At 38.5% G+C, this 68971-nt stretch overlaps 1 protein-coding gene across 5 annotated transcripts; it reads left to right on the top strand.

Annotated features, from left to right (window-relative positions):
* Window positions 1–20180: 20180 nt before the first annotated feature.
* gabra1 (gamma-aminobutyric acid type A receptor subunit alpha1) lies at window positions 20181–57515 on the top strand. 5 transcript variants are annotated; one of them, XM_085289535.1, is made up of 11 exons: window positions 20181–20381; window positions 20965–21173; window positions 22687–22792; window positions 27603–27715; window positions 28638–28705; window positions 30390–30610; window positions 32665–32747; window positions 35657–35800; window positions 39563–39715; window positions 52644–52846; window positions 53493–57515. In XM_085289535.1, exons 3-11 carry the CDS (start codon window positions 22713–22715, stop codon window positions 53811–53813), a joined length of 1386 nt encoding a protein of 461 aa, XP_085145661.1. In that variant the 5' UTR covers window positions 20181–20381; window positions 20965–21173; window positions 22687–22712; the 3' UTR covers window positions 53814–57515. The 5 variants fall into 5 exon arrangements, with proteins under 5 accessions (XP_085145661.1, XP_085145663.1, XP_085145660.1 ...); XM_085289537.1 differs by lacking the exon at window positions 20965–21173 and having other exon boundaries at window positions 22690–22792; XM_085289534.1 differs by lacking the exon at window positions 20965–21173.
* The last annotated feature ends 11456 nt before the right edge of the window (window positions 57516–68971 follow it).

The following is a 68971-nucleotide window of genomic DNA, read 5'->3' as shown; positions in this document are numbered from 1 at the left end:
TATCAGAGAGACAGCAAAAACTGGTGTGTAAATACTGTAATTACAGTTAGAATACTTTTGTTTATCCCGTTGAATTAAAGCTGAAAGTCTGAACAGAGGCAAAAATGATGAAAACTGTGTCATTGTCCAAATATTTGTGAACTTCCTGTTTGCTGCCTTCTTTATAATCTTATGTACACAGATGACTTAGCTGTTCTGGCTCCCTGTAGTTCTGGCAACTGTTATGTTATGGTGTGTGGTATGACACTGAATTTAACACTAAAAAGACTTTGATAATGATCGCTGAATCCAAGTAGAATCAGAAGCAAATTTTCCTCTCATTCTGTTTGGCTGATCAAGAACTAAATGTGGTGATTAAGGTGAGATATCTGGGTCACATGTGATGATGATTTTTTGCAACATAAGTGTTGTATCCTGTATGCACAAGCAAACTGGCTGACACGCAAATTTCATATGTGTACAGATGATGTCAAAATAGCTCTTTTTATAGCCTAATGATTTCTGCTTTATGCAGCACATTTATGGTGCAATTATAATAAAGTAAAAATAAAAAAAATCTTCACTTACCATATAATGATGCATTCAGGATTTTGCTCAAGCTACCAAGACGGATTATGTTTTGTATTAGTAATGTTCCTACATTTAATGCTCTGCTGATTAATTTTATGTGCAAACTTATGTGGCTTTTAGTTGATTCTGGGGATGTAATCACAGTTGCCTTAACTGGCCCTATTCTACATTACACCTTTACCAGAAACTCAGCAAACTTTCAGATCACAGATTTTTTTCACATCCAGGTGTTGGCATACCTGTTGTTCTGTGTGTGCGTGTGTGTGTGTGTGTGTGTGTGTGTGTGTGTGTGTGTGTGTGTGTGTGTGTGTGTGTGTGTGTGTACTTTTTTCTATTTATTTTCTGTTATTTTGGACTTCCATCCATCGATTTTCTTAACTGCTTGTTCAATTCAGGGTCACAGGGGTTGGAACGTACCCCAGCTGGAAGTCAGAGGGGCAGCACACCCTGGTCAGGTCACCAGTCTGTTGCAGGGCAAACACATAAAGCCAGGGAACCATTCAAACTCACATTCACATCTACAGCCTATTTAGTATCACCAATAAACCTAACATGCAGGTCTTTGGACTGTAGGAGGAAACCAGAGCAGCTGGAGAAAACCCATGAAGGAGGATTATACAGAGTCCACAAAGAAAGACCTATGACGGATTTACACATCTGAAATGGAGTAATTACATAAAATATATATATTTTTTGGTTAAAACAAATCTGAGATAACTGACACAAAAAGGAAAAATAAAAATATCGTCAAATTTCACAATACATTTGTATTCACTAGGTCCTTCTTTTAATGACTCAATGCAATCAAGGTCATAGACTCTCAAAAGTTTGTGCAAAACATAAGGCAGGGTACAAAATCCAGCTTGACAATTTATAAAGTACTTCTTGCGCTGTAAGGGGATGCTTGGCTTTCTCACATTTCAAGTAGCCTCATAAATGTTCAGTGGATCTGATGTCAGGTGACTGCGAAGAAAAGTACATGACAGTCAGCTTTCCTTGGTCCTCTTTGATCTTCAAATAGTTCTTGTAAAGCTTTGAGGTTTGTTTGGGATCATTATGCTGCTACAGTAGGAATCCTCCTCCACACAGATGTAAACCACAGAGTGTAGCATGTCTTTGGAGAATGCATTTGTACTTTTTTTTATGAGGTAGTAGTTTATTCAATAATGCAGGTGTCCAACTCCAGAGTTCAGAAAAAGGAAAATGTAAAAAAGCACAGACACATATTGTTTTTTTTTCTGGCATTGATACACTACTGGATCATTTATTCTCCTTTTATATGTTGATGCACATTCAAATTTATAACAAGAGAACGAAGACTGTAAGCTTATTTACTTAAATAAGGATTTGAGCTTCTCATCTAATATCACATATATAAATATCACAGAGTTAAAAAGCTTGGTATCTTATCTTTACAGTCATTTTAGTGTATATTTTAAAATATAACAGATTTTCAGATTTTCTATTTTTTCCAATTTAGCTCTAATTTATGTACGATTTCAATATACAACAATGTGTAATGCATGCAAAATTGTAATTAAATGGCTGTATTTCTATTAAACATTTACCAAAACACTTTACATTATCCTGCTTATACACATGTGCATTTTTTTTAAAACAATAGCAACGATCCACAATGCAAGCTGCATGTCTAACCAATAGAAGTCTGGTCTTACCCAAGGACACATCCATGATATTAAATCAAAAAACATGTTTTTCCAAAGCTCACTTCAGAAGGTTTCTCTTGTACAAATGCTGAAACTGTAAAGGTAAGTGAAATAAGTGAAATAAAGCCCTTGTATCTTGTCCTTTTATAAAAGTGGCTTTTTCTGCCACAAATCGCTCTCACTTTTGTAGCACAAAGAAATCACAGATACAGCTGCCTAGTGTGTCCGGCTGGAGTATTTTCAGTCTAGATGTCAAATGGATATTTTTCTGGTTCCTCACCATGGCAGCCACTCTTATTATCATGTGAATCTGGGTGGTGGTGGGGGGTGTCTGGAACCAAGAAAACCTAATGAATTGGTTACATAAAGTCTTCTGCAAAGATTGTCTCAGTCTGTCAGGATGTCTGGGAGAAAAGCTCACCGCTCATTGGAGCACAGTGTCCATAACATGGACGAGCTTTAGAAGAGAGAGAAAGCAAGCAAGAGTGAGAGGGGTGGAAAATGGAGAACAGATGAGAGAGGTAGATTTAAGGATAGCAGAGAGCAGGAGAAAAGTTGAGAAAATAACAGATGGCCAGTTATACTGTAGCTGAAAGAGTGGTTGGGTGGGTCGATGGATGAGAGAATAAGTGGGGGATGGATAGCGTTAAACATTCTTAGATATATAGCTGGATGGCTTTAACTCAAAATCTGAGAAATGAGAGGACCAAAATGACAATGGTTTGTTGCAATATATATATATAGTTTTGTAAAATAGCACAAGTTATTGAATAAGAAAAAAATTTCAAGTGATTGATAATCACTGATCACCAGAGATGGGCAGTAACGCGTTACTGTAATCTGATTACTTTTTTCAGGTAACGAGCAAAGTAAGGGATTACTATTGCAAAAACGGTGGTTCGATCCCAGGCTGCATCCTGGCTGCATCCTGGCTGCATGCCAAATATTCTTGGGCAAGATACTAACCCCATGTTTGCCTACTGGTGGTGGTCAGAGGGCCTAGTGGCGCCTGTGTCCGGCAGCCTCGCCTCTGTCAGTGCGCCCCAGAGCAGCTGTGGCTACAATGTAGCTTGCTATCGCCAGTGTGTGAATGTGTGAATGACTGAATGTAGTGTGAAGCGCTTTGGGGTCCTATGGACTAGAAAAGCGCTATACAAATGCAGGCCATTTACCATGACAGTGACGTAAGCGAGTGCGACGTTCGTGACAACAGCTGTGTGCAGATCAACAATGGATCATATATCGAGTGCGGGAGAGAGTATGAGCATGCAGCGTTTAAAGCTTGGAAGTACTGACCTTATTTTGAGTTTGACTCCATAAAAAGTGACAAAAACATTAGTGTCCGTTGTGCGTGGGCAGAAAACTTCTTTTTACAGCGAAAACCCCCCCCTAAACGTCCAAGCAAGCACCGGGAGTGCGCTACGACGTAATGGGAAACTCACAGAGAAACTCGCGGATTCTTCCACTGACCGCTGCAGCACACCTGCACCAGGGCAAACCTCCGCCTACGCCACTCCTGCTTTACAGGTGAAAATAGAGCAACAGGACCGCTAGTCTTTGATGTTATTTATTTTCTGCTGTGTTTTACTTGCATCTATTTGAAAGAGTGAGTGTAAACACACAAAAAAAATTATTTTATGTGCTGGAATGTGCAGAAAATAGGTTTAAATATTAAACAAATTTCTTCCAGTCAGAGAATGTTGCATATAATTAAAAAAAAATTTGCATAAAGTTAAAAGGTTAAAACTAATAAAACAAGTTTTAAAAAGAGACCTTTCCATTTGATTACATTTTGTATGATGGATTATGCAGAAAAAGTAGAATTGGGCTGAAAGATCTATCACTTTATCACCTATTCAGGTTGTAAATCGTGTTTTTAAAAAGTAACTAAGTAACTAAGTAATGAATTACTTTTGAAAATAAGTAATCAGTAAAGTAACGGGATTACTTTTTTGGGGAAGTAATTGGTAATTAGTTACTGATTACTTTTTTCAAGTAACTTGACCAACATTGCTGACCACATAGTTTTGTCATGTGGATCAACTCACACTTCTTTCATTGAATTTTTTGATTGCCTGCCAGGCCATGCAGCTTTTGTTGATTGCCTAATTCTCAGGAACTGAATGAAAAAATAAGATAATGAAGGAAACGAATGACAAAAATGTAAAAAGGGGAAGTAATAATTTACAATGTATCTACAATATAATAGATAAAGGACCAGTGATTCATCAGTGATTGAGCTCATACAAAAAACCCCCAAAAAACCCAGAAATATGCACTCTTAAGATGTAGTTACGGATTTAGTACGGAAAAGAAAAATAAATGTACTGACAGTAGTTTATAAGCAGGCACATATATTTATAAATTAGACTTAGCAGTTATTCGAGTTCCAAAACATTGACCTAAGATGACAGTAGACCAGCAGTTATTCGTCTTTATTATTATTAAGTCAGTCCATTATTATTTATCATTATTTAATTTAATGTTGTTTTACTTCATTACTAGATTACTTGTTGTTAATAACAAGGAAAGTGTTCAGCAAACTAATGTCAAATCACATCAGATTGCGGAGTTCTCTCTTTTGTAAAGTTCATGCTCGAGATTCCTGGGAATTTTGCAGGCAGTTAGCTACTTCCTCAACACTCCTGTAAAGAGGAAGACATGTCATGTCACTGTCTGACCCCAGTAGCAGATATTAGCCTAATATTGGGATAGAAACTATCGGGAAATTGGACCGTCATTTCTAATCATTAGTGGCTCATTAGACTTCCTTAGAATCACATTTTTAGAGGCGAGCAGCACTGTTATGAGTAGAGTAGCAGCAACTGTTGCTCACTGAACTGTCTGTACTGTGCTTGTGATCAATGCACCCATCACCTTTGGTTAGCTGTTGAGTGTTGTTATTCTTGTGTTTTGAATGCATATATTTAATGATTTCACAGCTTTACTACATGATTATATGATGTGATACCAGGAGACTCCATAAAGTGCATCCTGTTGTTCATTGTTTTTCTCGTTCTTGCCCAGTTTGCTGGTTTTTTTGAGCTAGCTCATTTACTGTTTTGCCTCTTTTGCTTTGTTTGTTTTATTGAACTGAAAACCAGTGTACTAAACAAAGCCTTCTCTTTGGAGTCATGCGTTTGGGTCCCTATTCTGAGTATACCAGTCGGTAAATTACCTTCACGTATGGTTTCTTATTGACACGAGTTCACACTTTTTCCACAGTATTGTTGGTGTCATTTTATTTGAGATAAGCCATTTTCTCTTTTCTAACTGCTGTCATTGAATTAGAAGATAGTATTTAGTAAAGTATTTGCATTTTTTCTATTACTAAAACCTCAAAGTATTTTGTTTGTTTAGTTGTTTAGTTGTTTGTATTTAATTGGATGTGCACCTACACAAACAACGAGGCAGAAAACGAGCTTGAATGTTTGAGTGAAGCTTCTGCACTACAGTGAAAAGGTTGAGCAAAGGTTAAGAAATGAGTGGGTTGTCAGAAAAAGAAACAGCAAAATGCATTTAAACTGCTGAAAGTGTATATGAAAATGATACTATACTGTACAATACTGTAAGTACATTACAGTAGACTACGAATCTGTTTTATATTCCTTTTATTTGTCTTTAAGGCTCTTAAAGGTTGTGCCCTATCTGTCCCGTCTTATTCTCTCAGGTCAGCAGACCAGACGCTTTTGCTTGTTTGAAAGACACAGCACAAACTCAGAGGTGATACAGCTTGCGCAGTTACAGTTACAAAATTGTGGAACAATTTGTCATTGCACATCAGGCAGGCTCCTTCACATACAGTTCATTTGCTGGCCTTCGACCCAGTGTGAGACATTGACTGTGATATATATATACTGCCTATTTAAACAAATGTACAGGAGTAAACTGGAGTCAAATTTCTTAGTTGTTTGTCATTTCTGTTTGGTGTTATTGTACACCAAACAAAATAACATTATGTTTATGTAATATGTTATATTATATTATATATTATATGGGTGGTGCAGTTGTCAGCACGTTTGCCTTACATTGTTGCCCGAGTTCGATTCCACCACAGCCCGTGTGGAGTTTGCGTGTTTGCGTGGATGCTCTCCAGGTTCTTTGTGGGTTTTCTGGTGAATCGCAACCACCCTAGGGAAAATTTTGACCTTGGGATTTCCAGGCCATGTTTGGTACAGATGTTCCTGTATACCAGTGGTGTCCAAACCCAGGCCTCGAGGGCCGGTGTCCTGCAGGGTTTAGATGTGTCCTTGATCCATCAAAGCATCACACACATCACAGTTACCTCCTCAATATGTCTTGAAGTTCTCCAGAAGCCTGGTCATGAACTAATCATTTGATGCAGGTGTGTAGACCCAGGGTGAGATCTAAAACCTGCAGGACACCGGCCCTCGAGGCCTGGAGTGGGTCAAGCCTGCTGTATACTATGCCAGCCACTTTGTTATGGCATTCCATGTATGCTTGGTCCAGGATTTCTCCATATCAACCACTTCTTTTATCTGGCGGTGGTAAATGCCATACAGAATCCAGACCTTCCATGCGTAGTTCCTGTTCTTGCTCTTCTTCTTTATCGGGTTTCTGCTGCCTGAGGTATTCACTAAGCACATGATCTCTTGTGACCATCTTCTCCATGTACTCATGGACTCAAAGGTATTTGTATCTCAAATACCTTGGAATCCATGCCTTCTGGTAGTGTGATCCTCTCACTTCTGACTACTACTTCTCCACTCTAAATGACATGTTGTTTCTGTAGATCTTGTTGGTTTGGATCAGTGAATCCAAACCACCATAAATGTAGAGGAAGCGGCTGATGTCTCTTTACTAGACATTACTCAGAATGTCTAATAACATCCTTTTCCAAAATAGATCAATGGCAGTTTCTTCTCATCTATGTTAGAGCCACGTGACGTTGAAAAAAGCATGGAGAATCAACGGGAAAGCTAGATCTCATATCTTGGAATTTACCACACGCTTTGATAAATGCAATGATCATAAAGTGGACTGGTCATCTTAGCAGAGTGAATAGCTCCAGGCTTCCAACACAATTCTATTCCCTCTTCAAAGATAGATGTCTTAGCCCCAGGGGTCAGAAGAAGCATTTATATGACAATTCCAAATCATGAGGCACACATGACACTGGCGACAAAACAGAGGAGGGTTACTACATTGGATTTAGGGCCAGTGTGATATATGTAGTATATAAAGCATGCCCCTCAAATGCTTGGCTGACAAGGCAGCAGCAATTTGTACTTCAAATAGCATCATGTTGATTTAGATTAAATGCCATCCCTATTTGAACACTAACTGTTACATATTAACAATTACACTTCACTGGATTATTATACAGAAAATGCCTTGCCTTGTATTACTTTCTTTCACCGTGTCCATGTATTTTAATTCAAAAACTGATGTGCTAAAGTAGACAAATTTCAGTTTGTCTTTGCTTTAAACTACATATCTTAGTTTGACTACAAAAAAAACACAAAAAAACAAAAACAATGATAAGATAAACAAGAAAGATACCAACCTTTCAAGTACTATGCATTAGGAGCATGCAGAATAAGCCCTTTTCAATCATGTTGTCAAATACTGACAAGTTCTATGAATGTATAAAAACCACAAGGTCAATTCTAAAAGTGTTATGGCTTTAGAGGCATCAGCCAGGACACTTTCTGTAAAATGGGATTGATGCTTAAAAGAATCTGAACCTACATTCTACTGTATAAGGCACAATACACCCACTGCAACCATCTCAACACCATCACACCCTATTACACATGTAAGCTCCAGTGGTCACCCCCTCGCCAATATGGTCTAGTGCCCTCCATCAATCAAGATCAACTAGCTATAGAGGCTGAATGGAGGTGTGGTAGGGACTGAAAAGCATTTGGGATATGCTAACGCAGCCCCAAATGACAGCCATAACCACTATTTAAAGATATGTGACCTGACCTTAAATTAATTCACATTGCTTAAACAGCTTCTCTGTAAAATGAAACACTAGCAAAGGCTGTTTTAAGGTTGGGTTTTTTTTTTTTTTTCAAGTGTCAGGCTTCAATTTTTTCTCGTCCATAAGCACAGAAAAACACTATCGGAAACATTACACAGTGCTGTCAGTTTCAGTCAACATCACACAATGTCAATCTTGATTAAGCATTTGACCTTGGATGTCACCACTAAAGGGTGGGTGATACCACCTGGCACAGCTCTTGGTTCATGCGTGCTCAGTAGTGTGCTGCATTTTCATGCCGCAGCAGATCCGACTCTCCTGCATATTCTTAAACAGTGTAAGTGTAAAAGGCAAAACTTGTTTACAAGACTGCTATGTTAGTAGTGCATGTTAAAACACGCACAACAAAAGATTGTGTCTACAATCAATCAATCATTTTCAGAAGCTGCAAGGAGTTTGTTATTGTTTTTTTATTGTATGTTTTTAACGGCATCAACTTAGTTTTGATTCGTCTCTATAACTGCCATAAATATGAATATTTTAATATTGCATCCCAGAATGGCAGCAACTACATCAGCAGCTTGGCCATTACTCATTATAATGTTTACTACATAGTATTAATTACTACTTTCTGCTAATTTACTACTAATTGCTACATGTTTAACTAGTTATTGAGTTCTCCGCTGTTACCGTGGTGTATCTCCTCAATATTCCGTAGAACCCTTAAGCTGGTTTCCCAACTGCTACGTCATTCGGCTTTTGTCCTGCTCTTCGAAACCGTCGCTTGACTGTGGGTCATAGACGAAGGCAGGATTTTCTGAGCAAAGACAATTTTTCTCATGCCAGCTGCTGAGGTTTTTTCTCTCTGCTAGGGCTTAAGGGGCTGAGCCAAAAGCAAAAGCCAAATCACAGGCTCCACTCTCTGGTATTGATTCGCTGGCTCTGAGGTAAAAGGGACAATTCAATCATTTACTTTTAGTTTTTTGTTCTTCAGTGTTTAAAATTGATAACATGTCACCAGCATCATTTTACTCATTAAAAAGATGGCAGGTCAGATGACATAATTTCAAATCAAAACACAGTAAGTCTAGTCCTGTATTGGGCATTGTTTGCAGTAAGGTAACACATAGAATGGATTACTGAGTATCCACAACTCTGAGATTCTCACCTTTTTCCTCCTCACTCCACAAAAGGGAATGTGGAGTGTGGTTTACCAGGACAAAGACAACAATAATTTCAAATCCTATAGAAACAGATGCATGGTTATAACTGCGAATGTCACCATAGAGTTAAGAAGATCAGCACTCGTTATTATTTGAATATTTGTAATTACCCAGATGTCTGCACTGAGAAGCATCTGAAAGAAATGCCTGTATTGATAAAATATCTGGGACCATTATAATCTGAATATGTCATGTTGGTGTGCAACAATCTATTGATTTTTCTATTGTTAATAAACTGTGCAATTAAATATTTCAGTGCTGTGTCTTTTTTTTTTATCTTTTCCACGTTACACTGATTAGATTTGCTTTAATAACATGAAAGTAGGACTGCGTGTGGCCAGAAGCTTTATTTGTGACATGACTTTGTGAAAATATTTTTTCACTGGTGCTCAAAATATCAATTTTTCTGCATGTCTGTCTTTTTTTTTATTTTCTACTCCTGCTAATGTATTCTGAGTGGCAGCAGCTCAACGAGTGCCAAAAGAGCAAAAACAAAAATAAGCATCAAGTTTTACCACTTGTTCCTGCTAGACTCTGATCAAAGGGGGGTTTAATTGTAGGTCTGTTTCTGATGGATTTTCGTATGAAAGCAACAAGAGACAGAAATGATGATGCCTGCAGCCATTTAATTAGGTATCTAAGCTTTATCTTTTGATTATGATGCCAGAGTTGTTTATTTTCTTCGTCCTCTGAATCCTGTGCTGTACTTAACTGCTTCTAGCTTCTTCAGCCACCTTCAGTTGTCTGTAGATGCCAGAACTTGCCTATAAATTTAGCAAACCTGGCTTCACTAACAAGCAAGTAAAGCTTGTGTTCACAATCTTTAAGTTCACACGTATACGCCCACACGCAGATGTGGTTGGCTGGGTCCCTTCACACAGCTAGCAGTTTTAACTGTTGAAACAAAGCTGTGAGAGACAGGACAGAGAAAGTCAATCCAATGATGGAGATGTGATAGAAGTCAGATGCAGATGAGGAAGAGCGGATGCAGAAAGAAGAAGCTGTTATGTACATTACATAGACAAAATTTTGGCTTCAGTGAACAATTTACAATTTAAGAAGCTTTTTCCACAACCCTCTTTGTTTATAAGTGTTGGAAAAATTGCATTTTATGTTAAGAAGAATCATTGACTGTTATTACACGGGGTTTATAACCAGGGTTGGGACTAACGCGTTATTAAGTAACGCGTTACAGTAACGCGTTACAGTAACTACATTATTATTGTGGTAACGAGCACGGTAACTAGTTATTATGCCAAAATCAGGAACGCGTTAGATAGGCTCGTTAGTCGTTACTTCGTGTGGTGGCTATCGCAGAGCTTCCACAGATTCAGTAACATTAGCAAGTGGTGGAAGCCAGCAGGTGGATGAGGGAAAGGGGAGTCAAGAGGAGAGACCCGCCAGTCCGAGTGTCAGGTGAAATGAACTTCAGGTAAGAAGTTATGACCCGCAGTTTATCTGGGTCAGATATAAACCAAGTTTAGGTGGAGTTTATTTTCGTTGTGCTTTTTCGTACTGCGTGCTAGCTAGCATGATGGAGTTTTTACACAGCTGGGTGGGTGCTATGAAGTTACTGATGTTGAACTTTATTTTGTTCATAAGGTTAATTATTAGAGTTGCCAACCGTCCCCTAAAAAACAGAGTCATCTCGTATTCAGAGCAAACATTATGCGTTTCGTATTGAGGTGAAAAGGAACACACTTTGTCCCGGACTTCAGCTACAATGAAAAAGACACAAAGCTGGGTTTATTCTGTCTTTATGCTGTCAGCTGCCTCTTCTTCACTCATTCTCTCCCCCTCCCTCTCCCATTTCTACTTCAATCACGAAACTGATCAATGATCAGCTGATCGGCTTTTCTCTCGTTTGTTTATTGCCCACTTTGCGCTAAACGACAGCAGCATGTTTAAGCTTGATCAGCTGTTGTTAGAATTTATTTAATATTACTTTCTAGTATCAGCTGATGTTTGCTGGAGCCACAGCTGTAAAAGCTGCTGGTCATGATGTCGGTTTGGTTATCTGGTGAGAGGGAAACATGAAGATGAAACCAGGAGATGTCCTTACTGAATCATCAGAGCTGAACAGGTGATGGAGAAACAGGTTTACCTTTTAGGTGACATGAATGAGTTGAAGGGAAGTTATGAACTGTTTCTGAGAAATAACACCAGGATCCTTTTCTACATAGCTGACAGCTGGTAACTGTGCAGGGGCGGGTCTAGCAAAGTTTTGCCAGGGGGGCAGGTAGGGCATTAACAGGGAGAGGTGGGAACAAAGAAATACTTTTCTTTCTTATTCTCATTTAAAATGTCTCGCTTTTAAAAGCAAATTATTATCTGAATCTTACAACAAACGATTGATGCATATATACCATAAAAACAGTGTTCATCACTGTCACAACAGCGTTTGTTTTCATTCAAAGGCTTTATGAGTTTTCCTATAATGGCGGGCCGCTCTATAGTCAAAACGCCCGGGCCGATTTTTTGTCCCAGTCCAGCCATGTATGCAGCTCATCTGCAGTCTGGTGTTACCTACATCTTCCTATTCAGAAGGCAGAATTTCCGAGTTCTGAGTACAATCGAAAGCACCACGACTGCAGTTTTTGTGTTGGATGTAAAAAGCGCACATGACGCTGTGATGTAGGCTAGAATTATGGCGGCGGTCAACGGCGGTCCAGGCGTGGGATTTCTCTTGTGGAAATATGCACATTATCTTTTCCTTTCTGTTGGTACGTGGCACAGTGCACTTGTGTCAAGTAAGCAAGCTAGAAGACTGGCAATCTTGCTGGGTATCCAGTTACGGAAGCAACATATTAACAAGAGAATTCTGAGTAAAACCAAAGTTGCTTTCCCTAGTAACTAGTTACTTTGAAAGTAACGAGTAACTTGAAGTAACTGAGTTGCTTTTGATAGAAGTAACTAGTAATGTAACTAAGTTACTAATTTAAAGTAACTTACCCAACACTGTTTATAACAGAACAAATAATGTACAACTGATGGTTCAAAACAAACCTAACATTCACTGATTAGACTTTAACAAGATTATCAATCAAAGGGGAAATTTGTGCTTGTTTTACAGTAGTTCACAGTAAAAATGATCTTTGGAAAGAATGCTATGAATTCACTCATATTTTTGCAGCGTGTGCATATATGTGTATGTATGTTAAGCCATTTTTCAGCATAATTCAAATTTTAAGACTCTGAAATCTACAAACTGCTTTAGAAATTGAGGCCTAATTATAAAAAAAATACAGGTTAAAAAAAGAAGGAAGAAATAGTGTCTTTTGTTGGCTGTATGGTGGAAAGTGAAGCGCAGCTTTTTGTGGCTGCAACCTAGAATAGCACCTCCATACAAATTTACAGTTTTGCTGAATGAGTGAATGATGAGCTCTAATGAGTTAGGAGATGTGTGAAAAATATTTCTTTTCCTCCATTCCCTCTCTCTGTTTTTTTTAATGCTGTCACTTTCTCCCTTTCTCACACATTCACATGCACGCTCTGACACCATTCGTTTCTCTGTCACGCAGACACACAACAATTTGCACAAATCCACACTCACACATGCATACACAAATACTCCTACACCTCCAGAAATAGAGGCAGCAACAGTCTCACTGAATCTCTCCGCCCCCATGTTGATAATGTCACCTTTTCAGAGTTTCATTACCTTGTGCTAACAATCAGAGAACATCTTTCTCTCTCTGCCGATCTACTCTATCACGTTCGCTCTGTCTTTATTTTGGGATCAGTGGGATGTTTGAAAGGAACTGTCATTCCATATAATTGCCACAGTTAATGCCGCTGCACTGTAATTTCTTCATCACATCTGGGCAGGAAAAAGATTTTATGATCCATTAGTGTCAGCACTTAAATGTAAACTGCACTCAGTGGAAATATTGGGCAAAGGGACAACAACATGGAACCGAGGTACATCATGAAGGAGGCTTCGTCACAATTACAAATTAAGAGAGCCCCTCAACTCTAACATCCCGTTGATCTTCATAGCTTCGAGTATTACTTAAAGCTGATTCGTTTTAGTTACAATGCAGTCCCAGAAAATCAAATCTTATTGTGTGCAGCCTGCCACAATTTGATTTATAAACACAAACAAGCAGTAAGCACATGGTAAAACAATGGTTGAGAAACTGAGACTTTATCCATGACTGAAGGTAAGACCTCAGGAGGTCTAATGGTCAGCGAGTCAGCTAACATGCCGAAGAACAACAAAAATACTCAAAATGAGCATCTAATGCTGTAATTACATTTTCAGAGCTTGCAGTTGTGTTTGGCTGTATTCACGGGCTGGCTGGGATAACATCCACTGATGTAAGGAGTACTGCCAAGAAAGCTTTGGAAGAATATACAAGACAACAATCAAATAAACATTCCCCGCTGAACAGAATGAAAACCGGTCATCCTGAGACATTAATCAACAATACCTATAACAAAATGCAAAAAAAAAAAATCTTCCTTACATACTGTATTGGTATACCCTGAAGCATTTACAACATCCAAATAAATATCCATCCCCTGAAGGGAAATTGGTTTCTTACAAGTCTAATGTGTTTCTCAACCTGGCTCACTTTGGAGAATAAATAAAATACAAAAACAAACCAACATACACTTGACAAGGAAAGTTTGATATCCTGCTCAATGCAACAGAAAAGAATTGGCCTAAGTGTGTTAATAATATCTTATAAATCCCAAAGATAACATTATAACAGAATTAAAAAAAACAGCATAAAGGGCTACATTGTATCTGCAGCTCATTTATTTTGAAGGTGATTTGCTGTGAAACCACCGTGTGAGGCATGACCGGCAGCAGCGGACAATTTTACTAGGTAGAATAAGTGTCCAGGAAAACTATTTGAAGGAAGTCAACTATGCAGTTGAACAGATGGTCAGTGAAACCCAGGCCAACTAAACTGTTGCGCATTGGTTGGCTAAATCTCAGGGTTATAATCAGTGTTATGTAAACTGACGAGTGAAAGCGCTGCTGCTGCTGCTGTGTGGTCTGCCTCTGCTCTGTGGCCTGGCTTGGATGCTTCCGCAGTGCTGTTTGTGTTTAGTGTGCTTTCATGTGCAGGCGTCCATGTTTTTGAGATGACCCCCCCCCCCCCCCCCCCCCCCCCCACACACACACACACACACACACAAATAAACCCCAAAACAAACAAAACAAAAAAACTGAAGGCAGTTTGGCTATAAATCAAGCAGGACAGTAGGAGCAAAAGAGAGCTCAAGATGTGTGAGAGAGAAGCAGATAAATTCAGACATTTAGTGCAATTCAGATGCACTTGGTAGAGCAGAGATATTTAGGTGGCATAGTCACATCTCTTTCATGGAGACCCGAGTTAAACACTAAAATCAAAACAGCCGAATGCTGCAGTTACTGCAAATAATCCTTAAGTTGCATTTCCTCTAGTGACCACTAGAGGCTGGATAAAACAAGTTGTATTGAGGTGACTGTGTGAAACTCTGGGAAAGGATGAGTTTAGTTAGGACCTGGTGAAATTCAGGCACCACATGAAGAAATTGAAAGCTTTTCTAAATATAGAAAATAAATAAAACATATTTTAAAGCACAACTTTAAACAAACGGTCAAAATTGAAGTTATATTTGTAGCAGAAGACATAAAAATCAGATAATTCTCAAATAAATAATGCTGGCAGAAATAATAGTAAAATTACTTCTAATTTCCATAAATATTCTAAGCTGTATTTAAATTGTCTTTCTCCCCTTTTACCATTCCTTGGAAACTCTTTTTTGATTATAAAATTATTCAAGTTTTTTACACTGGTCCCGTAAAGGTCCTTTAAACGAATCCCTGGCTGTTTTCTTCTTGTATTCAAACATAAGACACACCATAAAAACTAAATACATTGTTTAGATTTTAGATAGATTTTAGCACCACAAATCAAACCACAGAGTAAATTTTATATATGCAGTGCTATTGTTGCAAGCAGCTGTAAGCATGTGTGCATTTGTGTCCATATTCAATATGATTGCTTTATTTTACATATACCCATGTGGCCTGTGTGTGTCAGCAAGCATTTCAGCTTGCATGGATGATTCATACACACATCTACATAGGTACCATATCTGTATATGAGTGTGCATGACTGCATATATGAGTTCATATAAATGTGTGTGCGTGTGTGTGTGTGTGTGTGTGTGTGTGTGTGTGTGTGAGTGTGTGTGTGTGTGTGTGTGTGTGTGTGTGTGTGTGTGTGTGTGTGTGTGTGTGTGTGTGTGTGTGTGTGTGTGCACCTATGCTAGCGTGTGGTACACTGGACTTGGCCTAAAACTGTGAGTCAGAGAAGATGTCAGCCTTGGCTGATTGCAGAAAGCAGCTCACAGAGGGGAAGCACTCTTTTGTCCTCTGCACAGCCTGATTTATTTCTCTGAACAACTGATTGAGGCAAGTCACTCCTAATACTCTGCAGAAGGAGAACTACAGACAACAGTGACAGTGGATTTGTGTCTACATGTGAAACTGCTAGAACGACAGGTACCCAGCAATTTGGTGATATTAGCTTGTGACTACATTCAGGTTCACTTAGTGCCTCCTTAAAGTCATTTATTAAAGGAACTATGCAAACACTAGTAATATATGGATTCACTGTTAGTGTCCCTTCTTCTTAGTACCACTTATGGATAACACTGCAATGAAAATCTTTCCACTATACTTGCAAGAGTTTTGTCCTGATTGGAAGGCTGAAGCATAAATGATGAAATTGGAATCCAGGTGGAGACGAAGACAACACACTACAGAACAGTGCAAAAGTCTTGAGACTTGATACATTTTGAGAAAAATATTTTGTTAGAACAATGGGGGAAAAGGTGTGATGACTTGTTGAAAAATGCACAAACATACATGAAAATTAAGTATATAAAGCAAACATTAAGTGTGTAAGCTTGATAGTCAATATTTGACATCACCTTTAATCTTCAACATAGTTTGAACTCTCTTAGTCAAGCTTTCTTAATTGTTCAGATTTATTCAAGCAGTCTTCCAGGCTTCTTGAACTGCATTCTGACCTGAAACATTTTACTGTCCTGCTGTACAGTCCATGTGACAAAATAATATGGGTTTGAGGGTTTGGGATCATTGTCATGCAGAGAGATAGGCATTTCCAATCAGATGATTTCCAGATTCAAATCAGTTCAATTAAATATTATTAATACAGCACCAAATCACAACAACAGTCTCCTCAAGGTGCTTTATATTGTAAGGTAAACCCTACAATAATACCCCCTATGAGCAAGCACTTTGGCGACGGTGGGAAGGAAAAACTCCCATTTAACAGGAAGAAAACCTCCAACAGAACCAGGCTCAGGGAGGGACGGCCATCTTCCACGACTGGTTCGCGTGAGAGAAGGAAGACAGGACAAAAGACATGCTGTGGAAGAGAGCCAGAGATTAATAACAAGTATGATTCCGTGCAGAGAGGTCTATTAACACATAGTGAGTGAGAAGGGTGACTGAAGAAGAAACACACAGTGGATCATGGGAATCCCCCAGCACCCCTATGCCTTTGCAGCATAACTAAGAGAGGATTATGGGTCACCTGATGCAGCCCTAACTATATGCTTTAACAAAAAAGAAAGTTTTAAGCCTAATCTTGAAAGTACAGATAGTGTCTGTCTCCCAAATCCAAGCTAGAAGCTGGTTCCATAGAAGAGGGGCCTGAAAACTGAAGGCTCTGCCTCCCATTCTACTTTTAAATACTCTAGGAACAACAAGTAAGCCTGCAGTGCGAGAGCAAAGTGCTCTAATAGGGTGATGTGGTACTACAAGGTCATTAAGATAATATGGGGCCTGATTGTTTAAGACCTTGTATGTGAGGGGCAGTATTTAGAATTCAATTCTGGATTTAACTGGGAGCCAATGAAGGGAAGCCAATATAGGAGAAATCTGCTCTCTCTTTCTAGTCCCTGTCCGTACTCTTGCTGCAACATTTTTGATGATCCTACATGGTGGGTCATAGCTGACAACACTTTTTTGTATTATTAATTACATCATGTTTGACAAGATCCACAACACCACTGTCTGAAATCTAGTCCCAAACCATGACAGAGCCTCCAACATGTCTTACAGAAGGCTGTAGACACTCACTGTTGCACTTCTCTCCTGACATCATCAATACATACTGATAATGATTTGAACAAACAATTTAACATTTTGATTCATAAATCCATAAAACCCGCTGCTAATTTTAGTCCAGTTATTGTGTAATGTGGCATACCTCAGTCTTTTCTCCCTGTTTCCTTGCTTAAGAATAATTACCTATCAGGTACCCTTTCATTAAGAGCATGTCTGAAGAGGTTTTGGCAAACTGTGGATAGATCACACAAATGCATCTCTCAGGTCCCATGTCACGTCTTTGCATGATTTTATTTTCTATTTCTTAAGGACATGACTTTCATATACTGTTCACCTGCTGTTTTAGGCCTCCGCTTGTCCAGCTTCTTCCATCTTTCAAGGGACAAACTGCAAACTGTGCAGTTTGAAAATGAGTAAAAAGGCACTCAATGCCCAAAGAAAAACTTTGACAGACATTCAGAAAGCCTGGAGAACTACTGGTCAAGACCTCTTTCAAAATGGCAAAAGGTCTGACTCTTTGGAATTAAAACATAAAGAAATAAGGAATGATTCAAGACATTTCCACAGTACTTTACATCCAGGTTCAAAGGCCACACCAGCACCAGAGTTTAAACCAACTGACACCATGAAATGCACTAGCCCTGTGGATAATAAAAAAGGCAAGTGCAAATCACCCTTCACTGCAGTAATTGAAATAAAGTACTGCACTTGAGTTTATATCTCCATCTCTATCTCCTGGTAGAGCCTTAGATGGAGTCAGCCAAGGGGGGAGCCCTGCCTGTTGTTGCATATGGACAGAGTAATCTAGAGTGGACTAAACAAAGCTAAAATGTGCAATTGGCTAGAACAGCCCAGAATCATGGAGACTGGATTTCCAATCTAGTGACGTCACATCCCAAATTAAGACACTTTTGCCTTGCGATGTGCATACTCCTCAAGAAATATACTGGGACTCTCTCATATCATGCTTCATCTATTTTTTAAATGTTCTTCAAAGCCTGCAAATAATTTGAAATTAGACTGGAGCTACAAATAAAGCTGAGGTGTTAAAGATTGTGTCACAGTGAGACTGCATGTGTTGACTAAACTTAAAATAAGAGTACAGTAAAAGCTTTCAGGGTCATGGGCCACTTTTTCTCTGAGACACAACAATCCTGATGCTTCAAGCGCATCCACAGAACATCCCAAACAGCAAATAACTGTCTTCTGGCATGTGCGGTCACGTGGCACTTGGGCAACAGAGAATGCAAAAACATATTGACTCTGTGAACACATAGAGGAGTTGGCAGCTGGTTGCTATTTGCGTTAATGTGTCATTAATACAAGACTGCAACACGTGGTGTATGAAAGCCAATTTACCGCAGTCAGTACTTTAAGATTGTGTAAAATGAAACAACTTATCACCACATACAGCACTTTGATGGATGCACAAAAGGAAGGAAGAGGGGAAGTGAGAGGGGGTGGAGGCGTAGTTACTCAACGCTTCTTTCAAAATTCAAAAACACTGTTCACAGCGAGTGATTATTTCCACATAACCTGCACACCTCTCACCTAAATTACCATCATCCATCTCTCTCTGCAAACACATACACACAGCTCACTTCACTATCCGTTCCCATCACCTGTCCAGAGATGGAGCTGTGAGGAGCCAAGTCGCCTTTGTTTGCCATTTGTTTAAGCGGAGTCCCTAGATATTCATCTTAACTGATCACTTGCAATGTTTGGTAGAGGCTCTACATTGTTCCCCAAGAAGAAGTCCCCCTCTTCGGCACAACGGAAGGTTAATAAAACGCCAGGAGGAGGAGAAGGAGGAGGAGGCGAGGAAGCAACGACAGTCATACTTTTCCCTCTCCACTATCCATCGCGGGCGTGCGCGTCGATTTGAGCGCACACGGGCACGTGTTGGTTGTGCATGCGCTCAAATCGAGTCACATGCAGCGGTGGCGTCTGGCTTTGGGAGAAGGGAGGCAGCTTGAGACGATACCCCACTTGCATTCTGATAGCATTATGAGCTGGGTGGGGTTGTGGACCTGTTAAATATATATACACAAACACACACCCGTGCAGCATCAGGTTAAGAGCGGAATGGGCAGAGTGCAAGTGTGTGTATGCGTGTGTGAGGTAGTGGATATGGTGGTAGGGGTCCTTGTGGAATACATTTTCATAGATAGATTGATAGATAGGTAGATGAAAGACATGTCTTATTGAATACAGACATAAAGGAGGCATACAAACCCATGACGTCCGTCACAACTAATCACTCACATGCACTACTTTAACCACGCGTGAAGAGGCACACACATACACACACTCACGCTCACAGAGGAAACGTTGCACTGCAGACAAGACTGACGTGACTACACTGCCAGCTCACTCTGCCTGCTCTGATGAAAATAAACCCCCAGTCAAAACTGAAGGCGAAAAAAAGAGTTGTTCCTCTGTCAAAATCATTCTAGGATCAACAGACGAGATTTATGAGAGGCTTATGCGACCATCAGTCATAGTGATATGATGTAAACTGCCCATAAGAATGCCCTTGCTTTCCACTTATGCCTTCTTTCAGAGTCCTTGGTGATGAAAATGTCCCCTGATTTGTAGTTTAACTTGAAATACGCAGACGACTACAAAAATATACGCCGGTTATCATAAGCTCGTTTTTTTCCCTCCCTTGCAGATGCACGCAGCTCAGCGCTCCTCGTCGTTCTGTGCTCAGTCTGGAGCGGCGCGGCTGTAGCAGCAGAATATTTGGCTGTAAACAGAAACAGTGTTGGGGTCTCGATGCGAAACGTGGGTTTTTAGTAGACGGCGAGTGATTCGAGGAGGATTTTTTTTATTGCAGAGAGAGAAGCTCGTGTCATCAGTGCAAGCTGGTGAGGGAACACGATTTTCTTAACATTGTGGATGTGTCTTTTCCCCCCGCTGGTGCGCGGGAATCTGTGCCATAGCATCGTTTTTTAATTCATTTTTCCTCTTCATTGCGAGAACTCACTGTCCGTTTTATAGCCGTAACTCTTGTCCATACGATGTCCTAGCTGTTTCAGGTCGTGAGACGGTCTTTTTGATGAATGTCAATATAATCTCTTTGGAAATCATCACGTAGGAGTCAGGGAGAGAGGGAGAGCGAGATGGTGAAAAAATAACAAGGAATTCCAATCAAAAAATGTAAGAGGATTTTTATTTAGCGGCCAGTGAAAAGAGATTAGTGCGACAGCAGTGGAAGTTAAATTGTGCTGCATATAAAATGGGCGGGCTTTTCTTTATATTAGGTCTGCACAGCCTATTCTAAAATTAAATAGTCTGCGCTTGGACATAGTCTGTTTGGTGTGCGCTTTATTTACAGATACGGTCGGTGAACAGCAATAATTTGGAGGGGGATGTCGGTACACAGACCAGATTTGGTAGTTTAGCAGAAGATTTCTCCTTTTTTTCTTTTTTTTTCTTTGCTGCTGACAGACTGAGAGTTGAACTCACTACGGCACCACCAATGAACAGTGAGAGAGACCTGCGCATATCGTCAGCAGCCGCTTCTCCAGCCTCAAGCTAAAATTCGTCAGATCTGAGATCACAGAGGATTTTTTCTCATTCAGTCCGGCTAGAAAAGCTATTCGTAAAAGTTTGAGGATATAGGCAGCGGGCAACGAATATACCCCGACTCATCTGCTGTAAGTGATTTCTTCGTTTTTTTTTTCTCGCCTTTCTGTCAGGCAAAAGCGCGAGAGAACAGTCGGATTCAGAAAGGGATGGTTTGTTGCTGGACACCGCTATAACCGAAGACGAGTTTTACAGGGGAGGAAGGGGCAGTTTGTCGTCGAAATTAGAAGCGATTTGGGGGATTTTTAAAAATGATTTCTGTGGAGAACACGAGCTGCTTGATGTTTTGAAGGGAGGCAGCTTGGTTTCATCACCACGGACAGCGCTCCGAATAAAATAGCATCAACGTACATTTGCTTAATTACTCTGCCACGCACGAATCCGATCGTCATGCATGTATTTAGAGCATCCATGCAACGATGCCAGTTGCATGCCAAATGTCTGTCCGTGTCAAATATGTATTCATATGTTGTTGGGGACAGGGTGACATTTCCTCTGAATAACTTAGAAAGTGTGCCTATGCGGGATTTTCTCCTCCGTTCCTTAATCTGTAGTATCCTCGCTTATCAAGTCCTTGTCAGCCTCGGGATTTATTTTCATTTCATTTCATTTTAACAGAGCAGTGCATGTTCATCTCACTGTGCATCCCGCTCACTGTGCATCTTGGCACACCACAGCCAAGTATCAGGGGTATTGTCTTCTATCTGGGCTGTGGTTCTTTGGCACCATTTTATGGTCGTTTGTGAAATTTTAGCGCTTTTTTTAATAACTTAGTAACTGGCCCTCTCGTGGACACACTGAATATGCTTTCAGGAATGGATTGTGATTTGGGGCATTGTGATCTACATGCACAATAACCCTTTCTATCGTCTGTACACTTTATGACCCGACTGCCACAGCTAAATGAATAGAGAAGATGCAAATATTGGTCTTTTAGGGAGATTTGGTTTAATACTGCGGTAACGCAGTTTCAAATTATAGGGTATTAGAGGAGGCTGTGTACAGGTGCTACAAGCTCACGGGGGTGTTATGTGGTCAGTGATGTGTTTCCTTGTTATTTCTGCTTAATTATTATGCGCTACAGATGCAGCCATATCCTATGCATATGGATTAAGCATCAATTATGAGAAATGTGTTTACACCGTATGCCTTTTTGGTAATCAAAACGTTGATCAGTTCTTATCTCTCTCGTGGCTTGGGTGTAGAATGTGGCTCTGTCAACGTGACATGTAATGCAAAATTTGATGTCAAATCTTTGATGTAATGTTGGATGTAATGGCCCAATACATCAGTGCATGTGGCTTGGCTATTTGGTTTTTGATTCATGTGCTGTCAGTGAATCTGTTAGTGATGTTGAGAGTCAGGACCAAAAAACCTCACATAAAGCATCCTGGTCCATAATCATGTTTGCTGGTGTTTTACCACATCCTATTTGCTGACACTGAAATATTAGGAATGACGGTGTGCCACTGGCTCATATGACTTGATAATGATGTCCATTCTCTCTCTCTCTCTTTCTCTTTCTCTCTCTTTCTCTCTCTTTCTCTCTCTCTTTGTCTCTCGCTCTCTCTCTTTGAACCCCAGCAGTGAAAGGTCTTCATATTGCAACCATGTGTGGACGGGGCCGGACGCTCTTTCTGTATCTGTGGGCTTGCTTGCTTTTTACCAACAGCGTACTGTTTGGGAAAAGGTAAGAATAAACTTGAACTTGTGATTGCACATATCCTGTATTTCTATCGGATTCACTGGACAAATCATTAAAGTCACAAATCTGCATAAGATGCCTCACAGATTCATATCTATGTCTTCACACTGTTAACATGTTTTGGTTTTGAAGGCTTGCACAGTGCTAGAGGGGGAAAAAACAATGTTGAGGGTGGTCATTCTTGTAGGCATAGATACAGCCCATACGATCATGCTATTATTGGAACTCTAATTGCACATCACGATTTGAACATCAGATTGCATCAGGCAAAAAATAAAAAATAATTGTGGGCACTTTTATGAAAAAGCAGAAGTACCTTTTAAAGCTGGTGTCTTTGCTTACAAAATGGTCAACAGGCTTGTACTGTAAATATGTCAGTGAATCAGCTAAACATGGAGGTAACTAGTTCTGTTCACCTGAAATGCTGATAGTCTGTCTTACTACCTATTGCTTGGTGTATTGGGCTCCTCTCTATTAAAGCATATTCACTGTGGTTGTAACTGGGGCATCCTCACAGGACACCTCCATGCTTTTAATTGCATAGTGGTAATATTAAGTGGCGCATAGTGGGGGGAAGATGAAAGCCAAAATAGCCTCTATCAGCTTTATCACAGTGTTACACTTTTTTTGGTTCACTAGCCATGCAGGACACATTTACATTCCTAGATTTCAGTCCTGGGTTGTGTACAGTAGATGGTGTGTGTTGCACAGAGACATTTGGCAAGGGTTATTGCACATGTGTTTTTTGACGGTGGCTTCAGGGACAGCGGGGGTTGAGTTACACACACTTCTTCTCAGTGTCAACACTGAAGTGTTGGACGTCAGCTAAACCTGAAGCAAACCAGCAAGGACAGAGAGGGAGAGGAAAGTTGAAAAAACATGACACAATTTAAAAAAAAATACTGCCATGCATTAATTCCTATACGATTCAACAGCGAGAAAACATAAAAGCATACGGTTAAAGATTCAAGAACACAAATCAGACCGTTCCAAAAGGACAAGTGATTTATTAAATAAGACCATTGGAACTTTAACCCCTTTTTAAATCACGTGTACAATATTGGAGAAACTAAAGGGATTGGATCTGCCTCACAGCTGAATAATCCAGGAAGGCAGTTAACTTCACTGGAGATGACTTGATGGTCCAGAATGCTTTTTCTGTGTCACAAAAATACACATGGAGCATGAAGGTTGTGTCTCAGATAACACGCCTTGAGAACATGCAGAAGACATATAAAATGTTTCCCATTTTAAATATTTGATGAATTGCAGCATCTCTGTATTTTTAACTCATTGTTTCCAATTAAACACAACAGCAGCTTTAGCTTGCGAAGCACTGACTTGCAAATAGAGGGTCTGATTCATGGGGTTTGATATGTTGTACATTAGAGAAAATCTAAAAGTACTCATTACCTTACTGAGGAACTGTCAACGCAAACTGCTAAGCAATTATCACCCAAAGATTTACTGTATAATCCAGTCCCCTTTTTGAAGTCAAATATAAAATCACGAACACAAACACACAGAGACGCGCGCACACACACACACACACACACACACACACACACACACACACACACACACACACACACACACACACACACACACACACACACACACACACCTTGGGGGATTTAAACAAGACACGGTAATCAGGAAGACCTAGAACTCTGCTACAGCATGTTGCCAACGAAAGAAATTGCCTTATAATTAGATATCCGGCTGACAAGATAGACAGATATAGAGAGAGCGAAGGAGGGAGAAAGAGAGAGACAGATACAGGTTAACAGAGAAAGAGAGACACTGGCAGAGAGTGTGTGAGCAGCATTGTTGCTGTTCAGATGACCTGTAGATGGGGATGGTGTACAATGTTTCAGTAGGAAGTAGCCCCTGGCTGATAAACATGTGTATTCTTCCACATCACCTTTTTTCTGTATTCTTTTCTTGTCCTCGACATACAACTCTAACCTCTACACTCAACTATTTCCCACATATAGCTTAAAAAATATCTTCCCCTAATGAGGATCAAAGTTTGTCAAGTTAAGATAAAATAAATGTCATTCAAGAAATGTGAAAAATGATTTAATAGATAGATTGACAGTGAATTTTTCCAATTAGTTTTACCGATTATGAATATTTTCATTGCATCCTGTTAAATACCTGTTGACCGTAAAGGAGCGTGGCTTGTATTCTATATTGGTGGAGATTATAAGAGGAAGGCTATATTTTGGGGTGTCTTACTCTAGTTTGGCAAATCTGAAAAATACCAGATAAATACTGTGAAAATGGGAAATACACAAAACTAAGGCAAAGTAGACTGTGATTTATTTTAGTCTTAGCTGATGTGCCATGTATGCGGTTTGTGCTGTCTGTTTTTATACATAATTGGCTCCTCAGACCAGAACAAAAAAGAAAAAAATTATTATTATTTTGAATTACAGCACTTCAAAGCAGTTACCGACTGTGTTTATGGGCGAAGAAATTGCTCATCAGTCTCTAAAGTTTGAATGCTTTTTTTAAATGTATTTATTAATTTTCAGAGAAAAGTGGACACTTGTGAATTAAGGAAAACTGGAGGCAGAGTTAGATTAAGCATCTCTTAAAAACCCATGCGGATGTGGATGGTGCATCCTTATTTACAAAGAAGTGTTTAGCACGTTAATGTTGAAATCTGTAGGCTCTGCCTCAGACCTATAGCTTTTTTTGAGAACTATGTATCTATGTGGTTGTGGCAGTCGAAACTGTATCTTCACTTTTCCAAGGCTTTTGAGTCTCTATTCCCTTGTTTTTTGTCTTTTTAGACTATACATTGAAGCTTTAACTCCCATTCTTAATAGGCGTCACTCTCCCACCCGCTATCCCTCCTACTTTTCCCTCCAACCTTTTGCAGGTCCCCGCTAACTAATCTCGATGACCTCTCTCTCTCCTTGGAGCTTTTCAGCTAGCAGAGCTTGTTTCCAAACACTTGCTGTTTATTTTGCATGCAATCAAACCAAATCCCTTTGGCACAGCAAAGGAGGCGAAGATGATAGCAGAATAAAATATGCTGTTGAAGATAATCATTGTGCTCTCATATATGGAAGCTTGTGGGTGCAGATGGTACATGCATGCATTCCTTCATAGACACACGTGCTCTTTCACTGCAGTCCTTGTGCTACACATTGTAATTAGGGGCTGTATCCCAGATTATGAGTGCGTTGAAATATTTATGTGTGGAGATGCAAACCCTCCTCTAACAATTACTGATTGTGAGTGTTTTCAGCATTGCTCTAAGCATTTTGTTTCATGTTGTTCAAAGAGCACATTCAGCAAGGGCTTTGTGATCTAAAAGTCCATATTAAGGCATCAATAATGTATTATGGTTTCTCTATGTCTACTCTGTATTTCACTCTCTATTTTCTCTGCTGAGTGTACCTACACATACGGTACATGCTATGCAGCCCACATGCCCCACTAATAATAAATAAATAAATCCAGTGTCAAATTGGTCTCACTATCAAGTCAACACATACTGACGTTTGGGATGGACCCCCCTTGGCGTAGCATTTTAACACACTGGATACCCCTTGAGCCATTTGTCATTGTGCATGGTGGCCTGTAAAACTATAGCCAAATGCACCCTGCTGTGCCATCACTGTTATGGGATGAGACAATGGCAGAGAGGTGGCTAACATGTAAAGTTGTTCTACTCCTAAACCTAACCATATAGTAACTGAGACTAATAAGTCAAAACTAATGTTTAGTTGAAATCAGTTCAATTCAATTTGATTTCTACAGGGCCAAATCAAACAACAGTTGCCTCAAGGTGCTTTATATTGTAAGATATAAACCCTACAATAATACAAAAAAACAGAAAACGACAACTGTCATATAAGCCCCTATGAGCAAGCACTTTGGCGGATGTGGGAAGGAAAACTCCCTTTTAACAGGAAGAAACCTTTAGCAGAACCAGGCTCAGAGGGAGCCATCTGCCCCGACCGGTTAGGGGTGAGCAAATGAAGACAAGAGAGAGACATGCTGTGAAAGGATCCAGAGATTAATAATAATTAATAATTAAATGCAGAAAATCACTCAGTGCATCATTGGAATCCCCCAGCAGCCTAAACCTATTGCAGTGTAACCAAGGGAGGTTTCAGGGTCATGTGAGCCAAAATAAAGTTTTAAGTCTAATCTTAAAACTGAAGGCTCTGCCTCCCATTCTACTTTTCAAAACAAAAGCCAAAGAAACTGGAACTCCTGCTATCACACTGAATAATAGCGCTCTTCAATGCTATCCACTAGCCCAAGTTCAATTTATCCAGTCATTTTTTTCAGTTGCTATACTTTGTCATCTGGCAAAAATGTAATCTGTGCTTTGGAATGTAATGCTATAGTGTGTGAACATGTTACGCCAACTGGTTCTGACCAAGCGTCAGTGATGACTTGGAAGTGAGAATGTGCTAATAGTAGAGAAAAACTTGGCCTCATGGGATACGTTCGTTTCCAGTCCACCTCTGAACAATCACTTGCTTATTTATTTCATATCAATATGATCTGAAACCTTATGCTCGTGCTCACACACTGAATTCTAATTTAGCAGCTAAATTTGTCAGTGTCATATAGGATTTGGCTGAGTTTTCTTTGTGTTATCACAATGTGATTCACGCTGCATTGACGCTACCCATGTGCATTAACTACAAAGCTGAAACCGTCCTTCTTCCCCCTTTGATTTATAATACAGTTTACACAGTTGAGAGTTCTGACTGTGGTTTTAGATTCTAGCTGTGACTTTAAATCTTATTCTTTGCGTTCCCAGCTCTGGGCAGAACGGCATGACAGATCAACAGAAAGATAACACTACAGTCTTCACAAAGATCTTAGACAGCCTTCTGGATGGCTATGACAATCGCCTCAGGCCAGGACTAGGAGGTCAGTAAACCCAAGTCATTGCATATATTTTGTCCCACATAATGGCTGCTGTTTGTCTTTTTTTTAAAACTTGCAATAGAATAATCTCCAAGGGTTTAAATGTTACAGAGGGGAGCTTGCAGTAAGTGTCAGACTTTAAAAGGTAAAACAATCTGAGACCTGGCCCTTCTATCCTGCTTTTGTGTGTGTTTGTTCCTTCTATTGTCAACTATCCATTGACAAAAGACGGAAGCAAAATGGCAGGAATTCAAGGACAAATCCAGGAAATGAAAAGGTGCAAACTAGATAAAGAAAGAAAAACAGAGAGTAAAAGGGAAAGGAGGGAGTGATGATGTGAGAATTAGTGTGTGAAGGACACTGAGGATTGCACAGTATGATGCAGCAGGCATCAAACAGACAGGCGAATAAAACAACGCCTGCTAGAAGTTCAGCAGCCAAGGGGAAGAAATTATGGATTATGATGGGTATCATTCATAAATTGTTCTGCCACAAACCTTTCACACACACACACACACACACACACACACACACACACACACACACACACACACACACACACACACACACACGCTCTCTGCAGCCCATTCCAAATGAATCCTCAGTGGTCCCATTTTGGCTATCAGCATTATGGGACTAGAATGGCACATTTCCAACAATGCAGCAATGCACAAATTTATTAAGAGATTAAAGCCCTGTCCGGTTTCAATAACAACAGAAATGGTTATTGACATCCAAAGTGGACATTTTTTTAAATGTTTTGTTTTTTTGTTTGTTTCTTGTGTGCATGTCTAAGTGCTAAAAATATTTCCGAATAGATTTAGTGCTTCAGAGGCTATAGCCAGGTGGTCCTGTGTTAACAGGTAGTTAGAAGCTAATGAATGCCACTGATAGTCACTCACTCAGCAATTTCCTGCTTCAACAGAGCGTGTAACTGAAGTCAAGACTGACATTTTCGTGACTAGTATTGGGCCAGTTTCGGACCATGACATGGTAAGACTCTTTTCGCCTCTATAAATGTCATTAGTTTTCTGGTATTCCTCCCCTCCATCTTTAGCCCTGCCTTATAGCCTTTCTGGACACAGTGTTCTTTAAGCTGTGAAATATCTATTGATTTGTAGATTCATTCTATTAACTTATGATGTGTTAATAAAACTGTCACCTGCAAACTAAATTTTCCAGTTCATGGTTTGTAAGCTCATGCTACAAAAATGCTGTGGTACCAGTGTATACTACAAAAAAAAAGCCTCAAATATCCTTCTTGTACAAGTTGGAAGGATAGACAATAAAATTACTTGCATTATTTTGGAACATTCACATGAACTAAAGTATAATTAAGAACAAATCAATACAATAACAAGCAAAATTGTGATTATGAGTGATTGATTATGACAAGCTTAAAGTTTAATCTGATTTAAAAACAAGTCATACTTTATTGTGTTTTTCTGCAGTTTGAAAGGTCAAGCTATTTGAACCCATCTGAAATTACAAGAAGCTACAAAATGCAAAGAAATATTAATAAACGTTTTTATTTTTTTGTCTTATTTAACATTCAACCTGAAAACACACACACTCACACACACACACACACAAAATGTAAGTTGTTCCAACACAAGTGATCTTTACCCTGTTCACCAGAAACCAATTAATCTCATTTAAACGACTCACTACCCAGCCTTGATAAAAAAATAAAAAAAACACTCCTGTTATAAGCACGTGAAGTGTGTCTGCTCTGTTTGATATAATCTCAGTTAATTGCACTGGTTGACATACAGGCCACAACTATTTTGCTTCTGTTAAAGCCAGAAGGAAGAGCTGAGGAACATTTTCTCCATCTCCAGCCTTTCCCTATCCTGCTTTATTGCCTTGAAGCTCTGTTTCACTTCATACTAATTATCTTACGGGAACTGAGAGGCAAAGAGGCGGGGGAGAATAAAAAAAAAACCCACGCTGTTCTGTAATTTTTACTGGCTCCCTTTACTCTGCCGGGCGGTCATGTGGAACCATTAAAATCTGCTCTCAGCTAGTCATTAGCTGGCTTGAAAATGAAATGTCCTCCTAATTTTGTGTCCGGTGCTTCCTTTTTGTGTCCGGTGTAATTTAGATTACTGAGCAAAGAAGTCCCCCCAAAGATAAATGCTAACAATGATCATTTTTGGCACTTACCTGACAATGCAAAACCAAATGGCCAGATAATTAATGATTCTGTATTTGCATAGTGCACATTAAACTGACCAGACAATAATTATGTAAATAACATAAAAGAAGAAAATGGAAAGGCAAAGCCACATATTACTGTTTGAAACACAGCAAAGTTACTGTACAAAGGAGGCATTCTTTAAAAAAAAAAAGAATACACTTACCAGCCAGGAAACCTTCTTCTTCTATCCTTCTTCTTCTTTATGTTCGGCAAAACCGTTAATGTAAAAAGACAGTTACCAGCAGGGAAACTAGGCCAACCATAAGAAAGTCAAAGTGACATGAGGCAAAACGAAGAAAAAAAAGAGAGAAGAAAAGTGAGAACATGGCAACAGGGGAAAAATGAGGTTAGATTACTCAGCATCTTCCTCAAACCAGCTGAAGGTAAAAGTACAAAGAAAACTGCTACGAGGTGGTGGAGCACGACTTTTTGTTGACTTGTGTTTTTTTTTGTCTGTGCCTCACCTGCTTCTTGTAGGAGTACACAATTGATGTGTTCTTCAGACAAAGCTGGAAGGATGAAAGATTAAAGTTCAAAGGCCCCATGGCTGTGCTACGTCTCAACAACCTGATGGCCAGCAAGATCTGGACCCCCGATACTTTCTTCCACAATGGCAAAAAGTCAGTGGCGCACAACATGACCATGCCAAACAAGCTTCTGCGAATCACAGAGGAAGGCACACTACTTTATACCATGAGGTAGGCCAATGTATTCTACTGCACTGGTGCAATAAAGATTTTAAAAGGAACTAGATAATGTTTTGAGATTGACTGAAAAGCGACTGGTATTATTTCATTACATGCAACATTTGATGAGGAATCTGGGCTAAAGGAACAGTAGATCTTAATGGTCTTAGCTGAAAAAGAAGAATTCAGTTATGGAAGACTGATGTGGAGAAATTGTGAGGAATGATGTGAAATTACTTAGCCTAGAGTTTCGCTTCGAGTTCTGAACTCCCTGTTCTAGTTGTGTCAGTCCTTCCCAAGACCATGTATTTAAAAAAAAAAAAAAAAAGTCTGACATAGTTTGATGAGGACAGTAAAAGTTCATGTCAGTCCCTACAGCTGCAAGCCACACAGATGTATCCCCTAGTACTAATAACTGGACCTCAAAGTAACTATGTGTATCTTTTTTGAAGGTCTAAAAGAGATAAATTTGTTCCCAAGCAGTAAAAAAAGGTACTGGAGAGCTCTCACTAAAGGCACAGTGCTCTGCTTTTTTTTCCACATTCTGAAGACGTGTGTTATAAGCACATTGTAATTCATGAGTAAGACTAGGAAAGCGTTTCCAAGTGTATGAATAAATGATAATAAAAATGCACAGTGTAAAATAATGAATGCCCCCTTATTTAGCATTTTTTTTAGAAGGTCCATTTCTGTACTTTTTACATTACGGTATAAAATTGTCATCAGAGGTTTAAGACTGAGCTCTATAAAATGCAAACCACAAATAATTACCCCCTGTCAAGGACACACATCAAATGGTACTGCTCCAGTGACAAGGCACCATAAACCAGTAACAAGGTTTTGTATTTTCTGTGTCCAGCTAGAAAACGTTTATAGCACACGACTCAGACACAACAGCCTGTTATTTATTAAATTTTTTGTTTCTCAAGACACATTTGGTGTATTAATAAGTAAAAAATTATATTTGATTGATTCATAATAAATTTTAAATGCCATGGTCATAATAATGAAAGATAATGTCATCCAAGGTTGTCTTTATTCATGTATTTTTAATGGATTTGGTGGTCATCATTGGATTTTGTCAGCTAAACTTGCAAATGCTATAGGTCAGGTCTTGGTGTTTGGCATTAGAATGTGTTAAAAGGTATGAAATACTGGGGAAAAAAGCTTCATGTTACAATGAAGGGCTGTCGACAGTGTTATCTGAGTTAATGTTTTATGTGCACTGCATCTACCCCATTTAATATAAGGAATATACTTTTTTTTGGCTCCTTCACACAAATATGATTTACCATACAACTATATTTATATTTTTAAGTTCTGTCACATTGATGAAGTGTTTCAATGCTTGCATTTTAATGTCTGTATTACGGTAAGGCACCATAAATTTCCAGCACAGATGTTAATGTCATTGTAACTGCAATAGCATTCGTCAGGAAAATACATTTGTATTTATTTATTTATTTTTTAACCATATTATGATTTATTGCTTTGAAGATGCCGCATGAACCATTGAGTTGATAAGGTGTGACACCTCAGTATCCTTCCACAGAGTTGGTTAAAAAAACCCATTTATGACAGTGCAAACCTCGATGCACAAAACAGACTGATGCTAATGTGAGATGTCTAAAGCAAGGATCATAAAGCATTTGTTTCAACATGTTTACTAGCAGGGGGAGGGGTGATAGGCGGAGCCCATATTGCTGTCACAGATGAGTGAGATGAGGGATAGATGGGAGATTAGTGTGTCACGGGTGGCCTGACATGCTGTTTTTCACCAGGCTGTCAGGAAATAGAAACTCACAGCTCAGGGAACTGGAGCACTTCTGTTGGTTTGGGGAAAAGTAGTAGAGCTTCGTTCAACAGGCGCTGGTCCCAACAGACTGGAAAGAAGAATAATATACCACATGTTTCTTGTGCCTAACTGTAATGAATTGTCATTCTGCCTTAATTCTACTGTCATCACACTTTCATTATTTTTCTGCCCGCTTTGCCACATGCTCTGTTTTCCTCTATACTCTGTTTTTTTCTAATTCACTGCCCATGTCTTTGTGAACATTTTCTAGGCTTACAGTAAGAGCAGAATGTCCTATGCATCTAGAGGACTTCCCTATGGATGCTCATGCTTGTCCATTGAAGTTTGGCAGCTGTAAGTAGCCTCTGTTGTCACTTATAATCTTATGCAAGTTAGGTTTCAAAAAGCTTGCAACACTGTGTAATCCTGTGGAAATTAAAACAAAATGCAATGATTTGCAAATCCATTAAAGCCCTATTTCCTTCAGATTAAAAAACCAGAAAACATTAAATGTTTGAACTGAGACCGTATGCTATTTGATGGAAAAATATTAGTTCACTTTAAAGTTTGATGGAAGCAACATGTGTTATAAACGTTGGGATAGGTCAGAAATAAATGTTACTAAAAAGAAATAACTGAAAGAACATTTTGAAATTATTTGGGTTAACTGAGAACAGATCAGTAACAGTGACTGGGTATGTAAAAAAAAAAGCATGTTGTAGAGGCAGAAGTTCTCAGAACTAAAGACAGGCAGAGATTGATGGTCTCCAAAAAAAAAACTGTCAACAAATTGTGGAACAATTTCATGGATACTCCAGCATCTACAGTACACAATATCACACGATTTATAAAATCTGGAGAAATCTCTGTGCGCAAGGGGCAAGTCCAAAAATAAATCTAGGATGCCTGCGATCTTTGGGTCAGGGACATTTATAGAAATTGCTGTCTATTAATACAAATAAAGGCCTTACATATTTCACCAAGACCATGCTAAACTGCATAGTACATACAGGCATAGAATTCTGACCATTGATAGGTAAAGTGAATAACAATCATTATCTCCTGATTATATTACCTGTCAGTGAGTGTGATGTGTTAGTGAGCAAGTGAACATTTTGTCCTCAAAGTTGACATGTTAGGAGCAGGAAAAATGGGCAAGTATAAGAATTTGGGTGAGTTTGATAAGGGCCACATTTTGATGCCTAAACAAATCAGTCAGAGGATCTTCCAAACTGCAGCTGTTTTTGGGTGTTCGGGGTCTCCAATGGTTAGTATCTATTAAAAGTGGTCTAACGAAGGAACAGTGGTTAACCACGGACAGGGTAATGAATGGCCAAGGCTCATTGATGTTTTGGGGGAGCGAAATCTAGCACGTGTGGACCGATTCAACAGACAAGGTACTGTAGCTCAAAATGCAGAAACAGTTAATGCTGGTTGTAATAGAAGGGTGTCAGAACACACCGTGCATTACAGTTTGTTACATATGGGGCTTCAAAGCTGCAGACTAGTATAATATCACAAGATTTATAAAATCTGAAGAGATCCCTGTCCACCACTGAAAGCACCAGCAATGAAGAAGAACAGAGGAAAAGGGTAGCTGGTTTCATGAATCATGGTTTCTTTTACATCATGTGGATGTGTGGACTTGGTGCATGTGTGTTGCTTACCTGGGGAACACCTGGCACCAGGATGGACTATGGAATGCTTTGGGCAACGTTTTGCCTGGAAACCTTAGGTCCCGCCATCCATGCGGATGTTACTTTGACATGCAGCTACCTAAGAATTGCTGCAGACCATCTAGGTCCTTTCATGGAAAGGTCATTCCCTGATCACTGTGGCTTCTTTCAGGAGGATTTTTTACCCTAACACAAAGCAAGCATGTTTCAGGAATAGTTTGATGAGCACAACAATTGGTTTGAGGTGTTCACGTGACCGCCAAATTCCCCAGATCTCAATCCAATCAAGCATCTGTGAGATGTGCTGAACAAACAAGTCCGATCCACGGAGTCCTCAACTCGCTACTGCTAACATCTTGGAGACCAAATGTTACTTGGTCTCCTCGGGTCTTAGATGCTTATGGACTATTTTTAAAAGATGATTGGATGCTACACAGTGGTAAATGTAGTAAACATGTCCCTGTACCAACTTTTTTTAGATAAATTGTTGTCATGAAATTCAAAATTACCTTTTTTTTCCTTAAAATCGTACATATGATGATGGCATTGTATTGTGAATAATGATTTTCAAATTATTTGATTTTGCAAATCACTGCATTTTGTTATTATTAACATTTTTTACAGCATCCCAAATATTTTTGAAATTGAGTTTGTTGATTATCCTGCTAGACACGCGAAGTGTAGACCTGTGTTTATCGGAGTACTCTAGATAGTATTGATAGTACCTTGCCAACTGTTCACTGGTGACAGCTACCTGTACCCTATATTACATTTGAAAAAAACCAAACAAGAAGAAAAGAGACACAAATAAAGAATATCAAGAAAAAAAATATGAATGTGGCAAAACTAAGCCAATAGAGAAGTGAATGTAACACCGTCTCTGTGCCACTTTTCAGACAGCTGCACAGCGTGACTGAGAGGACCAAGCCTTAACTGCTTTTAAATTGAACTCACTCCCTAAATATTTTAGTGATGAGCTCTCTTCCTTATGCTGCAGTCTGCAGTTGAGCCATCCTTTTCTCTGCAGTGGTGGAGCCACACTGCAGCTTTGACAGGTTGGGTGGCCGGAGGGAAGAATAGACTGACTTGTCTGGTTTAAGGTCATGTTGTCCTGATGGGAGGTTGTTTGCTTGTTTTCTTATAAATTAAGAGATGACATGATGTGTCATGACATAATGTGACACAACATCAACTCACATTATAACACATGTGAGAAGATATAAAATATATATAGGCCATAGACAAAAAAATAATAATATAATAAAGATAATTGGAAAAAATGTTTTCTGAGGTCTGTGGAAACTCACTGGATAAAAAAGGGGCATAATGTGCTTGGATAGCAAATAAGCCATGATAGACAGCACTGAGGTGGTAAAATGGGAGAATAGCAGACAAGAAGACAGGATGGTACAAAATGAAATGAGGTAGGACATGAAGAATTAAGAGCAAGACATCACTTCAGATTTATCTTTTTTTCCACCTGGTATCCCTGGCAGCTCCAAAAATATAATGTTCAAGGCAGCTAGGGACGGCAAGACACCAGGAGCACAATAATTCATAACTTCTTACTCTTTTGTTTCTTGTCAGATGCCTACACTAGAGCTGAGGTGGTGTATGTGTGGACTAGAGGGGCTGCCCAGTCTGTAGTGGTGGCAGAGGATGGATCCAGATTAAACCAGTATGATCTGATGGGGCAGCATGTGGATTCTGGTGTGGTCCAGTCCAGCACAGGTAGGTGTCATTGTGGTTGTAGGTCTGCTCTTCATTAACTGGTTTGTTGTAAATTAAATGAATGTCTTTTAAGGGATTTTTTCTTCAGTTACTAGACATTTTAATATTCACATGGCATTTATTTGCTGGGAAAGATCAATACATAAAGAGCCATGTAGATCCTTTTGTTATCCTCTTGAGGTCTTCTTGTTAATTATTTCTAAATGCTCAAAGGATGGTGTAGACAGTCTGAATTTACAAATTTTGAGAACTGCATCAATGCATTGGCATCTGTAGTGGCATCACTTTGAGCCTCACAAATGACAGACTATGTCCCACATACTTATTTCCCTACTGGCCACCACATCTTTTTTCCATCCACCTCATTTTGGTTGATTGATACTGGCAAAAATTAGTCGCAGCATAAAATGGGTGACCTGTTTGCAGTGATGTTAGCTGCTGGAAATAGAAAGTAATGCTTAATCCCAGGCCTCCATCCTTTGTTTGTTTTACTGGAAGCAGGCCCCCAATTGACTTAATACCATCTTATTATTATTATTTTGTTTTGTTTTAGTTATTTGGGTCTCTGGAAAACCTCAAAATCAATGCATTCTTATGCCCACTTTAAGTCCCACAAGACAAACCATGCCAATAAATCTCAAGCACAAAAACAGAAAAAAAAAACTGAACAGAAGCAGAAGGGCAAAATACAGCAAAGCATTTATGGCACATAGACAGACTCTATGAGCTATTTCAATCTTGTACTTGTTTTGCTGGTACAAATTTGTTGATGAGTTTGTTCATTTGGAGCATTTTCCAATTGGTGGTTTATTTTCACAGAAAAAAAAAAAACAAAGAAAAATCCATCACTTAACCTTGTGATAACTTATTGTTCACCTGTATCTGAAGAGGGAACAAGAAAGGGAAGGGGGCGTTGTGTTCTAGTCACTGCCATGTACTTTAACATGAGACAACAACAGTGTTAATATGTTTTCATGACAATGTCAAATATCTGAGCTAGATAAAACTATTCTAGGAAAATTTACTTGAAAGAAACATGAAAATACTATCTTGCTCTGTACTATAATATAAGATGTTTATGAAGTCCGACGACTGAGCGGAAAAAGAGATTTTATAGTCATCATTTACAGTATCATGTTGCAGGTGTGAAAGTCTGATCATGTTCACACCACGAGCAAATAGTTTATTTTGTTACCAAACCTAGACCACATCATTTTAAGCACCTCGATGTGGTTCTTTTGGGCTACACCCAAGCACATTAACTTTGCTCCCACCTGCCCAAATGAGTTGTAGCAAGGAAGAAAATGAACCTGATTTAGGCAGAGTTAAAAACCAGAGATGTGAAAACACCCAGTGTTCATGGGGCATTCACATTAGTAACTGGAATTGAGAATAATAAATAAAGTCCAAAGTCCATGCTCTAATTTTAATAGCTTTATCAATAAGTTTGAATAGTTTTGTCAATACAGAATAAACTGTATTAGAGATACAGTCCTTTTTAGTGTCTGATGACTAGTAGTGATAGAGACTATATAATCTCTGTAAAATCAGGTTTATTCCAGTCAGGACCACTTTTCTCAAAACAAGACAATTCTCTCCATCTGCCATTATTTATGCCATGGCTCTTTTCTTGAACACAAAGCAAAAAGGTAGAGAGGACTATTCCCCACCATTCCCCTTCCATGTTCATGTACAGTGGTGTGAAACAGTGTTTGCCCCCTTCCTGATTTCCTATTTTTTAATGTTTGTCACACTTGATTGTTTCAGATCATCAAATAAATTTAAATATTAGACAAAGATAACACAAGTAAACAAAAATATAGTTTCTAAATGAAGGTGTTTATTATTAAGGGGGGGGGGGGGGGGGGATCAAAACCTGCATGGCCTTGTGTGAAAAAATGATTGTATAGCAACTGCAATCAAGTTTTTGCTATAAACTGGCAATGAGTATCTTACAGCGCTGTGGAGCGTCTTTGCAAATTTGTTGTAATTCAGCCACACTGGAGGGTTTTCAAGCATGAACCGCCTTTTTAAGGTCACGCCACAGCATCTCAATCGGATTCAGGTCACTCCAAAGTCTTCATTTTGTTTTTCTTAAGCCAGTAAGAGCTTGACTTGCTGTTTGGAATCATTGTTCTGCTGATGATGTTCTAATGTTCCTTTTGCTCAGCAGTGGTTTTCGTCTTGGAACTCTGCCATGCAGGCCATTTTTGCCCTGTATATTTCTTATGGTGGAATCATGAACATTAACTTTAACGGAGGCAAGTGAGTCCTGCAGTTCTTTGGATGTTGTTCTGGGGTCTTTTGTGACTTCTTGGTTGAGTCCTTGCTGTACTCTTGCGGTAATTTTGGTTGGCTTGCCACTCCTGGCAAAGTACACCACTGTTCCACGTTTCTGCCATATGTGGATAATGGCTCTCACTGTGATTCGCTGGAATCCCAAAGCTTAAAAAATGGCTTTGTAACCTTTTTGAGAAATTGAAACAAAAATTCCAAACATGTTATACACCATAGTTAATCTATGCTCTAATGGGGGTGGGGAGGGGGGCAATCACTTTTTCACACAGGGCCCTGTAGGTTTGGATAACTTAATCAATGAAATCATCATTTAAAAACGGCATTTTTATGATGTATGTTTAATTGTGTTATCTTTGTTTAATATTTAAATTAGTTTGAAGATTTAAAACATTTAAATGTGACAAACATACAAAAAAACTGAAAATCAGGAACACTTATTCACACCACTGTATGTGGAAAACTGGAAAAGCTGATGTGAAGATGACATTAGTTGATCTGCTGAGATTGAGATAAGTTTGTCTCCATGTTGGGTCAGGCGTGGCTAAACTAATGCTAGGCTCGATTTTGTACATGTACATATGACCACAGTGTATAAATAATGCTCTTCATGAAATTTAACAAATAGCTTTACTTGCTTTAACATTTGTCAGACAACAAAACAAAATAAATGAAAATAAAAAGATGTTTCCAGGCTGGAAATATTGCCTGGAAACATATGTAACCTAGCTCAGTGAAGCTAAGGGTAGACAGATACAGAGAGACAGGAGTAAGATGCACTGCCAGGCTCATCAACTCACTGTTATTTGCTATCATTAAAACTGATTGCTTTTCGATCTCGTAGTGATTTGTTTGTTTTTTGTTTGTTTATTTGTTTTATCAGAACTATTTTCTACCTTATCAACGCTAGCTAATTTGCTAACAAAATGGGAACCATGTCTCTAGCCTAATTTGTAGATCACTACGTGGGATTGGCCTGGCCACCTCTGGTCAGTCTCAGTCTTAAGAAGTAAACCAAAGCAGTGGTGTTAACGCTCGTGAAAAATACACAATAATTCCAAAAACAGACTTTTATTTCCCCAATTTAACAGCTAAAACCATAACTTTTTCCCAAAACTTAAATCATTGTGTACAGCTTTTAATTGATTTCTGCATCTTCAGGACAATCCTCTCAGGTAATTGTCTAAGAATCTATGCTTATATCCTAGGGAATACTCTTGGCTTTCTGTGAAAACATAAAGGAACTTAAAGACAACACTGTTTCCATCACAATGTTACTTTAAAATATGGCAATTAGTGTTAAAGAGATACCAAATTGCATTGCTCCATATCAAAAGAACTAAATGCATCATAAAAGCTCTTTCTGTGTTGATAAAAACCATGGCTAGGTACTTCAATCTAGTATCCATAAGTAAAGTTTTTTTTAATGATTGTAAATGTTCAATGCTTTCTGTCTGTGAACAACAGGAGAATATGTTGTGATGACAACCCACTTCCACCTGAAGAGGAAAATTGGTTACTTTGTGATCCAGACATACCTACCCTGCATCATGACAGTTATCCTCTCCCAAGTGTCTTTCTGGCTCAACAGAGAATCTGTCCCTGCCAGGACTGTCTTTGGTGAGTTGTTTTTTTTTTTCTTTTTTCCCTTCAAAACATCTTTGGCTAGAGGCCATCGTCAGAAGTTTTCAAAACTGCTCTTGAAAAGTCTGAAAGATAATCAAATGATACATTAGATAGTCACACAAAAGCTAGGCAACAAATCGACTAATTGCTTAAATCTATAATAACAATAATTAATATATTAAAAACAATAATAAAAAAGAATACAACAAAAAGTATTTAAAGCCAACACATGACTCTTAGACACACTGATATGAAATTATTTTCAATTGCATTTTTTACAATACCTTCTTTTAATTTACACATTTATTTAATGAAGAATACTTACTATTGATGAATACTTCAAACCAATAATATATCGCTTAAGAAATGCTTTGCTTTATTTTATAAAGTAATGCCATCTGCATTGTTTATTCAAATTAACAAAACAGAAAGTCCAAAAACACACTCAACATAATATTGTTTTATTCTGCAGTACTACATCTGGCATTTTGATTTTTGCCTCAATACATGCACAGAAAAGCGTGTGAACAACATTTTTCAGATTTATAACACAAGCTTGAGTTTAAGTTGTTTCTAAAAAGCTGTTGCTTAATGATGGTTTGATTTTTTGCTTTGTTTCGTTTTATTATTCTCTGATTTAGGGAAAAAAAGTATTTTTCCATAAAGTACTATTTCACTATTTTAGAAATATATAAATTGAAATAAATGGATGGAGGGGGAGGGAGTCAGCCTGGCTATGCTCAATGTTTTTGTAAAAAAAGACAGCCTCTAAAATTCACAAATTAAAATGTGTGTCTCATTTGTTTGTGCATAAACAGAAATGTAAAAAAAGGCGAGCTGCAAGCTACTTTTTCGGGGGGGTGTCGGATTGCTGGGAAACCTTATAGTCATGAACAACAACAACTGGCCATCTAGTAACCACAGTTTTCGAGGGAAAAATGGGTATTCTTAGACTGGTTGTGAGTTATTGCTGGAAGTTGCTAGCAGTTGCTGTGACATTACTAAAACTTCATGAGGTATACAGTGCTGCACTGAAAAGCCTCTTTGTGAATGCTTTGATAACAGTTTGCATGGCAGATGCTGACACAGCTGCAAAACAATAGCAAACTACTTTCTAAGCAATAGCGAAACTGTGAAAAATGCTACACAAACCAAAAGTCTTTTGAAATCTGTAGGTTGCAGTAGTAAGACGCAACTCTGAAATAAAATGTTCCAGTTTTCCAGTGTGTATCACACCTTTTCAAGTGGCAAGTGTTTGCAGACAAGTTGGTGTCTTTCATGCAAACTCTAGGTGACCGAATGTGGTTATAATCAAAGCAATCGAAAGGAGTTTTAGTGCATTGGTTTTTCTGACTGACTTCACCCAGTATCAGCCAGTAACCTCCCGCAATCACTCACCAGCTGGCCAGGGAATACACGTTTTCCCCTTGTGACCGGTGGTTGCCAGATGGTTGATAAATAGCCTGTAGGCTTTTTTAACTGAAGGCTAAGATGGCTATGTCAAAAACATATTTTAAAATACGTGAGATATACCAGACATTTTATTGTCTCTGTTCAGTACATCCATACTGTTCTATTCTGTTTTGTTTTTTACTAAGGCAAAAAGAGCATTAATCACTTGTGGCAAACTGCAGTAGAATTTTAAGCTCAGTGTGAATTTAGATTTACGTGCTTAGAATGTTTGACTACAGCTACTGCGTGTTTGTGCCTGCTTGTGTACATCAGTGCATGTGAGAATGCGAGTCTACACGTGCACATTGGCCTGAGTGTGTGTGTTTGTTATGTGAATGTGTGTTTGTGTGTGTCTGATGGTGTGTATGTAGAGTGTATCTGTCTGTCACACTAAGGTCTTACATAATACAGCCCACAAGGAAAGCTCTTGCTAGTCTGCAGCATGCTCTGTAGCAGCAAAGCACGGCAGCAGGCAGAATGTCCTTGAGTTACCTCACCCTCCACACTTTCTTCTTCTTTTTTCTTTATTCTCCTTCACTCCCTCTTTCTCTCTTCATCTTCTTCTCATGAATGTCAGTGTCTCCCCTGGCCCACTACTTAAAGAGCTTTCCCGGAATCATTATACAGACACCAGATTTGCAGCTCTGCAGTCTCCAGCAGGTTTTTCTACTCTCCCTGCAATGTTTTGGAGTCCGTTTGTGTGAGCTGTGAGTTTCTTCGTGTGTGTATATGTATGTGTGTGTTTGTATGTGTGGGTGTGTGTATGTGTATGCCACAGCTTGCTACCTGAGGTGCTTGTCACGTGTTTAGGGGGGGATGAGGATGGCCTAGATTAGATTCAATCAACTATCTAGGGCGTGTGTGTGTCTGTGTGTGTGTATGTGTCCCTCAATACTGGTTGTGCTTCATGGGATTACATGTATGTAGTATGAGCATGACAGAGAGCAACACAGTGTCCCAGCACATTAGGATGACCATTCATATGATTAATATGCATCAGCAGATGAATGAGCCTGTTCTTGAAAGAGGTTAGTAATGCCAGTATCATCATGAATGAAGCATTATAAAGACAATCGATATCTTTCATTTCCATCTTAATCCTTTAACTATCATCAAAGTCAAACATTTATATGATCTTTCAGACCATTGTACACATGTTTTGCGCTATTATAATCGTAGGGTAGAATGAGTGCAGTATATATGCTTACTGTATGCAAAAGACAACATCATTAGGAAGGTACTTGGCATCATAGAGGGATAAGACAGGATTTGTTGTTCCAAAGTGTATAAACACTTTAAATATCACATCTGCTGCCAAAACATATGTCTAACATATTGCAAGTAACCCACATTTCCTTAAATCTTTGTCATTTTCATTCCTTTTTTCTTGTTATTTACTTATTTTATGGGCATTTTAGGTTGTTTTCATTTTCAAAGACTCTCAATAATGGTGAAAATAAAAATGCTTGATTACTATAATTACATCCATAGCTTTCCACACATACACATGGAAATGCATAATGTACATCTAGTGATATCACCAATAATTTTATGTGATAGGTTATGAGATATCACATGTGTCGGTGCTCTGGATGTTTGCTGCAGACTAGGAAAAAAGTGTTTGGGCACCTCTGTCCCTGTTTGTTGAAGGTCTCCTCCATGTATAAATTCACCTTGATATGATGTGTACAACTTTCACAGATTTGAAAGAAAACCCGTGGCACCTAAACCCAAATCTCTTGTCTTTATATACAGTAATTTTAGCTTCCTTTCAGGAATGTTCCTCATTATTTAGAAGAAACTGAAATTTTATAGTAGGTCTGATATTTTTAATCTATTTCTGTTACTGAAACTTCCATTGCTGGGTTTAGTAGATCTGATGTAATATTTCAAATAAGGAACGAGTTTGATTTCATGGCAAACATGTAGTGATTTACCTTATTAGGACTACTAATAAAAACAATGAAACCATTAAAAAAACTCATCATAGTCAGTGCCTTTTTTGGGCGGGGGATTGGTCGTGTGATCAACCAAAATGATATTCAGAGCCACACTAGCTCACTATATTTTGTATTTTCAATTATACCAACTTCATGGATGGATGGACAAAAAGTATTTTTGCAAAATGTACCACATCCATGTGGGTTAATAGGAATTAAATGAGTTTAATGCCTTGTCATTCTATTTGTGTCAGACATTATAAATGTGGCTGCACGCTTCTCTGGTAAATAAGGAGATTTATGAGGAGTATTATTTGGAAGATTCCCTGTGAGAGGCAGGAAGAAGCATGACTCAAGTCCACATTAGGTCATTAATGAAATCTTTATCATAAATTCATTTTCAAAAGCAAAATAATATTTTGCAATATAGTAATGATGCAAACGAATGCACCTTTATATACTGTACATAAAAGCTCCGCAATATTGCGTAAGCACAGTGGCTCTGTCAGTCCGGCTATACCCGAATATGGCTCTGTAAACTTTATCCATGAACAGAGATCTAGGAATAAAAATAATGCTATTAATATTGAACAAATTACTAAACCATGCAAATTCTATTTAGTCATCCTGCCACAGATATTTATTTATACCTTGGTTTTTCCTCATTTTCATCTCAGAAACAGCTACTGTAGTACTGTGTTTTGTTATTGCTACAGATGTGATCAGGTTGATGTTGCCACACAGTTGTGCACAGCTGACAAAGAAACAGTATTAACAAAAACAAATTGAACATTGAAAACCCTGTTTAAATTACATTATGTCACTATGAAGCACAGCTTCTGCACTAAATCTTTTTTCCTAAAGCCTGCCCTGTAGATGAATAGGCAATTTAAAAACACAGCAGTGGGTAGAGTTATCTTATTTATCACTGTACCGATTAAGAGGCTGATTAGTTTATAGCTAGTTCAGTGTAGTGGAAAACTGTTGGCAATTTATTTATTTAGTCCAAATGAAAACCAAAAGGAAACAGCCACTGATGGCTCTGATTTGAGCTCTCTCTTACATCCCACCTCCCTCTCCCGCTCCATTTTTCTGTCTCTAAGCTGTCAGGGACAGCAGGGCTCAGAAGATAAGCTCCCTTTCTTCCATCTCTGTTTTAAGAGCGATTGGCTGGGTATTTATGGGTTTTCCCATGATGATGTTTGAGGTATCTGTTCATCAGGGAATAACACCTTGTATGTGAGTGGGTGGTGTATACTGGAGTTCGCACATGTGCGCTCATGCATTTGTGTGAAAATGTGTTTGTTTGCGATATGTGAAGAAATTGGGTACTCATCAATTTCTAATTAGTAGCTAACAACAGTGTAAGCACTATGTGTCTCCGAAGCTGCCTGTCTGTGTGTTACAAATCTCACATCTATAGTGTTGGCAGAGTTATTTAACTCACCTGCCCGTCAATGTGTCCGTTTATTTCTTCATTATATGTCAGTCAGAGGTGATGTAATAATGCTGAAGGTATTGTGTGTGAGTGTAGCTTCCCAAGGGTTTCAGTTATTGATAAGGCATGAATAAATAAATAGCTGCTGCACAGCGGGGGTGTTGATAGACATCCAGCAAAGACAGCTCTGCACTGGGGAATGTTTGAGGAAATTATTTTTTAAAAAGGTTCTCCACACAACTCCACACACAGCTAACATATGAATTTACTCTTTAATACACAAGCATGCAGTCAAACTGGTCATCTTTGTCCTCCCACAAGCATAAGAAAACTGTTAAAATTAAAAACCACTTGTTATATTTCCTAATATAATATAGTGATTTAAATTGTGATTTCACAATGACAATTTAACAGGAAATTTTTAAACCAATGCATTTCATATTTTTCATTTTCAAATTCTTTACTCACATAATTCATCTGTTTACTACTTTCAGCTATTTGTTATTATGCCTTTTAAGGTTTGTAATGAGATGGCTGGTAGTAAATGTAGTAATAGGCCTCGTCTAACCTCAGTCGGCTTTTTATCTCTAATGTCACAGACCTGTGGTTGCATGCAAAATATCTGTACAATTAAATGATGGCATCCTGCCACACTATTGAGATTCCAGAAACATTTTAGAAAGGTCATTATTAGGATGAAACATGTTATAACAGGCTTTTAAGACTTCAGCATAAACAAAGTTCGATGAACTTTACAAGTGAAACGAGAATTGAGTGTTGATGTTGTTTATGCATAAGTAAGCTGGTCATATTTTCAATCAGCCAGTTAGACACAAGGTTTAACTTGCACATAAAGTTTGCATATTCTTAAAGTAAACACATAACTCAGTTCATAAAGTACTTTTGACCTCTTGCAGCGTTTTGAATGTCATGTGTGACAGGTTGCCTGTAGAAAACATTCTAACTGGAACCAGGGACATTTTGCTGAAGGCTCACTCCTGAACAAAGATTTGTGGCTTGGCTTCAATGTGGTGGCTAAACAGTATATTTTTCTTACTCACGTAGGATTTGCCAGATTATTTGAAGTCTGTCATTTAAGGGTTGTCAGTGAAGGGCTAAATATAGAACAGAACAATCAACTTTGAACCTTACTGAAAAATGTTTTGACCTTGAGTTCAAGTTAATTTATTTTGCCGACAACAATTTCTATTAGGCTGATTACTCTAATAAGCCTTAAATCAATTTTCTGTTATTTTTCTACCCTGTGTTTAACCAAGTTAACATTTTTGGCTCGCATTTCCCAAAGAAATAAAAATATACTTTTGAAGTTAGTAACCATTAACCTCTATACATGTGTTAATATTTAATAAATAAGACAGAAAACCTTGTTAGAAGATTTGTATCATATAAAAAAAGTTTGTGCTTGTGCACACTGAGTTAAATTGAGTGGAAGAAACTCTCAAGAACTGAGTTACACCACTATTAATCCAGTTAGAACTTTCCAGATCAGTGACTTTGTTCATTAACAGCCTTCAAAGCCTCAAGTCTATTAGTTACAACATGTCAAAGAGAGTCATTTAAAACTAGCTCTGGAGACATGTTCAAATGAATCAAAATACTAGGGCTCTAAATGATTCCAAGTTGGCCTGTTGCTTAACAGGCACAAAGGGAAATTGTTCTTACTAGAGTTTAAGAAACACACCTTGTCGGCCATGTTAGTCAAGTCCCTGACATGCACACACCGACAAAAAAAAACAGCCAAAAAAAAAAAAAAAAAACCCCACACAAATGCACACACACACCTTTAGACTTGTGTGCAGTTGATTAAAAGCAGTGATACACCTGCAAATAGTTTATGCAGTAGTTTGTGTGCAATAAAACATAACATCACTTAATGTTCAAATCAATGGAATATTTCATGTTATAAAAGCAAAATGTTTTTATTTTCCTTTCTCCTCTTTTCTCTTGTGGTAATAAGACATTGGAGGAGTTAGAAGACTTGTTTCCATGACAACGGTGCTTACCAAACATAGTATATATGATACCAGCATCAGGGTGCTTTTGTGAAGGCTTGTGTAATACCCAGTGGTGCTGTCTTCATCCTCCCCCACAAAATTAACAGATTTACAGGCAAACAAAGTATCTGACAAATTGACACTACTTTGTTGTCACCCATTTCTTCCATCTACCAATCTCTTCCCAAATATATATATATATATATATATATATATATATATATATATATATATATATATATATATATATATATATATATATTCATTTATTTTTTATTTTTGCTGCTGTATTCAGTATATTTCTAAATAAATATTCTTCATATGCAGGATGTAGTTTGTGAACTGTTGAAAAATCAGAATATTTTAACTTAAATATGACCTAAAACATTGTACCACACAGGTCCTTAAAGTACATTAAAAAAATCAATTGAACAAATTAGAAGAAAATATTACACACTGGGCCAGATTTTCTAACAATTTTCACCTCCTTCTGGATGGGGAGGAGAGTATTTGAATGAATCACATGATTAACCAAAGCTTGCAGTATGCAGTTTACTGCACTATACCGAAAAATAGAATGTCTTGTTTTACAACAGACATAGTCATGATAGTTGCCTCTGGAAGTGCTCATATATTTCAAATGAGAGGGGGGTAGAGGTTGTCAGAACGAGTTTGTTATTGGCGCGGGTGGATGGCTCAAAGCTGTGCACGTGGTGCTAAAGCTTTGGCTCTGTAGCTCTTCACTGAGTCCTCAAACCCCAAATCTTTAGAGCCTAGCCCTACAAATTTGTCTTCCTCAGTAATATTTTGTATATTTTCATGAGAAAGAGCAGAACTTAACTGGACTGGAGGAAAATCTCAGTACAGCACACATACAAGGATTTGTCTTCATTTCCAGGTAGCCAAATTACTTTTTATAGTAAGATGATGGTTTTGGGCTTTTAGTAAGATTTATACACAGAAATTGCTATATAATGAAAACATCTGCAATTTCAGATCTGTTACATATCACAATTGCATATGCAGCTATTAGCAGAACTTAGATCAGAAGTGTGTTAGATTAATATCTGGAAGTTACAAAATGTAATACAGTCTCTAAAAAAATCTTCTCACAGAAGAAAATAATGCAATAAACAAGAGTGATGCATGCATTTATGCTCGTGGTACAGAAACAATAATTTCATTAACACCCATGTGAGTCGGGAATGGGCAGGAAATAATGTTTGTCATTATAACATCATTGTAACACAACACAATAATTAAATAACACAATATAATAGTATTAATGTAATAATAATGTAATAATAACCCCCCTCTGGATAGGTTCTGTGCGTAACCTTAGTTGAAAGCTTTATCCAAAGAATGCCTGTCTCAGTCTACATGCCTTCACATAGTTCCCTTCTGACAGAAGAAGAGTAACCATTTAAATCATATAAAGCCTCCTTCGGCTATAGTACATCTCATTGTTCTGGATTGTCTTGCTATTGACCAAGAGAAACACTTGCATAAAAACGTGTGCTTACACAGTATTATTTTGGTTAGTTGGTTAGCTAATTTGCATTGTTTTTGATAGAATGAAATCATTTGGCTGTCGTAGTTTATGAATTAGTGTATATTAATCAGATTGCTCGAAGAGCTTTCCGCTCCCATTGGTAAATGTGGCAGCTAATTTGTCACACTTAGTAAATTTGGCCTTTGTTCTTTAGTTAGTTAAGAAAAATGATCCAATATTTTATATCTATGAAAAGGAAAAAAAAATCTAGGATTAATTGTATAATTGAAGGGGAAATTAGATACAGGTGCTTTCCATTAATGGATGTGAGTGTGTACTTTGTTTGCTTTTTGTTTTTATCAGGAACTACCAAAGTCTGCTTCTCAGAACACATTTGAGGAAGTAAATCACTCCATTAACAAATTAGATTTTTGAGGAAAAGGTTGTTCTTGCTCATCAGACTGGAAAGGGGTATTAAACCATGTTAAAGGGTTTGGAATGCTAAATGAGTCAGACTGTGTATAAATCGAGGACATTTAAGAGCATTGTTTTCTATCTCAGGAAAGGTCAACTAACAAAGTTTCCTACAAAAGCAAAGTAGACAAAAGTTTGGGATGGCACAAAGGAACCCAGGGTAGCTTCTAAGCAACTAAAGGTTTCTTTCACAGTGACTAATGTTTATCACCCCACCATCAAAAGAGCACAATGACAAAGCCACAGTCCTCCAAAAATGAAAAGTGCTGCCCATCTGCAGTTTCCTAAAGAAAGTAAAACCGATTGATGAGACCAAAATAAAACTTGCTGGTTTAAATGAAAAGGGTTTTGTTTAGCCACAAAGATTTATCACCATTCATGGACTAAAGCATGTTGAATTTTACCAGCAAATTCTAAAAGAAAATAGACCACATCTGCAAAAAGCATTAACAGAGAGAAGCAAGACAACAGCCCTCAGCACACATGTTGTTCTAAAGTAAAGACAATCCCCTTTGAGCAAGCACTTGTTGACAGGAGGAAGGATGAACTCCTTTCTAACATGAAGAAACCTCCCGCAGAACGAAGTTCGGGGAGGGGCAGCCATCTGCTGCGACCAGTTGGAGGGTAAAGGCAAAGTGAAAAGAAAAAACGAGAGCATAGAGAGACAAGGACAAAACAAACTATGGGAGAGTGAAGGCAAATATTAATGTAATGCAGTTGTGGCACACATGGTGAGGGAGGTCAGTGGAGAAGAAATTCTGAGCAGCCAGAGCCAATGGAAAATTTGGTCTTCACAGCACCATTTGCCGTGCATTCCCTTAGCCATCATTCAGTGCATAGCCTGCTTAGCATCTGGTACAGTGCAGAACATGGTCACACATAGATTCCTAAATATCTGCATTAATACTCTTAACAAGGCATAAAATGTGCTTTTCTAGCCCTCGTTTTCATAGCATGTATCTAACTGTAGCAGCATTTAGTCTTCATGTAGCCACTCTTCATCTGTGAGCATCACTTGTGTGGGTGGCTGTGTTTTATCCTTATACCAAACAGGAATTGAATATAGCCGTTTTCATCTGAAGCTGTCATTTGTTTTTGTTTTTGTTTGTTTTTGTTTGTTTGTTCAGCTTGTGCTTATGCCAAGTGCAATTATGCCATCCACGAGAAGCAGTACATTTCAACAATAAATGACTTCACAATAAATAACTTTGACCTACTTAGTTGTTATTCCCCTTAGAGACATAATAAGCACAAAAAATGTATGACCATGCACGTTGTGTTCCTAGTATGCAGATGCAGCAAACCCATTTAAGGTGCATTGTTTGCTCATGGCTGAGGACCAGTCGTTTATTTGGCTATGAGTAATGATAACATAATAATCATTCTTTATGGTCCATGTCACAGCACCCAGTCAGCAATGGTAAAGGCTTGTGAAAAGAGAGTGGGAGGACAGGGAGTCTGTGAATCATCACTTAACACTTCACCACGAATGAGGAGGAAGCAAAAAAAAAAAGAATTCAGAATTATAAAGGGAAACCGTAACTTTTAATCTCAGTACAGCTGCTTTTGCTTCTTGGAGATGGTGGACACATGAATAAGAGCAGTGTGCAGTATATAATTGGATTACGGTAAATGATAGTTTTAGTCAGCTTTATAAGCTTGTTTTAGAAAGATGTTTAACTCAGTATTAATCATTTGAAACTAGTTGGACATCTTTTTTTAGGTTAGCTGATTGAGATTGTTTTTGTTTTAATATAGATTCTCTATTTGCATACAGTATGTGACTGTGATATAATGTGAAGTGTAGTAGTGTTTTATTTTTTGATGGCAGCTAGTCTTTACTCTTTAACCGATTTGTAAAAGATCTTGTTGAGGAGTGTGTGTGTCTGTTCCTGTCTAGCTATCTTTGTGAGGACCGAAATCTGCATTCTACTATACTTGTGAGAACCAACAGTCACTTGTGAGGACACACTCACCAGTCCTCACAAGTTTGATGGCCTTTTTGAGGCTCAAAATGTGGTTTTAGTGTCAGGGTTACGATTAGGTTGTGGTTAGGTTTAGGGTAAGGATTAGGGTTAGGCATTCATTTTTAATGGTTATGGTTAGGGTATGGGGCTAGGGTAGGGGTCAGCAACCTTTAACACCCAAAGAGCCATTTAGACCCGGTTTCCACACAAAAGAAAACACTGGGAGCCGCAAATACTTTTTGACATCTAAAATAAAGATAACACTGTATATATTGTTTTCTACTTTTATGCTTTGTGTGAACAACTAAGGTGTGTTGCTTATGAAATCCATGAAGTGCTACAGAGAAAATTACATTTTATTTATGTAATTAACACATTTGAACTCTTAAAGAAATATAACAAAAGGAAAGACACCCAGATGAACTAAAATGATCCATGTAGCAAGCAAAAACTGTTGTGAGCCGCCACCCTTATATCGCCTAATTCCTAATTCTAATTCTGCCTAAATATGTATTTTACCTGGTTAATGTGTGTGGCGGGGCGTGGTCTGCTGCGCCGCTGCAGGGGAGGAGGACGCACCTGAGCGGCACCCGCAATCACGCCTGTGCTATCTATGCTGTTGTGTTGGTATGTGTCGGGCTGTGAGCTGAAAAGCTACAGCCGGCTGTATGCGTACAGCAACCGTGTGTGAAAAGCGTGTTCATGCAAACATTGTCGGGTCTGCCGTGATATGTTTACAATGGGACTTCTGCTCCTGAACCTCTGCGCACAGCGTCTGCAATTCGGGGCTGTACGAAGTCACTTTCATCTTTACGCAGGACTGTAAGCTGTCATCTGTGAGGCGTGAGCGGTGTTTGTTTTTAACATAGTTCACGGAGGAGAACAGCTGCTGATATAATGTGGATCTGAAGATCCATAATTGGCCTACCTGGGGGTGAAAGTCTCGATAAATGCACGGCGTTTCTGCGGGTGTGACGCTTATTTTGAGCGATGAAAAAATAATAGAATATAATTTTATTTTTATATTTCAATATCACAATAATCTTCCAATTTAGAACTACTAGTTAAAAAAAGAACTAACATAAATAAAATACACTTCAGCTAAATACTTTTCCCAAACCATGCGGAGCTGCACTTCAAGGACTAAAGAGCCTCATGCGGCTCCGGAGCCGCAGGTTGCCGACCCCTGGGCTAGGGAAACCATTATGTCAATGAAGGTCTTCACTAAGATAGCTGAACAGGCTTGTGTGTGTGTGTGTGTGTGTGTGTGTGTGTGTGTGTGTGTGAGATAAAAAGTGCTTAAACTGCACAGAATAAAATGCTTTATGAAACTGTGTGTGAATGGGTAAACATGACTTGTTTACCCATTCACACATGAAAATACAGGCCATTTGTACTGTAGAAACACGTTAAGTGCTTAATATGATTGGAAAACGTTATATAGATGCCTGTCTACTCTATATTGATGAAAACTGTTTGCATGACTGATATTACTGATGATTACTTATCCCTGTATGGCATAACAATTTACAGAAAGTTGATTTTTTTTAAGCTTACAAAGGATTAGTATATGCACATATATTTACATAAAGATCTCTCTGTATCGGAGAGGGTCTTCTTTCACACTCCAGCTGTTCTGCATGATATTCCAGACCAAATTGGTGGATTATTTGCTGCTTGGGTTAATGTTATTTAGTTTGTTAACATCTGCAGTAACTGCTTGTGTGATATGCCTCTCACTGCTTGAAATGCTGTGCTCCAGTTCCTCTTCTTCTCCATCTATTCTCTTCGCAGCTTTCATTTGTTCAGGGTGTAGACTAGCAATTTGATTTTCAGTAGCTGAAACACTGGGACACTTTTTAGTGTGGGGCATTTTAAATTAACACATGTATTTAAGCAGCTTGAAAAGCTATTGTAGCAGCTTGAAAAAAAACATGTTCATGTTACTTCTGCTACTCTTTATTATAATTAAAATGTTTATTTGTTCTTATTTGAATAAAGTTATAACATCAAAATGCTTCATGAACAAAGCATCTCATTATACAATGTTGATAAAATGTGCACACTTTTTGTTTTCATCGATTTATGATAATGATCAACAACATGAGATTTGATGTCTATATTCTCTCTGTGTCTGTCTGCAGGAGTGACAACTGTCCTGACCATGACCACACTGAGTATCAGTGCCAGGAACTCTCTCCCTAAAGTGGCCTATGCCACAGCTATGGATTGGTTCATTGCTGTCTGCTATGCCTTTGTCTTCTCAGCCCTCATTGAGTTTGCAACAGTCAACTACTTCACCAAGAGGGGTTATGCTTGGGATGGAAAAAGTGTGGTGCCAGAGAAGGTATTTGACCCCTTTTTAAAAATGGTCTTACTTATTTAAAGTGTGCTTTTATTATAATAAAAACATTTTTTTTAAAAGCATTACCACTGGTATCAGTACATAGGAAAACCTTACCATGTTACCGTCCTCTAATGTTTTTTAAAAACCCAAACAAGCAAAATATGAACATTAAAGTGTTTATTTTATTATTATTTTTTTGCACCAGCACATCACTTAACTGCTGATGGAACTGCATCAAGCAGGGAACATTTAATTATTGTCATCTAATAGAAAATGCAATTTGAGTAACATGACATGAACATTAATAGTTTAGTGTTCAGCTTGTGCTTTTCTGCTCTACTTGTCTCTGTGCTGCAGTTAGCAACAACATACTCTGCAGTCTCCGGGTGTTTTTAAAAAGGCCCAATGCTGATTATAAAGATGTTATATTTCTGACATTAAAGCTTTCATTTGGATATATGCCAATGAGAGCAATTAATATTTCCCAATTAAATACCTATTTAAACCCAGTTTGATTCACCAGGGTTTTGCATGCAACAGTGAATAGTGGTAGTTTGGGAAAGGATACAATAGCAGTGTGCGCAGTATTGCATCTCACAAAAAATGAACTCTTTATCCTTTTGCCTTTCTCCGACAAACAAATCAGCAAAAGAAAAAGAAGGAATCTCTCCTTAAGAAGAACAACACTACGGCCTACCCAGCTGCCACTGCTACAGCCTTCGCCCCCAATATTGCCAGGGACCCTGGATTGGCTACTATCGCTAAAAGCGCCCCACCACCCCCAACTGAGCCTAAGGAGGAGCCAAAGCCCAAACCTCCAGAGGCCAAGAAGACCTTTAACAGTGTGAGCAAGATAGACAGGATCGCCAGAATAGCCTTCCCTCTGCTCTTTGGAACCTTTAACTTGGTCTACTGGGCGACCTACTTGAATAAGAAGCCCAAATTGCAGGGGGCCAATCCACACTAATCAAGTTTTTCATTCCTTTTAAACTATACCTGTAATTATTTCATTTTCTTATTCCTATAAACAGTGTTTATTTTCAGACAACATGGTGTCCATGCTGGTTTCCAATTCCCAGTTGTTGCATTGCTTCTATGTTGAACAAAATTTTGAAGATTTTGAAAAAACAAAATATAGGAAAAAAAAATGAAAACAATACAAACTTTTGAAAGAGTGTTGTTCAGGTCTGGGATGATGCTACTAGGAAAATGCTACTTTAAATATATAGCCAAGAGAATGCTATTCTACAACTGCACATAGCCCAAACTTGTTGAGAGGCATGTTTTTGTTGATTTATTTGTTACCTTTTATTTGATTCTACTTCATTTAAACATGGAATCACAGATACAGTGGGCATTTGTGTATATGCATGGACAGGACATCTTATAATTTGTATTTATTTATTCAAAATACAACTCATCATTGACTGTTGGCTTGGTTTATTTGACATCAGCAGCAAAATGCTACAGTCAGTCTCTTTCCAAATATCTTCCATTGTTTGTAGATGTTTTATGAGCCTAATTATACCATTCTCCATAATATGTTAGGATTTCTGCAATAGCAATAAAACATGTCTCAGTGGACACACCATTTATTTAGAGATCAAAAGATACAAAGATTCAATCATGGTTGTGATCAACATTGAAAAAAATATAGTAAGTTATTTTCACAGCATTGTAAATATCAGGTGTTACAGATGTCAGTATTATGTTTAGGCTTTGCAAAGTGTAACTAAAGGGTAATTGTACACATGGAGAGAAAAGAATTTTTTGGATTAATTTGTTTTTGTTTCCTCTTTATGATACTTTCTACAAAAAAAGAGTATATACTGGTCTAATTCATGCTTAAGTGACTGTTTTTCACCAAGTTAATGTTCCATTCAAAGCTGCTTTTACATTGGATTAAAATATTAAACTGTGTGCTTGTGTACACATTGACGGCAACAACATCAACAACAAAATCAGTGGTAAACTGACACTGGCTAGTTACGAATAAGAATGTAAAAAAATATATATCACAAATCATGGAGTGCATTAGATTTAGAAATAAAACACTCATTACCTATGTATATTTGTTTTTGTTTTTTGGGGCTTTTGACTACTTATGGTGGGGCCTCCTTTGTCAGAAACACCATTGGTAGGAAAGTTCTGTTAGCATCAATTGAAAAAAAGGGGCAGGGGCACATTGAGAGGGAGAAGTGCCTTTTCCATTTTCAGAGTTGAAGCTGTGAAGGCTGTTACTTTGGCGATTGACGGCACATCTGTATTTTCCATCCCACTGTGTCCCCTGACCATTTTTACCATATTCACCCCCATCCCCATTCAGTTAAATATTGAGACATAACACTCAGAAAGTACCAGCTACACTGCCTTCAGTATCACATGCCCGTTAGGACTCATTTGTTGCTGCTTGTCGGTGTGCAACAGCGAGAGACAGGGACAGAGACAGAAAGGGACAAAAGAGAATGGAGACATTTAGGTGAAGTGGCATTGTAAGCTTACTTTAGCCAGCGCTGTGTTTCACACAGAGGAATTGTCTTGTAGTTCTACGATAGTGACAAAGATGAATCTATTTTTGTAGCATGATGTCAATCCCTCTTCCGAGAAAAACCAACAGAAATTAACACCAGTGTGAAAAGAATGCTTTTGTTTTTGTATTGAAAATTGCTTGCTACCTTCATTTCTTTAAAAAACACACACTCTTTAGGGAAATGCTCCTTCTCTGACGTGGCATGTTAAGGTTTCTGAACAGTCCAATTTAAATTATGTTAATGTAGCAATATTAATTAGCAAGGGCTTTTCTTAGGACCTGAACCTGACACTCAGTCTGGAGTTGATATCCATTGTAGCTTTACACTGACCCCTCTCTACTTGTAGTTTCATCTGTATGCTGTACTTAGAAATTTATTCTATTTAGATTTTGTTAAAGAAAACAGGCATCGCATTGTGTGTCCATGCTGGGTTCTAAACCCTTTGGCTCGCACTCAAACTGTGTTTGATGAAGAATCAAGAGTGCTGGTGCATTGCGTCATATTACTGATTCAATGTCTTTTGCTGAATATATTTTACAGGGCACTAAACAGGCCAAAGGGCAAATTAGAACTGTGCAGAATTCTCTGTGTGCTTGTGCACTAAGGTGAAAAGATCATGCCACTACCAGAGGGAATCAAAAAGAGATTGGTTGCTGTTGCTATTGTCATTATTTGCATTATCCTCATAACCAATATGGAATCTATCCCCTTATAGCAGACATCTTTACAAGCATATGCAAGCAGTCTACTGTTCACAGCCACTTAACCTACAAGCTGAGGGTCATGGAACTGCAAAGTTCAGGGTGAAGAGTTGTATAAAGATATTTGAATTCTAAACTATTGTATGTATGTTTAATATCATAAAGAAAATCTATATATATATATATACATATGTAAAATACTTAATGCATATAGTATTTGATTCTATCAATGAAGATATTAGCTAAGATGATGATGAATATTGTTTGTATTATCAACCTATTGTTATGCATTTTGCACATTTAGAACAATAACATTACATTTATGTAGTCAGCTTCGTGCTATGCAAGGACAGCTTTCAACCACATCACTGACCTTCTTTCCCTGACCATTGTGCTTCAGATTTACAAGCTATTACTACAAAAAAAGGAAAAAAGCTTAGCTTTTATATCAGCTGTGCACCCATTAGCATTTTTTCTTCTTTTTTTTCTCTAACCATGGCTATACAGGGTGACATCAAAGAAAACAGTGGATTATCTCTTTTGTTAGCGCTTTGGATTTGTCAGTGGTTGAAGGGAAAATGGCTTTCATTGTTGATTGCACTTTTTCTCCAGAGACATGCAATAAAGTGATTGAACTGGAAAACCAGGAGCAAAACCGTAACCTTGTTAATAACATTTCTGTTAAGTTCTTGAGCTTATTTGTCATTCTAAAAATGGAGGCGGGTGAAAATGTTACTTTACTAAATAGATCATTTTGTTTATCTTTTGCTTTCCAAAGCTCAGTGATATTACAGGAAGCAACAGTGAGTTTTGTTTCAAGTTTGTAAAGCCCCGAGTTCTACTCCAAGCAGAATGAAACAAAGGATCATTTCCAAATATTTTTGAGCGTGGTCTGTCTAGGTAATGCTCCAGAGAGAATGTGATATATGAGGCACAGTGCAATCATGAGCTTCCAACCTTTACCCTTACACTCATAGGCAGAGCATACATGTAAATATCACATCGGTAGGCACATCAGTCATTGATTTCATTGTTCGATGCAGTTCTCAGCAGCACTTGCTGTTCAACATTGAGTCTTTGGTTATTCCTAGATACCTACTGGAGTTTTTCTTGTATTTTTATCAAACAAAATATGTTCTGATTTTCACTGAAATGTAAAAAAAAATAATTTTCTAAAGCACAAAAGTTGACTAGGGTAGAAGAGATAAGAATGACACTGTATACATATGGACATCAAAGAACAAACACAAAACGCACACAAGCTCACAAACCTACATACAGTTCATGCTGGCAGTTCAATGATACTGACAAAAGGTTCTGGTGGATGTAGATGAACTGGTGAATCTTCTGTAAATGTTTTGTTTCTTTTGGTTATGATATGGCCCTGTAAAATCTGATTCTCTGCATTAGTCTTTAAATAAAAAGAAAACAAACTAATGTCATGGCTATACTTCTGTCTCTGTGCTATGTGCTACCTGACCAAGGCTATGATAGATTTTAAAAGTTAGACCTTGTTTTTGAGTGTTTAATTAATCATAAGAAACATTCTCCTGATCATAATTAATAAGATATAGAAATAAATAGACTGTGTATGATAACTGGCATCTGGTATCGGGCATGTGAAGAAATCTGAATGATTCAATTTTTGAGCTAAATGCCATTTAGATGATACCTGTGGGAAAGAAGGGTTACGTTAGCTTTATGTGGACAAGGGGGCAGAGGGATAGAAGGTGGGACCTCACCTAAAGGGATTGGTGCACAGGTGATTTTTGTTTATGTTGGCAGTTTACTGTTTGGACTTCATCTGGATTTACAAGATCCAAAGAAGACTTGCTCTTAGATGACTAAATGCGGCAGGATATCACAAGCTATGAAGATGTGTTCCAACCATATAAAGTGAGTGTAACTCTCCCACGGGCAGAATAACTCATAACACACCTCATTTATTCAATTAGTTGCACCACAGACAGGATCGGTCAGGAGACCTCGGACAGCTGAGCTGTTACGCACAGAGTCACAGTTTTCAGCTTAAATCATTTGTTACGCAGCAGCTGTCTTCTGAGTCTCAGCCCCGATCACAGCTCTTAGGACATTTTAAGCCTGATCCATTTTGCTAATATCAAAAATACATATTTTTTGCAGTAGTTTCAGCAGTTTATATTAGAAAAAATGGCGATAGATAGATAGATAGATAGATAGATAGATAGATAGATAGATAGATAGATAGATAGATAGATAGATAGATAGATAGATAGATAGATAGATAGATAGATAGATAGATAGATAGATAGATAGATTTTGAGGCCTTTTATTGTGTTTATTGCTAACTAGCAAGTGTTAGCATACAAACAAAACCACTGCTTTTGATATGATATGATAAAAATGATAAAAACATGATAAAAAAGATCTTTCTCAAAATAAGCATCCTGTCACTGTAACCTGTTTTCATTCCAAGAGTGTCTAATAACTCGTGTTCATAAAGCTGCAGGCATCACCTGTGCATGTGAAGTAATATTATTTGCTTGTGACTATCTGGCAAGAACAGCTATGTTCTTCAGCATGTTTTCTCCTGAATATTCCCTCTCTGCTCTCGCTGCCTCTGCTCACAAGCCTCCACCTCATCCTCGTCTTCTCCCACCGTGCCATGAGACTTCAGGTGCAGGGGAACGTGCGCTTCTTCCTTAAAAGCATGTGAGCTGCCAAGTCCTCAGGCTGTTATGTAATAAAGCTGCTTCTCCCTGGCAAGAGAGCAGAAAGAAGAACAATTTTTCCCTCTCTCTGTGTCTCTCTGCATAGTTCTCATCTTCTTCCCGCTCTCTGTTTGTGTCACCTTCCACTCATAAGCACAGATTAAAAATGGGGTTGTTAGGCGAGGAAATGATGGACATTTGGACAAGTTCCATTCAGTCTTAGGCACTGGATGAATTGTGCTTAAAGTTTAAGCATCCATTGCACATGCAGTGTTTTTACTTAATCACGGTTTAAGGCACGTATTGGGATTTAATAAAAGCATTTTCTGCACGGTAATTGTCACAAGTACAAAGCCAATGCATCCTTCTTTGTCTGCTAGCTTCCCTAGAAACTTCATTTGGAGGTGCATTTAACAGTCTGTCCATTAATTGTTTGTAGTGTTGCCTGAAAAAAAGGCAAATGAGGAAAATGATTATTAACTTTCTTAAATCAAAACAATCAATCTCAGACATCATCATTGCTAAATACCCTTAAAGGGCACATATCATGTTGCTGTTAAGAAACCAGCTTCCATTTTTGGTAATATAAGTGGAACTTGATAAATGTCTCAGGCAATCATTTAGAATGGCCCTCAGTGGCTACCATCTATTGTGACTGCAGAGAAACAAAACTGAATAAATCAGAACAGTCAAGTTGCAAACTCTCAGAGTCACATTTTAAGCATACAAGTAGTGGAGTTATACATAAAGTAAATGGATTTTGTCATTCGCCAACAATGACATTATCAGCCTCAACAATGTATTGTGTTACCACAAGAAAACAATAAGATTAACACTGTGCCTGGAGTACATGATTATAAATTTAAGGCATTTCTAAACTAAATCTCTATTTCTCATTGAAGTTAACATCCTCCACATTGAGATGATGAAGACTTTGGTTCATGGAGAAGAAAAGGAGGAATCTTTCTCGCACACATCCAAGTTGTGTCACGTCCAATTCTTCAGGGCCTAAATTCTTAAGCAATGGCCATATTAGGGACCCACATCTCCTGAGATTTCTATTAGCTCTCTCTCTCTCTCTGCTTGCTCGTGTTTGCTTCAGCTTCTCACTCCATAGATTGCTTGGCCAGGTATCAGGATCTGAGATTTGTTTTTCTCCTTCAACTGAAATGAATAAATGAATACATAAACAGAAAAGAAATGCAATTGGGGGAAAAAGATAATTACTTCACATTCTGCACCTCCTGAAAGTAAATGCCTCTGTCATAGAGGTTTAGGGCAAGGACGTTACTGTTTTGGGGGGGGGTTGTTTGTTTGTTTGGTGTTTTTAATAATTCGTACATGACGGAAAGTGATTGTCATACAGAATTTTTTTGTTTCTATATAGGTCTTAATGAATAAGTAGTTGGCTGACCTTTTCAGTGCTATGGTTTGGAAGGTTGCCGGTTCGAGCCCCGGCTTGGACAGTCTTGGTCGGTGTGTCCTTGGGCAAGACACTTGACTAGGGCTGGGTATCGTCACTGATTTCTAGAATCGATTAGATTCCGATTCACAAGGTCCCGAATCGATTCGATCAACGATTCGATTCAATTCAATTCGATTCGATTTAAATCTGGGAAATTTTGCCTCAGACAGTCAGAAATATTATAATTCTGACATTTACATATTTTTGTATCTATAAAAAGGAAGCTGACACTCACAAGACTTTATCCAAGGTGTGAGCGTCACAGCAGATGTCTTTGTGTCAAAGTAGCTGAAGATAAAACACAGAAAAACATGAAGGTGATTTTCCTGGCCTGGGATTTTACAAAAATATTCTGCAGTACATCAAAAACAAAAGAAAACCATTAATCAAAATATGAACATTACCTCTGAAGTTACAGCGGTTTTATTACAGACACGGCTAAGCGTTTTGCATTTTGTATAATTTTAAAAAGTTTACATTTGTTCAGAAGCCTATTGAATGGCAGAAATGAGGTTTTCTTTTCAGAAGTACAGTGGGGCAAAAAAGTATTTAGTCAGCCACCGATTGTGCAAGTTCCCCCACTTAAAATGATGACAGAGGTCAGTAATTTGCACCACAGGTACACTTCAACTGTGAGAGACAGAATGTGAAAAAAAAAATCCATGAATCCACATGGTAGGATTTGTAAAGAATTTATTCGTAAATCAGGGTGGAAAATAAGTATTTGGTCAATAACAAAAATACAACTCAATACTTTGTAACATAACCTTTGTTGGCAATAACAGAGGTCAAACGTTTACTATAGGTCTTTACCAGGTTTGCACACACAGTAGCTGGTAATTTGGCCCATTCCTCCATGCAGATCTTCTCGAGAGCAGTGATGTTTTGGGGCTGTCGCCGAGCAACACGGACTTTCAACTCCCGCCACAGATTTTCTATGGGGTTGAGGTCTGGAGACTGGCTAGGCCACTCCAGGACTTTCAAATGCTTCTTACGGAGCCACTCCTTTGTTGCCCGGGCGGTGTGTTTTGGATCATTGTCATGTTGGAAGACCCAGCCTCGTTTCATCTTCAAAGTTCTCACTGATGGAAGGAGGTTTTGGCTCAAAATCTCACGATACATGGCCCCATTCATTCTGTCCTTAACACGGATCAGTCGTCCTGTCCCCTTGGCATGATGTTTCCACCCCCATGCTTCACAGTAGGTATGGTGTTCTTGGGATGCAACTCAGTATTCTTCTTCCTCCAAACACGACGAGTTGAGTTTATACCAAAAAGTTCTACTTTGGTTTCATCTGACCACATGACATTCTCCCAATCCTCTGCTGTATCATCCATGTGCTCTCTGGCAAACTTCAGACGGGCCTGGACATGCACTGGCTTCAGCAGCGGAACACGTCTGGCACTGCGGGATTTGATTCCCTGCCGTTGTAGTGTGTTACTGATGGTGACCTTTGTTACTTTGGTCCCAGCTCTCTGCAGGTCATTCACCAGGTCCCCCCGTGTGGTTCTGGGATCTTTGCTCACCGTTCTCATGATCATTTTGACCCCACGGGATGAGATCTTGCGTGGAGCCCCAGATCGAGGTTGATTATCAGTGGTCTTGTATGTCTTCCATTTTCTGATGATTGCTCCCACAGTTGATTTTTTCACACCAAGCTGCTTGCCTATTGTAGATTCACTCTTCCCAGTCTGGTGCAGGTCTACAATACTTTTCCTGGTGTCCTTCGAAAGCTCTTTGGTCTTGGCCATGGCGGAGTTTGGAGTCTGACTGTTTGAGGCTGTGGACAGGTGTCTTTTATACAGATGATGAGTTTAAACAGGTGCCATTCATACAGGTAACGAGTGGGGGACAGAAAAGCTTCTTACAGAAGACGTTACAGGTCTGTGAGAGCCAGAGATTTTCCTTGTTTGAGATGACCAAATACTTATTTTCCACCCTAATTTACGAATAAATTCTTTACAAATCCTACCATGTGGATTCATGGATTTTTTTTTTCACATTCTGTCTCTCACAGTTGAAGTGTACCTGTGGTGCAAATTACTGACCTCTGTCATCATTTTAAGTGGGGGAACTTGCACAATCGGTGGCTGACTAAATACTTTTTTGCCCCACTGTAAGTAAAAGGGGGAAAAAACAGCGCCCGACAGCACTGTAAACAACGGTAGACTTGTGTGTAACAAGCAAGCGAATAATGCAGAAAACAGATTTTTAGATGGGAAACTGTTCTTGAAGTATACAGAGAAAGCAAGAGAGAGAGAGAGCTGTGCATGAAGTGAGATTTTATTGTGGTGGAAGCAAAACAGCAATAGTCAGAGGGAATTCATGACGATGTTTATGTGAAGCGTAGTTTGGATCTTATTTGGCTGCTGGTTCGGTCAATAATGTTTGGAGAGAGATAAAACTAACAGCTTTAGAATCAGCGCAAAAACGAGGTAAACACAAAGCGCGGACCTGCCGAAACATCGGAATCAGCGAGCTGTCGGCTTTCAGCCCCGACCGTGTCTGTGCCGTTGGGTGAGAAAGCCACATCTCACTGAGTCTGATCCACGGGTGTGTTTACTGTGTGTTTACGTCTCTGTGCAGAATCTGTGTTCCTGCTCTCATTTACTGTTTTAGCTGTTTGGTGGTTGTTGAAATTTTGTGAGGTTTAACCTGAGATTCTGGCGTTTCGGGCAAAATAAATGAATATTTAAAAAATCGATTCAGGATTTTAATGAATCAATGTCATGTTATCCAAGCCAGAATCGATTTTAATCGATAAATCGATTATCAAAACCCACCCCTACACTTGACCCGTTGCCTACTGGTGGTGGTCAGAGGGCCCGGTGGCGCCAGTGTCCGGCAGCCTCGCCTCTGTCAGTGCGCCCCAGGGTGGCTGTGGCTACAATGTACCTGCCATCACCATGTGTGAATGTGTGTGTGGATGACTGGATGTGTAAAGTGCTTTAGGGACTAGTAAAGCGCTATACAAATACAGGCCATTTACCATATGGTTTCTTTTGTGAGTTTCATTAATTGCAAAAGGTTCTTCATGAAAAAAAAATTTCATTCATTTAATTTCATTTCCGATCTCTAGACTCGGAATTTTATCTCTAAATTTCTTTGGAAATATAAAACCCTGGTATAAGTTTAAAAAAGCTACAGAGGACCAGGGATAGAGGAGGACTAGATCTGCCTAACTTTTACCATTACTTCAGAGCCAACAGGCTAAAATACATCTCAATATAGTTAAAACCTCTTACATGAGCCCTGGATAGACGTAGACTATATATTGAGATTTTGGACCTATTATTCATTAGCTCAGATGACATGTATGCTTTAAAAGCACTAATATAAGCTCATCTCTGACAGCATGGTGGATGTTTCTAAAAATGACCAAGTCTTCACTAATCCCATGCAAATGTACACCCATCTGGAACAACCCTGACATCTTACAAAAGTGTGGTTTGGTGCAATTCCTTAATCTCCAAACCCCCAAATTACTGTCTAAAGTATACTGGATGCTCTCTCGATCCTTCCTCTCTTCTCTATTTTTCTCTCCCTGTCCTTCTGTTGCTAACTTTTTCTTTTTCTTTTTTTTACTTTTCCATCCCCCATTGTGGCCAATTATGGTTGTCATAATCCAAAATAAAGAATTCTAACAAAGTTCCACAAAATATGACTAGCAAATGGACAGTGAATGCTGCTTGATAATTTGCTTTGTGTTCATAGATTCTTTATACTGCAAACACCAGTTTCCACACGCCCTTTATTCCCATGAATGGGTGAGTATGTCTAAACTTTTGACTCTTGCTCTAAGTGGTATCAGTAAACCAAAGTTTTGGTTTTATAATCAGACATGATTATTATCTCTTAATGGGATAGTGTAAAACCCCTTTCACATCACACACTATGGATTGATTTAGTTAAGAATATTATATTTTGGATAAAAAGTGCTTGAACCTCCCTTTTTGCCTAGAAATTGTAATTTTGTGTATTTTGTTTTTTAAAAAATATTTGAAAGTTGCCCACCAAGGCTTCGGCATGGATTTCAGAAAAACAGCTGTGTTAAATGTGGAAAGACCTGTGAGATCACTGAATAGACTTTGCTGCGAGGAACAGCCTGGTGAGCACGATAAACAAGACAGCAACAACATGGCTTATGAAGCACTACTACTGAGTGTATCGTTACTTCTGCAAGTGTTCATGCTTTAACTGTCTGCCACACCACACCATGCATTTGTCATGAGCTGCCAATATTCTACCAGGCATGATCAAGCAGTGCACCATAAAAGTGCAAAAATTAGGATAATTTTGGTACCTCAGCCACTTTTTGCTGGTTTCTTTTGACCCATTTGCAACAGCTGGATGAATGTGTTTACACTAGTCTAAGTGCACTTTGCCAACTTCTGAAGCTGTGTAGAGAGCAGCAGATGACCCTATACATTCCTTTCATCTTCCTCATTAAGTCATATGATTTTCATGATTTATTAATTCAGTGCAATTAGCTGTCAGCTCCTCGTGGCCCTTCACTGTCAGCAGAGGCTTCAAACAAGAATGTGTGCTTGCTCAAACACTCTTCACTCTACCCTAAGGCAACTCTTTGGCACTGCAACAGAGCTCTACCTGACTGAGAGCAGCATGTTTTTCAATCACCCAAACTGCCCATCACAGAGTCAGGACAAGCACATGTGGCGTGGAGTCCCTACTGTTAGCAGCTGTAACACATCCAGCCAAAACCTCGGGTCGCTAAACTACTTCTTGAAGGCCTCCAATCACTTTGGGCTGGCCATCAGCAAAAAGAGGGCCGGTCTTCCCTTCCTAGCATATTCACTGGGAAGGCAGTGAATATGCTCTCAGGCTGAGGTGTCATAAATGAAGAGCCAGCATCATGGTGGAGAGTCATTGGTCACCTCAAAATGTGCTACAAAGATGTCTGTATGTGTTCAACATCAACTTGAAGTCATTGCCACTGTTTGCACAATGTGGAATAGTACTCTGACTGACAACCTAAAGACTAAGAAAGAAATTGATGAATGCATCAGCAGAGAATCAGGTGCAGAAATAAGTGAAATTCATTTGGAATGGCCACCATATACAAATGTATCCTTGCTGGACCGGGTTCTATAGTCCCAAAACAATTGTTTTGGACAACTAGAATAAATCATCCATAGTCAAGCTTGATCAATAGAGGCTTTCTTATTTCCCTGAGGAAATGTAAAATGTATGACATAAGCATAATACATGTATGAAATACTTTTTTAACTTTCAGAACTACGGACTGTGCCAGTGATATTCAACCTCAAATTAAGCACAAGAACTGTGCTTTTTCATTTTAGCCTCCGTAGACGGTAGCACTGTTTTCAGATGAATACTATTGATCTGTATGAGATTTCCATAACATTCTGAAAACACAAAACAACCCCACAGACAAGTTTTAGGATCATATTTCAGTATTATAAAATAAGCTCCTGTTGGGAGATATTAACATTTACAGTTATAATGTTGCCCAAAAACAACTGCCCTTGACCATACCTACTTGTGGAAGCGGCGCAAGCTGTTCTTTTGAAAAGCGAATAATGTTAGTCATGTAAGATTTGCACAGCCACCTTTGTGAATGAGCTTTTAAGTCTTGGTTGAATGCTGCAGTACACTGGGCATCAGATAATGATCATGGAAACAGCTGAAGGCAAGACTTGTCAGCCCAGAAGACAGACTGGTTGATGGTAGGGATAAGAATGGGACTATTCTTCAGGCAATTATTATGTCATCATCATACTGTCATTTTTTTTCCAACTTGCATCACAGCACAAAGGCCTTTGTCCTTTATCTCATTCACATTTAAATGTACTTTGATAAACTAGATACGAAGCCGTGGATTCTGTTTATATGTTTATTTTCCCTCTCATCGTGTTCCTTATTGTTTTGAAGGCTTTTTGCTTGTTCCTCTGCAGAAGAAGTCAACTTTTGCCAAGACTGAAATGAGGTACAGTGGGCAGACAGCACAAGTAACTGAAATAAGAGGAGGAGCGGTGTCGCATGGGAGAAGGAGAGGTTGCAGAAGGGCATTTAAAAAGCTAGATTAAAAGGAAGAGATGATCAACAAGAGTAAGTGAGGGTCAAGAGACAGAGTAAGTCAGAGAAAAATATAGGATATGAGAGAAAGGGGGAAAAAATAGATGGAAGACAAATGAAAAAAACAAGAGTAATTACTGAGAAAATCGAAGTGGAAAAAGTTGGGAATTTGTGGAAAGGACTACAGTGATATGAAAGAAGGCAACAGACAGAAAAAGATGTGCATAAAAGAGGGAAAAAATGACATTGAGCTGATAGAAGGGCACATAAGAACTTGGAGCTTCTGCAGGAATAGGAACATATGCAGCAGGGATGCAGTGTACAGAAAGTATGCAGAATATAAAACCACTTGTACAGTATTGAATACAAAACTATAGGGAAATATAAATCTGAATAAAAAATGGGATTTTCTTGTATAAAGTATTGTATAATTCTAGCCAGTGGCTACAATGATATTAAGCCTGTCTCCCAAAAACTTTACCTCTTTATTCTTTGATTTCTTTATTGACTTATTGAAATCTGCTGGGGTGGAGACATGCGTTTTCCTAATCATAAATAACACCTTTTCTGCCAAACCTAAATACGTTTACTAGTCTTTAAAATGTCAAAAAACACTTTCCTTTTTATGTCGTATATACATTCAATTTATCTGCAGTGTTGCCTTATATAATGGCAGTTATGTAATATAATTAAAAGTTGCTGTTTTACCATCATTCGATTACATTTATGGGCTTTTCACTTGCCGGCCAAGCATCCTAAATCAAGAGAGGTCTTAAGCTTGTTGCAATTCATGGTTATATTTAATTCCAGACAACAGAAGACTAATTTATTTGGCTTACATCATCAAATGCATCCTATTCTATTAAATTGCTAGTGAGGGCTTTCATGTGGAATTATTTCCCGACTACTTCTGGAAATGCTATTTCAAACTCACCCATTCATAAGAGTCACAGACATGCAGAGGCACATAGAGCGCCCTTGTTTGTTTTTTGTTTGTTTATTTTCAACCCAGTTAAACCGTATTTAGTTTTGTTTTCATGAAAAGACATTTTTCGCAGCAAGTAATGAGAAACACTCATGACAAGTTATCTGTAGACATTCTACTTGCTATTCTCTTCTGAGTTTGTACAGCAAGAAGGTGATACTTCAGTATTCAGTCACCATATCAGCAGGATATAATCCATTGTTTATAGCAATACAACTGGATTTATGTGGAGCAAATTCAGCCTGTTTGCGGTTATTAAATTCTTTTCTTCCAAACAATGGCTCTGGCTTCAGTTTTGCTGCTGTAAGCTAGTAGGGTACACAGTCGATGAACACTGCCTAATTCTTGAAGGTCATAGCATAAATATCCTTGGATCCAGTGTGGACAATATGGGCAATTTGGAAGTACTTTTGCTTGGAAATTACTTTCTTTACAGGGTTTTATCAGAATGTATATGCTGCCAGCTGTCATAACGTAAAGCTGTAATAATGTAACCTCTATTTGGCAATATAGATACAATGCAGCTGAAGCACCACACCCAGAAGGCTTGTTGAGCACTGGCTGTATGCACACTTGCTCAAAGGTACATAAAGCTGACTAATCATCCATCCATCCATCCATGCATCCATCCATTCATTACTTAACTGTTTATCCAGGCCTGCGAGGGGCTACGACTTACCCAGCTTTCATGTGGAAAGAGGAAAGGTGCACCCTGGCTAGGCTGTCAGTCTATCACAGTGCACAGAGAGACAGACACCTATTAATACTCCCATTCACACTGCCAACAAACTCAACCTATAAATTTTTAGCTTCACCTTGGTCAGTTTAAAGGTATGATATTTCTCTGTTTCAGACTGGTAAAGATGTGCTTTATGTGCATATGCTAGTGTTCATATTCATGTGTTTGTGTGTGTCCAGCATAAAGCTGTGCTGATATCCTGTTTACTCCTATAAATCACAGAGCAAACCCATATTTATGGTCAGCAGTATCACCTTGTTTCAGTTCTTCTTTGTCTTGTACCCTGTTCAGCTTGACCACTTCTTCACCCTTTGGGGATTCTGAAGGAATCACTTGTATTCCTTCTTCTCTTGCCATGTTCTTTTAACCTCCCTTTCCCTTGTTCTTTCTTTCTGTCTCCTCCTATCCTTCCCAATTTCCCCACTATCTTCAAAGCCTTCTGGATGTTCATTGTCAAAAGCAGCTGTTACCATGTTTATCTCTGAGAAGCTCTGTAGTTCTTAAGGCAGTGACTCTGACTTTCCTTCGACCAAACATTGCAGTTGAATCACAGCATTGTACAATGACATGCTATGTTTGAAAGAAAACTAGCAACTTAAATGTTCTTTTTTTCCCTCTCATCACAGTTTCTTCTTATAAATATTTTTGTGCACTATGAAAGTTATTGCATAATACAGATGTAACATTAAATATATTGGAGTAGAAGTAAAACATTTAACTTCCTCTGCAGGGCAGTCGTTTGTTAGCCTTCTATTAGCCTTTCAGCCTTTAAACATAAATTAATAAAGAACCTACAGGATGACGAACCTACAAGCTAATGTGTTACCAAGGAAGCGCATTGTGAGATACTTTATAGTTAAGCTATATCATGCAGTGGTGAGGGGGGGAAAAGGGAAAATACTTGAAAAAGACAAATTGCACCTCTTCCATTTCACTTGTAAGATTTTCTTGTTTATT

Source organism: Mchenga conophoros, linkage group LG10, assembly GCF_057382185.1.
Source record: "Mchenga conophoros isolate Kocher_MC1m ecotype Shallow Benthic linkage group LG10, M_conophoros_male_GT1.1, whole genome shotgun sequence".
Classification (NCBI taxonomy): domain Eukaryota; kingdom Metazoa; phylum Chordata; class Actinopteri; order Cichliformes; family Cichlidae; genus Mchenga; species Mchenga conophoros.
The sequence above is the reverse complement of the archived record's forward strand: the minus strand, read 5'-3'. Positions and strand labels throughout refer to the sequence as shown.

Coding starts and splice junctions, on each gene's coding strand:
- gabra1 (XM_085289537.1), top strand. CDS start 22,713: ATGTGTGGACGGGGCCGGACGCTCTTTCTGTATCTGTGGGCTTGCTTG. Junction 27,716..28,637: donor CCTCAGGCCAGGACTAGGAG/GTCAGTAAACCC, acceptor CTGCTTCAACAG/AGCGTGTAACTGAAGTCAAG. Junction 28,706..30,389: donor CAGTTTCGGACCATGACATG/GTAAGACTCTTT, acceptor TGCTTCTTGTAG/GAGTACACAATTGATGTGTT.